Source organism: Meriones unguiculatus, assembly GCF_030254825.1.
Source record: "Meriones unguiculatus strain TT.TT164.6M chromosome 13 unlocalized genomic scaffold, Bangor_MerUng_6.1 Chr13_unordered_Scaffold_40, whole genome shotgun sequence".
Taxonomy (NCBI): Eukaryota; Metazoa; Chordata; class Mammalia; order Rodentia; family Muridae; genus Meriones; species Meriones unguiculatus.
The window spans coordinates 3,926,920-3,999,008 of record NW_026843649.1 but is presented as its reverse complement, the minus strand read 5'-3'; the positions used below and the strand labels follow the sequence as shown (position 1 = coordinate 3,999,008).

Genomic DNA, 72,089 nt, shown 5'->3' with positions numbered 1-72,089 from the left:
TTTCTCCTATTTTGTATTCAGTGCATAAATTTATCTCCTTGATTTATGTTTTTTTTCTGTGAACCTTGCCTCTGTATTTCCTTGCTGTAGTCTTTAAATTTTTCATTTCCAGGATTCCCTAAATTTCTGCATTTAAAAAATAATTTTCTTTTGGTTTTTTGAGCCTGGGATTCTCTGTGTAGCATATGCTGTCCTTGCCTTGCATTGTAGACCAGGCTAACCTCAAAGTCACTCTGCCTCTACCTACCCAAGTGCTGGGCTCACAGGTGTGCACCACCATGGCCAGCTTGTTTTTACTTTCTTTATTGTTCATATTTCCATATTTTGAGAATGTGTTTCATTCTGTCATTCTCCATTCAGCAGAGGCCTGGAGCTCAGCTTCCAGATGGAGAACAGTGGCTCCATTTCTCTCAGGGGCAGCTAGAACAGTTTAGGGAAACACCCATGTTCACTAGATGGGGGTGTGGAAAGAATTTTCTATTGACTCTTACAGGTAGATAGCTCTTTTAGAATGAAATCACCAGTGGTAGTGGAAAGTTTGGTATTCCAGAGCCTATGGCAATACCAAAGTGTTATCATTCTTGGATAAGCTGCTGTGCCTTGCTCTAAGGACTTTAACCTCAGAGGTTCAAGTAAATGTCCATGCCTGGTTGGCTTGCAACCAAGACATAGGCTTAGTGAGACACAGACCCAGTGAGGCCTAGGCCTATGGGCCAGTGAGCAAACCCAGATGGGGATAAATGATGAATCTCAGAGGACATGATGGAAGGCTGATGGTATCAGGTGGCATACAACCTACCAGCACACATGCACCCCCAGCATGGGCTGGATTTCTTAGGAAGAACATTGAATCTGTTGAATGGTTATTATTAATGAGACGGTCAAGACCACAGTGAAAGAAAGAGTCAAGTGGAGCAGAAATAAATGTAGTCTTTGGTTTGTAGAAAAAAGCATCACTAGGTAGTTTCAGATGGCAGTCTGAAACAGAGACAGGAATTTTTAAGGAGATCATCATCAAAGAGAAGGTCCTAGGTCTGGATTTGAAGCCTAAGATGGTGTCCTTAAATTAACACTCCCTCCTGATATTTGTTCCATTAATCAAAGAAGTAGGCTAAGTGATTCCTAATACCAGGAAAGAACTTCATATAAAAACTGCTCCAAATGTGTTCCAAGCGTGGCACGATCCATCCCATTTTGTCCATCCCAACTTAAAATCCAACTTGACAGTCTCACTCATGTTATGCACATTCTGGAAACAAGAAAAGTGCAAAATTTAAGAGAATAGATTCTTCAGTTCAACACTGTGACAGCCATCTGTGTTTGGCAGAGTCAGTTTCCCAGGGAAGATACTGTAACTTTTCATTGCATGAAGCAGTGAGGGTAAAGCCTGAGTTGTGTCTTGACAGTACAAGATGTTGAGGTGCCTAAGTTATGAGATACCTACCAGAAAGTGCTACCTATAGGGAGTGGAAGTAAGCAATCTTGGGAATGTATGAGATGTTTCAGGGATAGGACCATCTAAGCCTTTTCAAACAGCCTCGGGCTTTGTTGTTTTCCTTGCTGATCTTCTTTCCTTGGTCTACTCTTCCCTAAATATGTACACATTCCTCTCTACAAGAATGGGAAAGGGGTATTCTGTGCATCTATGTTGGAATGATGTAACTTGCTTCTGATGTTACAAGATGTGGCACCCAAAAAATTCTCTTGTGTGTCAGAAGAGACTGTGAAATTTTGAACAGTGTATGAGCTATTGCAGAATTTTAGGATCATTGAAGTTAGCCTACATTTTCATCATGGGGTGACAATAATCCTATAGTGAATTTGGTCAGAACTTATTTGATTGAATCAAAAAAGCTCCCAGAGAAGATCATATTTCTATCTTTGACACTGAAGAAAAAGTTTCTTTGTAGTCCTGAAAGTTGTTATGTAGACCAAAAAGGTTTTGAACTTACAGATCTAACTCCAGTCTAGTGTTGTGCTTAAATACAGTTCAACATGCCTGGTGTCAACATGAATATCAACATTATCTGCTGAGTCTGGAATGTAGCATTTTGGGTTTTGTTTTTTTTTTAATTTTGTTTTGTTTTGTTTTGTTTTGTACATGTAAGCATAGGTTGTTGTGCTGATCTTCATCCATATCCTGCATTTGAAATTTGGAAGACAGTATATTTAATTTTTTAGGATGGCATGTATTCATGACACTAACAGTGTCTAAGCTTTCTGAGTTATTGAATTGCAGGTATGTGACATTCTTTCTACCTGCTGTATTTGTTTTTTTTAGACTTTATTTATTTATTTTATTCACACTTAATTTGCTTTAATATAAATTTGTTTTTCTATAATTCATTCTCTGACATGAACTCAGCTCTTTGAACACCTCCTCCTGGGGGGTGTAGCCTTGTGAGGCCACAGAGGAATATGGTGCAGCCATCCTTGATGAGACCTGAAAAGCTAGGGTCAGACAGACAGGGACAACTATCAGGAGACTATGGAAAGGGCATAGGGGGAGAAGGAGAGTGGGTGGGACTAGGATGAGACGATGGAGAGGGCTACAGTGGGTATACAAAGTGAATAAATTGTGATAAATAAATTAATAAAATTTAAAAACAATTTATCCATTTAACATCCCAATTTTAGCCCCCTCCCTTGTCTCTTCCTGGTTTTACCCCTCTGTTCCTCTTTCACCCTTATCCCATTTCCAATTCTCAGATAGGGGGAGCCCTCCTCTCCTACCATCTGAACCCAGACTATCAAGGCTCACTAGGAATACCTGTATTTTCTTCCTTTGTGGTGTGGCAATGCCCCCTCTACCAGGGAAAAGTGATCAAAGAGCAGGCAACAGAGTCTATGTCAGAGCCAGCCCCTACTCTTCTTAATATGGATCCCACCTGAGACTGAGATGCCTACATCTCAGTCTACATCAGCTACATCTGAGCAGGGGTCTGGTTCCTCTTCATGAATGGTCTTTGGTGGGTGCATCAATCTCTGCAAGTCCCCATGGGCCCTGATTTGTTGTCCATGTTGGTTTTCTTATGGAGGTCCTGCCAGTTCTGGGTCTTTCTACTTTCTATCCCCCTACTCTTTCCTATGATTCCCTGTGCTCTACCCAAAATTTGGCTGTGAATCTTAGCATCTGCTTTGAACCGCTGCTGGGCAGAGTCTTTCAGAGGATATGTATGTTAAGCTCTCATCCTGTTCCCTCTCCTCAGTCACTTCTGGTGTCGATTCTATTTGCCCTTTTGAATAAGAATTGACTATCTTCCATAGGGTCCTCCTTTTTATTTAGCTCCTTTAGGTCTGTAGATTGTAGTATGTTTATACTATATCATGGCCATTATCCATTTACAAATGAGTATATACCATACATGTCTTTCTGGTTTTGGAATAACTCACTTAGGATGATCATTTCTAGTTCCATCTACTTGCCTGAAAATTTCACAGTTTCCTTTTGTTTTGTTTTTTTTTTGTTTGTTTTGTTTTGTTTTGCTTTTTTTTCAATGCAGTTTATTCAGGAACCTTGAACAATCATCTGACCCTGGGGAAAGCCAGCCCACAGCTTAAATAGCCTCTGGGTAGCCAACCCAGGCGTGCCATGTGGGCAATGCAGATAGGTCCACATACATGGAAGCAAGCCAGATCCTCAGCCTTAGCCAAATGTGGAATTGTTCGTGACAGAGAGCACTCACCATCTGGAAGGTGGAAGGCAGAAACCAGCTCCATCTTTAAGGCACAGCATTCCACAGCTCTCTACAGTTCCCCCTTTTTGTTTTAGATGCATCAGGCAAGAGTAGAGGTCTGACCTCTGATATTAGAAATAAATTGGGACTTTGTACCGATGTTCATTTAAGTGTCATCCACCCAAAGAGCATCAGACCCGTCCGATACCTTTTTCTCAGAGGCGGGACCTGGGGTATCAACCCGCATGCAATCAGACATGCTCTTCTCTGGGTCCAAAGCGGCTGACCCTGAGTGCAGTGCTTAGCCTCGCATCCTGAGCGTAACATTTTAGCTTTTTATGGTATCCAACCATGCTTGGGGCGAATGTCCTGCTTCAATGGCTGTAAAGGCCTGAATGATCATGGCTGCATCACACTGTTGTGAGACTCTAATCTTGCATATATACCACAGGCAAACCAAGGAGACCAACACCAGAAGGCCTGCTAACGCTCCCATGCCCGCCCATTCCTTCAGATGATTCATGGCCTTTTGTTTTTAAAATACCCAAGTAGCATTCCATTGTATAAATGTACCACAATTTTTGTAACTGTTGTTCCATTGAGAGACATGTAGTTTGTTTCCCTGTTATGGCTATTATGAATATAGATGCTATGAACATAGTTGAGCAAATATCTTTGTTGAATGGTGGAGCATCTTTTTGATATATGCCCAGGAATGGTATATCTGGGTCTTGAAGTAACACTATTTCCAATTGTCTGAGAAAGCATCAGATTAATACCTAAAGTGGTTGTATAAGTTTGCAATCCCACCAGCAATGGAGGAGTGTTCCTTTCTTCACATTCTCACTAGCACGTGCTGTCACTTCAGGGTTTGATCTTAGGCATAATGGGTTTCAGATGGAATATCAGAGTCATTTTGATTTGCATTTCCATGATGACTATGGATATTGAGCATTTATTTAAGTGTTTTTCTACCATTTGATATTCCTCTGTGGAGAATTCTCTGTTTAGTTCTGTACCCCAGTTTTAAAGTGGATTATATGGTTTGCTGGATTTTAATTTATTGATCTCTTTATATATTTTGTTTATTATCCCTCTCTGTTGTTTGTAGGGTTGGTGAAGATCTTTTCTCAGGCTGTAGGCTGTCATTTTGTTCTTTTGACAAAGTTCTTTGCTTCATAGAAGCTTTTCGTTTCATGAGATCCTATTCATTAATTATTGATCTTAGAGCCAGTGTTCTTGGTGTTCTATTGAGGAAGTTACCTTCTATGCCAATGAGATTGAGGATCTTTCCCAATTTTTTTTCTAACAGATTTAGTGTATCTGGCTTTATGTTGAGGTCTTTGAACAACTTGGACTGCAGTGTAGTGCAGGGTGATAAATATGGATCTATTTTCATTTTTCCACATGTAAACTTCCAGTTAGACCAGCACCATTTATTGAAGATGCTGTCCTTTTTCCATTGCATGGTTTTGGCTTCTTTGTCAAAAATCAAGTGGCCATAGGTGTGTGGTTTTATTTATGGGTCTTCACTTCAATTCCATTGATCCCCTGATTGTTTTTATTCCAGTACCGTGCAGTTTTTATTACTATTGATTTATAATAGAGCTTGAGATGAAGAATGGTGATACCTACTGAAGATCTGCTATTGTACAGGATTGTTTTAGTTATTCTGGCTTTTTTATTTTTCCATATGAAGCTGAGAATTGTTTTTTTTTCAAGTTCCTTAAGGAATTGTGTTGATATTTTGATGGGAATATCTTTCAATCTGTAGATTGTTTTTGGTACAATGGCAATTTTTCCAATGTTGATGCTACTGATCCATGAGCATGAGAAATATTTCTATCTTCTGGTATCTTTTTCAATTTCTTTCTTCAGAGACGTGAAGTTGTTTTTTTCATATAGGTTTTTCACTGGCTTGTTGAGGATAACATCAAGATACATTATGTTTTTTTTTTTTTTTCCTGGCTATTGTGAAGGGTGTTGTTTTCCTAATTCTTTCTCAGTCCATTTGTCTTTTGTATACAGGAGTGCTACTGATTTTTTTTTTTGAGTTAACTTTATATCCAGCCACTTTGCTGAAGTGTTTTTCAACTGTAGAAGTTTCCTAGAGTGGAATTTTTGGGGTCATTTTTGTATACTGTCATATCATCTGTAAATAGTGATATTTGATTTCTTCCTAATCAATTTGTGTTCCCTTGATCTTCTATAGTTTTCTTATTACCCTAGATAGGACTTTGAGTACTATATTGAAGAGATTTGGAGAGAGTGTTTAGCCTTGCCTTGTCCCCGAGTTCAGTGGAATTGATTTAACTTTCTTTTCATTTAGTTTGATGTTAGCTATGGGGTTTCTTTACACTGTCTTTACTATTTTTAGATATGTGCCTTTGTCCCCAGTCTCTCCAAGACTTTAAACAAGGACAACTGTTGGATATTGTCAAATGTTTTTTCACCATCTAAGAAAATGATCCTCTATTGTTGGTTTTTTTTTTTCAATTTGTTTATATGGCAGATTACATTGATGGATTCCATATACTTAAAGTCTATTTTATTACATATTAGAATGGCTACTCCTGCATGTTTCTTGGGTCCATTTTCTTGGACCCTCCTTCCAGATCTTTACTCTCCGGCAATGTCTATCTTTGTGACTTAGATATGTTTCTTGTATGCAACAGATTGTTGGGTCTTGTTTACATATCCATTCTGTTAGTATGTGTCTTTATTGGAGAGATAAGTCCATTGATGTTGAGGTAAATTAATGACCAGTGGCTGTTAGATCCTTTTATTTTGATGTTGCTTGTGGTAGTGTGTTTGTGTGCTTGGTTACTTTTAGTTTTGCTGTAGTGACATTATTTATTCCCTGTGTTTTCCTGAATGTAGTTAGCTTTCCTGGGTTGTAGTTTCCCATCTAGGAGCTTCTGTACCTCTGGATTTGTGGGTAGGTATTGTTTAAATTTGTTTTTGTCATTAAATATCTTGTTTGCTCTATCTATGATGAGTGAGACTTTGGCTGGGTATAATAGCCTGGGAGGTCATCTGTGTTCTCTTAGGGCCTGCATGATATCTGCTCAGGCCCTTCTGGCTTTCATAGTCTCTGTTGAGAAGTCAGGTGTGATTCTGATGGGTTTGCCATTATATGTTACTTGGCCTTTTTCCCTTGCAGCTTTTAGTATTTTTTCTTTGTTCTGTATACTTACTGTTTTTTATATGGTGGGAGAAATTTTTTTTCTGATCTAATTTATTGGGTGTTCTGTAGCCCTCTTGTATTCTTTTAAGTTGGTGAAATTTTCTCCTATGATTATGCTGGAAATATTTTCTGGGCCTTGGAGGAGGGAATCTCTTTTTCCTCTCTTCCTATTATTCTTAGGTTTTGCCTTTTCATGTTGTCTTGGATTTCTTGGATAGTCTGTGTTATGAATTTTTTAGATTTAACCTTTTCTTTGATGGATACATCGATTTCTTTCATTGTGTCTTCTACACCTGAGATTCTTTCTTGCATCTCTCATAGTTTATTCATTATGCTTAGCTCTGTAGTTCCTGTTTTCTTCCCTAAGTTCTTTCTCTCTAAAATCTCCATTTGTGTTTTCTTTATTTTTTCCAATTCTATCATCAGATCTTGAGCTATTTTATTGATTTCCTTCACCTCTCTGACTATTTTCCTTCAATCCCTTTAGCTGTTTGTTTGAACAATCCTCTGTTTCTTTAATTTCTTTCAGTGATTTAAGTATTTCCTCTCTAAAGGCCACAAATTGTTTGGCTGCAACTTCCTGTATTTCTTTAAGGATGGCCACAATCTGTTTGTCTTTATCTTCTTCTATTTCTTTGCAGATGGCAATATTCTGTCTGACTTTATCTTCATCTAGGCCTTTACAAAGTTTATTTGTTTCCTCTATTATCCTGTTCATAAGCATGGATGTAAGGTCATCTTCTTGAATTTCATTTGCACTGGGGTATCCAGGGCTGCTTGCTCCTGGATAACTGGGCTCTGGAGATGCCATATTGCTCTGTCTTTTGTTGGTTGAGCTTTTATGCTGGCCTCTACCCATTGGGCTATCTTAGGTGTTAGGTGTTAGTTTCTGTTACTTTCTGGAATCCTGTCGTGGGTCAAATCCCCTTGGTAGGAAGTAGATTTTTCCCAAAGGAGGCCTCCTCAGCTTTTTGGGTATGGTCACTGAATGGCAGGTGTTTTTCAATAACTGCCACAGTTCACCTCAGATGTACAGACCTGAGTGGTAATTGTTGCCTTTGTTAGTAAACGGAGCTCTCCTCTAACCCAGAGAAGTCTGGGAGACAGTTGCCCTGCAGCTCGATTTCTTGCTGTAAATTTAGTGAGCTGCAGCTGTAAACTGGGTGCCCCGTGGTTTGTTCAGTTTAGTTAGGAATAACTGGTTTTCCCTTGGAGCAGTATCTGGGGGTTGATCTCAGGGAACCCAAGCTTCTTTAGGTCTAAGTTTGGAGCTCCTTTCCCCAGTACCCAAGTAGTAATCAGTGGCAGGTGTGCACCACTCTCATGTGTGAATCAGGAGGCTAGAGTCTGGAGCCTGTGGATAACCAGAAACTTTTCTAGAGCTAGGTGTCCTGAAGTAGGGCCAGATATTTCCCCCACCTTTGGGTTTTCTCTCAACAGAAAGACCCAGTCTGTACTGTTGGGAGGGTGTGTGTGGAGTGAGTGGGCACTTGCTTACGAGTGGTGGTTCCACGCTGGTGACTGAACAGGAACCTGAGAACTTTTCCCGAGAACATTCCCATATGTGGTGGTGGTAGTGGTGGAGGGTCAGCTGAGTGCTCTAAGCTAGGAGCTGCTGTTCCCCTCCATGTGGAGTTTTCTCCCAACAGGGAAACTCAGAACTGTGGGTTTCCACAATTCTGTCTGTGATGAGGTGTGTGGGTGTGTGAGGGTGTGTGGGTCTGGTGGCTGGAGCCCCACTCAGGGCTGGCTGCTATGTGCCTGCATGTCTGCAGGATCTTTTCTAGGGATAGACTGGGTGACATTTGGTCAGTCCCAGTTGCTTTCTTCCCTGTGGGGTTTTTTTGAGAGTGGGACTTCCAGTCTCTGATGCCCTGAGGTGCACAGTTCAGCCTTGGAAAATGATCAAGACACGATTCTTGGGTCTATTTGCTTGAAAATGTTACTCCTGCCAAAACAGCCCAGGAAATTTTACAGGGATTAGCTGGGTACTCTGCAGTTGAACCCAATTTTTTTTCTCATCATTGGGTTTCTTATCACCTGGTAAACACAGTCAATGGTGTTTGGAGGCCAATAGTTCCAACTATTTGTCACTGTGTAGTCTCTGCTACCCCGCTGAGCAGACACAGTGTGCGATCAGCTCTGTTATCTGGGATCTGTTTTTAATTTTTCCTGAATATGAGTATTTTGATTGTATGCATGAATATGAACTTCTTGGGTGCCTGATCTCACAGTAGTCCAAATATGTGTTCAGAACTCATGAACTTATAGCAACTGATAGTAGTGGGTCCCAGTAAAACACTGACAATTGAGCCCAATTATTTGCAAAAGCAGCAAGAGCTCCACACTACTGAACCCTCTCTCTTGCGTTATGCTGCTTATTTAAGATCATCATTTATATTGCTAATATTTTCATCTTTCTATTTTTAGCTGTTTAAACATGCATTCCCTTTTAGTAAGATCTTATTAAAGTTACAGTTTAAGCTAGGGCAGTGCAGATTTCTGAAAAATGAATACACAACTGGAGTGAATGTATAATTCCTTGTAGAAATTTCAGTAAAGACCTCTCAGTTCTTTCAATCTTTTGTGTTTGTTTCATTGACTTTTAGGGGAGGCTCTGTCTTACTATATAGGTCTGGCTGTACTGAAACTCTTTGCATAGATCATGCTGTCATCCAATTCAATAAGATACACGTGCCTTTGCCTGCTGAGTGATGGTATTAAAGGCATGACAGAATACACCCAGCTAGTCCATCATTTTTTGTTGTTAGTAACTGTTCATAAATTTCTCTGTTGTGTACTTAATACTGCTCATCTCTTAATTTCTCTCTGTGTGTCTCTGTCTCTTTCTATTTCACTCTCTTCTCTCTGACTTTGTCCACATTAATTACCATGACTATTCCAAAGGTATATCTTCTTCAAAAAGTTCAGATATGACACAGTTAAACTTCATTATTCACTTTTCTTCTAAAATGACTTAGTGATAACAGTAACACTTCTTTTTTAATAGAAAAGTTTTAATCTTTATTTTTAAACTATACACTATACATGATTTAGAAGGGAGAATATACAAAACAATAATCAAAGAATAATCATGTGTTCTATGCCTTTTCTTTTGTCTGGTCACTCAGAAATATGATGTTATCAGCTAGGATTATTGTTGCTTGCCACTCACATTATTTTATCCATCTATTCGCTGTAGTCCACTTTCCCTTCCACAAATATATAACCCCCAATTTTCATATACTGATATGCCACATCTCTGATCTCCGGTCAAAACATGATATTCAGTGCCATGTTGTCTTTTGACTGACATCACCCTGATATCCACATCTCATTTGTTGCTAGATAAAATATCATGACTGTGTTTTTTCCTCCCACCTGTCTCATGACAGGGTCCTGACCTACTCACCCAAGTAACTGAAGATGATTCATAGATCACTCAAGAACCCAACTAATGGCTACTTTATATTCATGTCTTACAAACTATTGAAACTCCTTTAACACAGGTTTTCAAAGCACGACTTTTGTTTCCCTTACAATCTAACCTTTAGGATTTTTTCTTGTCCCCTCCTTGACCTGATACACAACACCCAAAGGTCTAAAACTAGCTCTTCAGTGTCAGAAAATAAATGGAAAAAGCACTAGAATTATAAGATTATATTGCCAATGAAGTATAAATTTATATTGTTGCCACTCTTTCTTTTGTACAAATGTATGGCAAATTTTAGAATTCAGTGACCTTTGATGATGTGCATGTGAAATTCAGCCAAGAAGAGTGGGCTTTGCTTGAACCTTCGCAGAAGCAACTCTACAAAGATGTGATGCTAGAGACCTGTAAAAACCTTACTGCTATAGGTAAGACTGCAAATTTTCTTTTAAAATAAGGAGACAACTCTTACTTGTTATTGATTCTCTTCTGTAATTTCAATTGAGAATGAGGAGGAATGAGGTGAATAAATCAGGCATGTTTCTAAGGGTCACAGAAGATAGTGATTTAACTTTTGCCTTTATAATAATATGATATTTCCAACAACATATATTTCCTGTTACTATATTTTAGGCTACAATTGGGAAGACCACAATATTGAAGAATATTTTCAAAGTTCTACAAGTAATAAAAGGTAAATTTATTTGCATGCTGATACAGATATGAATCTTATGAAATTTTAATTTGTCCTGGAAGTTTGTTTTTTGTTTGTTTGTTGGCAGCTTTTTATTTTCTGTTTCTTAAATAGTTTTTTTTTTGCGTAGCTGTGGCTTGACATAGACTTGCTTGTTAGACCAGCCTGACCTCAAAATCACACAGATCTGCCTGCTTCTGCCTCCACAAGTGCTGAGATTAAAGGCATGGACCAGCACACCTGGTTGTGTCCTGGAAGTTTTAAAGAAAAGCAACAGTGTAAAAACAGCACTGCTTTAAGTGTAATGATGATCATTAAAATCTCACAATTCCATGTACTTCAATCTCAGGTATCTAATTTGTGTTTGCAAGGCACTCCCCTAAGATAGAAGAAAATAAAATAATATTGTAACAGAAAATACCATTTGAATCATATGGACATAACAGCTACTAAGTTGTACTGCCAATCTGTTTAGTCTCATTCTATCTACTCACATATTGTAAGAGGTATACACATTGAATATGCGATTAGTATGTGTACAAAACCTTCTAATATAGAAATATTTTATAGTATAACCAGTGTTACTCATATTCATGCAGTAATGTAAAGTTTAGTGAAAGGAGCAGCTTATGAAAGTCAAGAATATTGTTGTAGAGAAAATTTAATCACTATATGACATGTCTATGATGAACAAAAAACAAACTGTGTTAATTCAATGTGAGAATCTTTTATTATTCTTGTAATTTAAATTGTCATATCATAGGTCACAATGTTTCTAAGACACATGAACATAGGGGTATTGAAAGAAGCAGTGTACCTGCCTTTCTCCAAGAACAATTAATTTTGTAGTAGTCCCCACTTTGAGTAGATTTTCTGAATGCTATAAATGGTTACAGTTAATTGGTTTTGCAACTTCACTGAGAATTGATCAGCAAACACATACAGCTGAAAATACCTATGAATACTAGAAAATTGGAACTTCTTCTGCTTGTCCTGGCTCACTTTGCAAAGGAAGTGTCATTCATACAGTACAAAAAAATGTGAATGGGATTGCTGTGGTAAAGCTCTGAATTCTTAAAATACTCTTCACATATACAAAAAAACTCTTATAAAAAATGATGTTATAAAAGTGAACCATGTAACAAATGCTCTTACGATCACAGGGATCTTCAAAAATACCCATAATGAAGGGAAAAAAAAACATGAATATAAATAAAGTGATAAAACTTTAAAATTTGATTCTTCTTTACCGAGAGATCAAATTATGAAATTAATTCATATAGATAAATATACTTATTGGTGTAATGCAATGACTGCGGTAAATCTTTCACATGTACTAATTATCTTTGCAGGCATGAAAGCAGTCATACTGGAGAGAAACTTTCTAAATGCACTCTATGTGGTAAAGCCTTTCCCTATTCCACTGATCTTGTACGGCATAAAAGAACACACACTGTTGAGAAGCCTTACAAATGTAATCAATGTGGTAAACCCTTTGCACAAAACAGTCATCTCAAAAGCCATACAAGAACACATACTGGAGAGAAACCTTATGAATGTAACCAGTGTGGTAAAGCCTTTGCACAAAACAGTCATCTCACAAGACATAAAAGAACACACACTGGACAGAAACCTTATGAATGTAACCGATGTGGTAAACCCTTTGCAGAAAACAGTACTCTCATACGGCATAAAAGAACACACACTGGAGAGAAACCTTATGAATGTAATGAGTGTGGTAAAGCCTTTGCAGAAAACAGTACTCTCTTAAGCCATAAAAGAACACACACTGGAGAGAAACCTTATGAATGTAGTGAGTGTGGTAAAGCCTTTGCAGAAAACAGTACTCTCTTAAGCCATAAAAGAACACACACTGGAGAGAAACCTTATGAATGTAACCAGTGTGGCAAAGCCTTTGCAGAAAACAGTACTCTCTTAAGCCATAAAAGAACACACACTGGAGAGAAACCTTATGAATGTGATAAGTGTGGTAAAGCCTTTGCATTAAACAGTCATCTCGTAAGTCATAGAAGAACACACACTGGAGAGAAACCTTATAAATGTAACCAATGTGGTAAAGCCTTTACAGAAAACAGTACTCTCATACGGCATAAAAGAACACACACTGGAGAGAAACCTTATGAATGTAACCAGTGTGGTAAAGTCTATGCACAAAACAGTCATCTCATAAGACATAAAAGAACACACATTGGAGAGAAACCTTATGAATGTAACCAGGGCAGTAAAGCCTTTGCACAAAAAAAGTCATCTCATAGGCCATAAAAGAAAACATACAAGAAAGAAACCTTATGAAGATACCGAATGTGGCAAAGCCTTTGCACAGCAGAGTGGTCTCCAAAAACGTGAAAAAACACACAGTGGAGAGAAGCCTGGTGATGGTAATTAGTGTGATAAAGCCTTTACATGTAACAGTCATCTCCTAAGACAACAACACATTCTGAAGGGAAACCATATGAATATAACTATGTGGGAAAGCGTTTGCATATAATATCTTTTAATACATAAAAGAACACATACTGGAAAGAAGCTGTATGACTGCAACCAATGTGAATAAACTTTTGCACTTCAGAGTCATCTTCACACTCATGAAAGAAATCCTAATGGACAGAAAGCCTATGACTGCTTTTAACACGGTGAAACCATTCCATATTTCTATAATTTTCATCACCATTAAATGATTCATACTGAAGAGAACTTATGAATGTGTTAAAATGGTGAGGCCTTGCACAAATCTAGAGTCATCATCTCATAAAAGTATCCTTACTGGAGAGGAATTCTGTGACTATAAGCAATGTGGAAAGTCCTTTGTGTTCTTTGGTCAACTGAGATCCAACAGAACTGAAAAACTAGCTCAATGGAAATGACCTCTCTTTTCTGAAGGAGAAAGGGAATAGGGGCAATAGGAATGGAGGGAAGTGCTGGGGGAGAGAAGGGAGGGACACTCTGATTGGAATGTAAAGTAAATAAACTTATTTTTAAAAAGAATAAAATGAATGATGAATATCAATTACATGCAACAGTATTATATAATAAGGTGTTTATGGAAGACTTATTGATAATCCTGATTCTCAACATTCAGTGTTTTCAATTGCCTCACTTTACACAAGAAACTTTTAGTTCAGTGGATGAATATGTAGGAAATGAACTTTCACCAGCCAGGAAGTTCTCTGAGAGTATCACAACAGTGGTAGCCTGTAGAAGTTTCTTTGTGTACACATACCTATTGTTCCAGGGGTACTACTGAAAAAAATCACAACCCACACTGAATTTTGAGATATGAGGGAGGAGGCTTTCTTTTCCATGTATGACTCTGCTTCTGGCCTAGATGGGTAACCATGTCAATGGTGCGTTTTCTCTGCCTGACTTCATCTGGAGAGTATCTTTAGACATGGAAACCACCAATCAAATTTGATAGATAGCCTTTGACACAGATCCCTGATAACTCTCCCCTCCCTTCAAATATAGGATAATTTGGTTCTGTGTTCTTGTTCTTCTTATTCATATAATAGGAATGTGCTGTTTAATGCAAATCTAGCATTCTTGAATTTCCTAGTATTAAACAATTATCTATACCTATGCTTGGAGCATCCCAGGTACTCCCCAAGGGATATAAGCCACTGTGTTCTGTTTTCAGGAATAAAAGTTGAACTTACTTTCTGAGGTGGCTCCCAGAGTGGCTAACCACTGTTATGCTCGTGAGCTTTCCAAGCTTTATACTACTCATCTTCTGCCCCTCATGCTTTCCTGGGCTGGTGGGAAACAGACCTCCAGGCAGCAAGAGAATCACATTCTCTGAAATGCCTATGATAAAATATTTCAGACTGCATAGCATTTCAAATTTCACATGTTTCTGGATTTGAGATGGTCAATCAAACAGTATCTTGGGATGGGACTCATTAAAATGAGTTATACTTAGTGTTTAGTTCAAGGTAAGGTTGCAGGCAAGCTTCATGGTATGAAATCTTCTAAGGTGAGTACAGTGGCCCATGGAAAATAAATACAAGCAGAAATTTTATTTTTCTATTTTTAATAGCTGAGTACTGTTCTGATAATGTAAGAGTGAATGGCAGGGGAGAGGATCTCTCCTTTTGAGTAGTCTATGGGAAGGGGATGGGGGAAGGTGGAGGGAGGGACCAGTAGGAGTTGAGGGAGTGACCTTCAATCAGCATATATAATGAATAAATTGTGAAAAATAAAAACAATTAATAAAATAAAATATAGTAAGAAAAACAAAGCAAAACAGCAAAAATTTGAGTCTAGTTTGGTTAACTGCCCTCCCTCAAAGAAAAGAAAGGAGATATATAGAAAGAAAAGAAAAACAGAATCTTTGTCTTTGTCACCTTTCTTCGCTGTGAGCTCAGTTGAAGATCATTATGCAATGGAGACCATGATTCTCTCTCTGAAGTTTATGTTACCATAGAAGTGGGATTCAAACCTGAAACTAATGGCAGAGTTTCCTAGTTAACATATCAAATCAAACCTACCTGCCATTTTCTCTCAGAAATCCTTCAGTCCTTCCATGTTATCTGGTCCTCCAGGCTAGTACAGCTCATGCAATACCCTGAATTCTCCTTCCCAGGGCCTGAGATAACCTTACCTCCCCTCATCCACATATAGGCAAACTATTTTGGCTACCTCGTTCTGTCAAGCGCCATGCAGGAGCAACAGCAGAACAGCTGTAGAACTCATGGAATGTGGCTCCCCTGTTAGCATAATCATGATGAGTTTGTCTTGGAGAAGCATAATCCCAAGAACTGATTTTCCAGAGGACTTTGTGTTCTTATGTAGCATATCTCTGCTTTTTGCCCTTATGATGCCCATATTCCTTATAACATGAGTTGTATGAAAACTCTAAGAAAGCTTCTATCTCATCACTGGGCAATATCACTGGCATTTAAAATTAACAATGCTTGATCTCTTTTCACATGTTTACTGGAGCAGTTCAATTAATTAACCACTGCCCTTGAAAGGAGCCATAGATGTAGATTGTTAGCAATAGCCATTACACTTAGAAAGAATTTGGAAAAATAGATTGTTTAACAAATTCAGGGAAGATGTTTTTGCTAATGTAAAAAATCTTGGAGAACAATTTAAAGTTAGGAAAAGTACACTCTTAATAGAAAAGCAGGGATGCTTTCAGGTTGATGAACAGAAAAAATAGCCCAAGGCAGCATTGGCTGTCTGGGCACCCTCAAACTGGGTCTAAAACTGAGACAGCAGTTGATTCCCCTATATTTGTTTTTCCCCTCGGCTTCTTGATATGATTTAATAAAAATGATTAATGAGTAGATGCACACCCCTTTAAGATTTAAAGTACAGGTGCCAGTACCATGCCATTTTTTATTACTGTTGTGCTATAGTACTACTTGAGATCTCACATGAAGATACCTCCAGAAAAGCTTTTATTGTACAGGCATTTTTTTAAATCAATTCTGGGTTTTTTGTTTTTCTGTATGAAACTGAGAATTGTTCTTTCAAGGTCTGTAATGAGTTGTGCTTGTATTTTGATTGGAATTGCATTGACTCTTTAGATTTCTTTTGGTAGAGTGGCCATTTTTACTATGTTAATCATACCAATTCTGGAGTATGGGAGATCTTCTGATATCTTCCTTGAAGTTCTTCTTTTTTTCATACAAGTCATTCACTTGCTTGATTAGAGTCACACCAAGATACTTTATGTTATTTGTGGCTTTTGTGAAGGGGTTTTGTTTCTCTAACTTCCTTCCGAGCCCATTTGTCTTCTGTATACAGGAGGGCTTCACTTTTTTTTAAATTTAATTTTGTATCCAGTCATTTTGATGAAGTTGTTTATCAGCTGTAGGAGTTTCCTGGTTGATATTCATGGATACTATCACATCATTTGCAACACAAGCTGGACTGGATGTGGAGAAAAGTGAACCCTCCTCCATTGCTGGTGGGAATATAAACTTCTACAACCACTTTGGAAATCAATCTGGTGTTTTTTCAGAAAATTATGAATAGTGCTACTAGAATATTCAGTTATACCAACCCTGGGCATATATTCAGAAGACTGTCAACCATACAACAAGGACATTTGTTCAACTATGCTCATAACATATTTATTGACAGTATCCAGAATCTGGAAACAATTTAGATGTCCACAAACCGAGGAATGGACACAGAAATTGTGGCACATTTATACAATGCAATACTATTCAGCAATTAAAAACAAGGAAATCAGAAGGCAAGTGGATGCAACTAGAAATGATCACTCTGAGTGAGGTATCCAGAAGCAGAAAGGCAGTCATGGTATATACTAACTTATATGTGGATATTAGTCATATAATATAGGGTTTAAAAATACTAAAATCTAGAGTCATAAAAGATCTAAACAACAGGAAGAACCCTAAGGAAGATGCTTAATCCTCATTCAGAAGGGCAAATGGGATAGACATTGGTAATGGGGGAAGATAGGGAACAGGGCAGGAAACTACCACAGAGGGCCTCTGAAAGAATCTACATAGCAGGGTATTGAAGCAGATGATTAGACTCATAGCCAAATTTTGGGCAGAAAGCATGGATTAATATGGAAGATTCAGGAGGTAAAAAGACCTGGATGTGAGAGGCCCTCCACAAGGAGGCCAATTGAGCCAAAAAATATGGGCCCAGGGGGTCCTGTTCCAACCAAGGACCATGCATGAAGAACACCTAGAACCCCTGCTCAGATGTAGCTCATAAGTATCTCAGTTTCCATGTGAGTTCCCTATTAAGGGTAACAGGGGCTGTCTCTGACATGAATTCAGTGGAAGGCTCCTTGATCACCTACTCCTGGAAGGTGCAGCCTTGCCAGGCCGAGGAGGAAGAAGATGCAGTCATTCTTTGTCAGACTTGATAAGATAGGCTAGCATAAGATAGTAGGGAAGTAGGACTTCCCCTATTAGTGGAGTAGGAGAGACAGCATAGGGGTAGAAGAGGGAGGTAGGTTGTAACTGGTTGAGGATGAGGAAGGGGCTTACAGCCAGAAAACAAAGTGAATAAATTGTAATAATCAATAAAAAAGAAGAAAATGAGGGTGTTTTTTTTTCCTGAAATGGTTGGACTCAGGCAACTGTCTCTTAAAAACAACTAGAAAGAATAGTACTGCATCGCTTCACAATTTCCTTTTTCCTGTAATACTATAGATAATAAATACCCTTGATAAAATTCAGTGGTTTGTTATATATTCCTAGTATTATAATATTATAAAATATTTTACAAATCAAATTTTGATATGTTAAGTGTGTAAAAATAGTTTATGAAAAAGTGGCTTGAATTTTCAAAAGAGCAAAGAATGATTACTCAAAACTCAGGAGAGTGAAAATGGAAGGAAAATTGATGGAAGAATAAATAATATATAAATAAATTAATATCTCTTACACAGTAATTATAACATTTTGGTTATTGAGATTTAAAAAATGTACACAGAATATTTCTCAAGTAAACAATGTAAGCTATTATTAATAGCTCTTATGCAAGCACCCCAAAGTATTTCTTTATATTATTCCTCTTGTCACTGAAATGTGTTCTTTGACAAGTCATGCCACTACACCGTGATGTTCAGGCTCTAATACTGACTATTCAATTCTTATTTCAGAGCACTGACTGCTTTTAGCCAAATTAGGACTGAAGTCAGACAATGTTTGATTTCTGTGTCTACCTCACGTCATAACTTTTGATGATACATTTTGAGTTCATCCACAATTTCAAAGTAAAATTGTTGCCTTTCTTGAAATGTTAAATGTTCTCTCTCCCTCTCTCATACACACATACACACACACACACACACACACACACGCACGCACACGCATGATACATGTAATAGCAGTTATTGGCAACCCAAGACTTGAAATTGAAAGAGACAAAAGAGGGATATATGAGAGATTTTGTAGGGAGGACAGAGAAACGAGAAATAATGTTATTATATTAAAAATCTCAAAAAACAAAAGTACATGTTTTCCACGAATAAAAAAATTGAATAATATTATATTTTGCACTCATGTGATTTAGGACAATCAAGTCCATTCTATCTTAGCACATGGTAAGCTTTGCTTCAGTAAACATGAGTGTAGATGTGTGTGGGATCAGTCCAAGTCATCTGTTTCATATGGATAATGGTGGAACTCCTCATTCAGTGTGTACAGTATATACTCTCTTTTAAATTGACTCAAGAATTTTAGTATTTGTTTGTGTAAACATTATAAAATAAAGTTCCACTAAACTTCTTTTTTGGTCCACTTTCTTCTACTGTCTCCTTTCATCCTTTTACACAGAGATGCTCTCCAACCTGGATGATAAAGAGTGTTCAGTAGGTGCAGCAGAAGAATGGACATTGTTGCCTAGTCCATTCTGTTAGTTCCTGTCTTTCTATTGGAGAATTGAACATCCAAGTTGAAAGATTTCAATGAGCAATGTTTATTATTTCCCTTTATTTTATAGTAATGGTGTGGGGTTTTGCCTCCTGATTTGATGCTTGGGATTATTCATTCTTTGTGTTGTCTTGGGGTGGTTAACACTTTATATTGGAGTGTTCGATTGATTGGCTTCTGTAGTGAAGTTTTACAGAGATACTGCTCATATTTGGTTTTATTATGCAATATATCTTTATTCATCATTTATTATTGAAAGTTTACTGGATATAGGAATAAGGGTCCCTTAAAGATTATATGTAATCTGTCTCAGCCATTCTAGGTTTAGAATCTCTCTTGAGAGATCAGGAGTTATTCTAAAGAGCTTAAATTATATGCAACTTAGTATTTTCAACTTATAACTTTTAATATCCCTTCTTTGTTTAATATACTTTTCTTTACATTTAATGTTTTGATTTTGTGTGCTGAGCACAATTTCTTTTCCGTACACTTTAATTGTTGTTCTATATACTTTTTGTACTTTTACAGGCTACCCCTTCTTCATTAGGTTAAGGATACATTCTTCTATTTTTTTTTTTTTTTTTTTTGCTGAAAATATTTTCTAGGATTTTGTTGTGAGTTTTTTTCTTCTTTTTTTATTTCTATTATTCATAAATTACTTTTTTGAACTTTTCAGATTTTCTGGATCTTTTGTGCATGGCTATTTAATGTTTCTTTTGACACAATTGTTGTTAGTCTTCTTTTTCTTCTTCTTCATCATCATCATCATCTTCTAATCCTTCTCCTCCTCCTGCTTCTCTTTTCTTTCTCTAACTCCTCCTTTTTTATTTCTCTTCATCCTCCTCCTTCTCCTTTTTTCTTTTAAAAATAGTCACTTTACTTATATATTCATCCGGATTAAAATTTTCCCTTCCTTTAATCCTGGCATCTTTCATATCTCCCCTTCTATCCTGTCTAAATTCACCCTTATATTAGAAAAGGAGGGCTATAATGTATAATAAGAAAATAAAATAGCAAAAAGACAAAAGCAAACACATCTGAGTAGGAAAAGAAAAAGAAAAAGAGCCCAAGTTGGGAAATGATGAAGACTTGATCATACATGCAGGACTTTCATAAAATATTAAACTTGAAACAATAGTATACACACAGAGAACCTGTAGCTTTAAAAATAGAAAAAAAATCTTCAGCAAATTAAAATAAGAACTATGATAAAAAAAAAACTTTTAAATGCATGCCAGAATTCTAGGACATGAGAATCCAAACTTGCCAGTGAGGGAAATTTTTTGCCATCTACCTTTTGGAATGTACTCGTAAAAATACAATTAAGAGTAGTGCCTGGGATAAAATGAGTGTCCCTTGGAGAAAACTACATTTTCATTTGCAAGCACTTATCATTTAGAGATAGGGCTAGGGACAGAACACTAAAGGCCTTGTGCATACTGCCTCAGTCTCTCACAGTTTATCTATTCTTCAGTCCTCTTAATTTATAGTGCTTTGTTCTTTGATATCCTCTATCCTTTCTGGCTCTTACACTCTTCTAGCTGAATTACTTAAGAGCCTGAAGGGCATATTCTGAGGTCTCTCACTGACTGTCTATTTTCTCTATGGGCCTCTGAATTTGTCTCCATCAGATGCAGGATGAACTTTTTTTGATGATGGATGAACAAGATACTGGTCTATGAGTATAGCAGAATGTCAATGGTCATTTCATTACTTTTAGTAGAATGTAGTATTTGTTTTCCCCCAGAACCATGGGCTGTGTAATCTCTTTTTCTTGATCAATAAACCAGTGTCAGGTGTGGATTCCATTATGTGAAGTGGGCCTTAAGTCAAACTATAGATTGGTTATTCACTCCTACAACTCTTGCACTAATATGTCTTACAGGTAGGACATTGTTATAGTTCAAAAGTTTGGTAGCTGGGTTAGTGTTTATATTTCTCCTCTTGTAGTTGCCGAGCACTTCCCATATCAAAGTTGCTAGAATGTAAGTCTGAAGGTTCTATGTAGGTACGAGCTCTATTTATTTGTGTTCCATGTAAGTGTAAGTGTCATCTCCAGCAAAAGGGCATTGCAGTCAATTTGTGGAAAGCTGCCTATAGTCTTGGCAAAAGCCTGTATTGTTTTGGCATTACAATCACACTACTTTGGACAATACCTCAGTTAAATATAAACTATTACCATTACTGGATGCTTTCTTTAGTGACAAGAGATTTCCAGTTGGGACTTTCTTCTTGTGTGGTGATTTCATTTATATTGGCTTCTTATATGTCTATATTTTAGAAAGTTTCTATTGCATTAGGTTTCCACTGTACCAAACAAATGACCCTTGATTTTACCTGTCTTTTTTCATGTTACCTTTTCATTGCCCTCTTCCTTTCCCAATCCCCTTCAATTCTATCTTTTTAGCCCACCTTCCACTTGTACCAAGTATTTTATTTCCCTTTCCTATGGAGAAATCTCTGCCTCCCATAAGCTCCAGTTCTTAATCTGTATGTATCCCCTGTGGTATTGTATTCAGTTGCTTCCATATCATACATCTTGCAACTAATATATATGTAAACCAAATACATACCCTATTTCTCTTTTGGGGTCTAGGTTCTTTCACTCTCAGTTACCTGCAAATGTGCATTTACCTTCATGTTCCATGATTTGCTTTTTAAATGTCTAAGTAATATTTGATTATGTAAATGTACTACTAGTATAAGAAAAAATAGAGATACACACTGGAAAGCTAGAAATACACACTGTAAAAACAGATAAAATCTTCAACAATGATGCTGACCAAACTAGATGTCTATATGTAGAAACATAGAAATAGGTTCTTATTTTCACATGAAGTCACCTCCAAATGGATTAAAACTTCACCAAAATTTATATACAGTTAAAGTATTGAAGTCAGCACAGCTATTTGACAAAGATCCAGCATAGCTGAGTTGCATGTTACAATAGCTTTCATGCTGTCTTTCAGGCTTGGTCTTTATCTCTACTTGCTACATGCTTAGAGGGCTTTCAGTACATGTAAGACCTGGAGACATTGGAGCAATGGGAAATACTTCAATGAATCATTTATGCCTTCACTCTGTGGTACTGCTTCTAAGCTTCTCCAGAAAAATTCTGAGCATACTGCCTCTCTCAGAAATATAAATTTTCTTGTCCTACATGAATGTCTTCCTTGTGGAAGTTGTAATTCACATAAAAATGGCAGGGAATTCTTTATGAGACTTCAGCTCCAAGATAGTCTTGCAAAATCGACCCCTGTGCTTCCTCAAGAAGAAAATAATCAGAACAACATACTCTTAAAAAGGCAACCAAAGTTTGTAGTGCTAGGAGAGTTGATAGCATTTGAGATTAAATACCTTGTATTGCTGTATCCTCAGGCGATTAATTGGCATATAAGATTAGGAGATACATATGGTATGCCCCTCAATGACTAGACAGAGCTGTAAATGAATGGCTAGAGACATCTTCACCTTACACAAGAGTCTATAATGATGGACAAAGAAAGTTTTGTAAAAATTATTTTAAAAGTGAGCAATTATGACCTTCTTTTCCTAGAAATATCAGCTTTCAGAGTATCACTGTGGTGTTGTATGACCAAAATAATGAAAGAATACTTAGATTTAGCACATAAGTAAATTCTACAAAGATATGAGGTATAGACAATGCATTATGCCAGGAATTTAATAATAACTGTTGCTGCTTTGGCATAAATGGTTTTTCTTAAGGCTATCCATTAAAATTTGATAATATACTTCTTGAGACAAAACAATATGCCCAAGCTGGCTTGAAGATTTTCTATCTTTTGCCATTAATCTGAGAATTCTTCCAACCTGAGAATGGGCTTTCAGGCTGTGGCAAATATGCCTCCAGATTCTCAAAAGTGTCAGGTTATGGGATTGATGAAGAAAAATGATAGTAAAAGATAAGGTTTATCAATGATGGCTAAATTTATGACCAAGAGACAGTTAAAACTCCTGTCTGGGGACAAGAAGGATATCATCTATGTTTTAGAACAATGTAAATTTACCTTTTATTATTGAAATCTGTTTAAATAAAGAAGTACTCTGACTGTCAGCCAGTCAAGACTCTAAGTTTCTTTGGACAACCATATCTGACTTATTTCTGCCCCACCGTATCCTTCCCTTCTCTCTGAAAACTATCAACTCCTGGGGCTTGTCCCCAGTCTTTCACCACACTCTTTTTTTTTTCTTCACAGTAGGGTGTATACTCACAACTGAAGATCTAGAGCTATATGCTTCCAAATAGATAGGACATGTTATATCTGTTTTCTGGATTAGAGTTACCTAAATCAATATCGACACTTGTATTTCTATCTACTTATGTGCATATCATTTCACTTATCTATGTCAGTTGAAGGATATTTAGGTGTTCCCATTTTGTACCTATTGTGAACAGAATAGCAATGACTATGGTTGAGAAAATATTTTTGAAGGAGTATGTTGAGTCCATTGTGCATATGTCAAGGAAAGTTATAAGTGGTTCATATGGTAGATTCATTTTCATCATTTTGAGAATTCTGCACACTAATTTCCGCTGTGGATGTACAATTTTTCAAGCTCCCTTTGCCAGAGGTCCAGATTTTTGCTGTCCATCAGAAGATGTCAACTGTCAACCTAATTCCTGTTTCCTCCAGAAAAATAAAATACTAAAAGAAAAATATATAGTACCTGTATTATTTATTACAATTACTATTATGTAATTAAAATTAATAGTTTTATGTCCACAAATTTAAAAAGTAACATGTATAACTTACTAAAATGTGTTTTCAGAAGTAGTTTCTATTCTGAAATAGGGTGTATCTATATAACATTGCTTAAATGAGGGTCTCTTTTAATTTTGGTTAGATATACACTTTATATAAACCTACAAAAAGTAGGGATAAATAATTTCATTTGAAGACACTAAGGTATTTTATTATAGTCTGCTTATTGACTTAATGATGGGTGAGTTATGGTGCTTGAGAAAGATCCCGAAAACTAGTTGTGCTGAAAGATAAGTACAAAGCCATGCAGACCAGGGCCAAGCCCAGAGGATCCTCAAATGACAGGAAGGTCACTGCCATGGGCAGGCAGTGATTTCTCTCAAGGGTTGGGTACTCTTGAATTCAGCAAGGGATACATTCCTGCTAATCTGTGGGGAGAAAGTAAATCAACATCTCAACTCCTACAAGTCACTCCATGTTCAGTCCATGAAGAAAGATTTCCAATGATATTGTATGCATCCTGTCACATTCTCTTTTACTATAGTGCCAAGAAGAACACTAAACATACATTATTTGTCATTTGAGGTATCGGTTGCTGAAGTTTTTTTTTTTTCTAGCTAGATCTATGATTAAAGATGGTGAGTATTTTTTGTGTATTTCTCAGTAAATTGTGTCTTATTTATGCTTCATTCTGTCACTCATGTTTTTCATTAATTTTTACAATATATTCACCTTGTATCCCAATTGTAGCCCCCTCTCTCATCTACTCTATGTCCCACTATTCCTCCCCCCTCCTCCCCTATCCTTCTCCCCTACCTTCCTCTGATAGGGAAGGTCCTATTAGTCCCTAGCCTATTAGTTTCTATTAAGACTCCTTGTATCCTATTCATCTGTGGGCTTACTAGTTGTCCCCACCAGGCAGAAGTGATCAAGAAGCAGGCAACTGAGTTCAGAGACTGTCTCTTCACCCCTTACTAGGAATCCCATATGGAGACAGAGCTGTCTATGGGCTACATCTGAGCAGGGGTTCTAAGTCCTCTCATGCTCTTTGTTTGATGCATCAGTCTCTGCAGGACCCCAGGACCCAGATTTTTTTGGCTTTGTTGGTCTCCTTGAGCGACCCCTGTCCCCTTTAGGTCCTTCTATCTCCCACTTCTTCAATAAGACTTTTTGTGCTCTATACAAAATTTTGCTGTGGGTCTCTGCATCTGTTTCAATCACCTCTTGAGTGGAGTCACTTAGTGTTCATCTGTGGAAGGCTCCTATCCTGTTCTTTCTCTTCTATGGTTTCTGGCGTCTATCCTGTTTTCTTTTCTGAATGAGAATTAAGCATCTTCCCTATGTTTCTCCTTGTACTTTAGCTTTTTAAAGTCTGTAGATTTTAGTATGTCCAATCTATATTGTATGGGTAATATCCACTTGTAAGTGAATATATACCATACATGTATTTCTGCTTCTGGGATACATCACTCAGGGTGATCTTTTTTAGTTCCATCCATTTGCCTGCAAATTTCATGATTTTCTTGGTTTTAATACCTGAGTAGTATTTCCTTGTGCAAATGTACCACAATTTCTGTATCCATTCCCCCATTGAGGGACATCTATGATTCCAGTTTCTGGCTATTATGAATAAAGCTGTTATAGTCATAGTTGAGCAAATGCCCTTGTTGTATGGTTGAGCGTCTTTCTGATATATGTCTAGGAGGTGTTTAGCTGGGTCTTGGGGTAGCAGTATTCCAAGTTTTCTGAGAAAGTGCCAGACTGATTTCCAAAGTGGTTATACAAGTTTACATTCTACCAGCAATGGAGGAGGGTTCTCCTTTCTGCACATCTTCTCCAGCATGAGTTGTCCCTTGAGTTTTTGATCTTAGCCATTCTGATGGGTGTGAGGTGGAGTCTCAGAGTTGTTTTGATTTTCATTACTCAGATTTTTAAGGACGTTGAGCATTTTAAGTGTTTCTACACCATTCAATATTCCTATGTTGAGAATTTCTGTTTAGCCTTGAACCCTATTTTAAATTGGATTATTTGATTTGTTGGGTTATTTATATATTCTGGATATTAGCCTTCTGTCAGATGTAGAGTTGGTGAAGATCCTTTCCCAGTCTGTAAGCCATCCTTTTGTTCTGCTGACAGTGTCCTTTGCTTTAGAGAAGATTTTAGGTTTCATGAGATCCCATTTATTGATTGTTGATCTTAGAGCCTGTGCTGCTGGTGTTCTGTTCAGGAAGTTGTCTCCTGTGCCAATGTGTTCAAGCCTCTTCCTCAATTTTTTTTAAATAACAGATTAAGAATGTTAGTTTTATATTGAGGTATTTGATCCACAAGGAATTTACTTTTGTGCAGGGTGATAAGTATGGATCTATTTGTATCTTTCTATGTGTGGACATCCAGTTAGACAATCACCTTTGGTTGAAGATGTTCTTTTTTCCATTGAATGGTTTTGGCTTCTTTGTAAAAAATCAGGCGTTGTAGGTGTGTGGGTTTATTTCTGGGTCTTTGATTCAATTCCACAGATCCACCAGTATGTTTCTATGCCAGTACCACATTTACTGTTTTTCTATAGTACAGTTTGAGATCCAGGATGGAGATACCTCCAGAAGTTTTTTATTGTACTGGATTCTTTTAACTATTCTGGCTTTTTTGTGTTTTTTATGTGATGTTGAGAATTGTTCTTTCAAGGTCTGTAAAGAATTGTGTTGGTATTTTGATGGGAATTGCATTGAATCTGTACATTTCTTTTGGTAGGATGACCATTTTGCTGTTATTCCTACTGATCCATGAGTATGGGAGATCATTCTATCTTATGATATCTTTTTCAATTTCTTTCTTTAAATACTTGAAGTTTTTTTCATACAGATTTCTCACTTGCTTGGTTAGAGTCACACCAGTGCACTTTATGTTATTTGTGGCTATTGCAAGGTTGTTTTTTTTTCCTAATTTCTTTCTCAGTCCTCTTGTCTTTTCTATACAAGAGGGCTTCAGATATTTTTTAGCAACTTTGTTTTCAGCCACTTTGCTGAAGGTGTTCATAGGCTGTAATAGTTCTCTGGTAGAATTTTTAGGGTCACTCATGTATACTATCATATCACCTATGAATAGTGATACTTTGACTTCTTCCTTTCTGCTTTGTATCCCCTTGATTTACTTTAGTTGTTTTACTGCTATAGCTAGAACTTCCAGTACTATGATGACGAGAAAGGAGAGAGTGAGCAAACTTGACTTGTCTCTGATTTCACTGGGACTGGTTTAAATTGCTTTTCATTTAGTTTGATGTTTGCTATAGGCTTGTTGTATATTATCTTTACTGTGTTTAGGCATTTGCCTTTTATCTCTGATATCTCCAAGACTTTAAACATTAATGGAGCTTGGATTTTATTAAATGCTTTTCAGCATCTATTGAGATGATCATGTGGTTTTTCTTTTTCAGTTTGTTTATGTGGTGGATTACAATGATGGTTTTCTGTCATTGTAGTCATTGTATCTCCCCTGCATGCCTAGGATGAAGCCACTTGGTCATGGTAGATGACATTTTTGATGTTTTCTTGGATTCATTTTGCAAGTATTTTATTGAGTATTTTTGTTTCAATATTCATAAGAGAGATTGGTCTGAAATAATCTTTCTTAGTGTATCTCTGCCTTTTAGTTAGCTCTTGTGAGGTTTAGGTATCAAGGTGAATGTGGCTTCGTAGAAAGAATTTGGTAATGTTCCTTCTTTTTCTGTTTTGTGAAATAGTTTGAAGAGTATTGGCATTACCTCTTCTTTGAAGGTCTAGTAGAATTCTGCATGGAAACTTTCAGGCCCTGGGCTTGGTTTGGCAGGGAGACTTTTGATGAATGCTTCAAAAGGGCATGTAGGTCTATTACTTTAGTTACCTGATCAAGATTCAACTTTGATTAGTGGAATCTAGGAAGAAAATATTCCATTTCATTTAGATTTTCAAGTTTTGTGGCATATAGACTTTTAAGGTGAAACCTAATGATTCTTTGAATTTCCTCAGTGTCTGTAATTATACCCCCTTTTATTTTCTGATTTTGCTGATTTATATAGTGTCTCCCTGTGTTTTAGTTAGTTATGCTAAAGGTTTGTCTATCTTTGTCATTTTCTCCAAGAACCACTCTTGCTTTTGTTTATTCTTTGAATTGTTTTCTTTGTTTCTAATTTATTGATTTCTGCCCTAAGTTTGATTATTTCTAGCCATCTACTCCTCTTGTATATGTCTGCTTCATTTTGACTAGGTCATTCACGTGTGTTGTTATGTTGATTTGAGATGCCTCAGATTTCTTTATGAAGGCACTTAGTTCTATGAACTTTCCTTAGAATTACTTTCATTATGTCTCATTAGTTTGGGTAAGTTGTGCCTTCATTTTTGTTAAATTCTAGAAAGTCTAATTAGTTTATTTCTTCCATAATCCAGCTGTTGAGTAGAGTTCAGTTTCCATGCATATGCAGGCTGTTTACAATTTTTTCCTATTATTAAGGTCTAGTTTTAGACCATGTTGTTTTAATATGATACAAGAGATTATATTGGTATAATATTCTTTTGTTGGAATGTATACAATTTACCCTTGTTCATTCAAAAGCTGATTTTTCTCCTCCATTGTCTGGTTTCAATCCAGATACTGCATTGTGATGCTTTTTATAAGCATCACCTGTCTCAAGTTTGCATAAACATGCCACCATTTGTTCTCTATATTGTCAATTAAAACAACCAGCCCCAATACTGAGTAATGGAGAGGATAAGGTGAGACATCCTGGTCCAGAGTGGGAGGAAGAGGAAGGAGACAGGAGAGGAGAGGAGGAGAATCTGCAGGAGAGGTCTTGGCACCACATGTAGAAATTAACTGGAACTAAGATATCACTAAACACCATATGATGGGTGAATCTGAATGGTAGGAAACTCTGTGGGCTTAGAGGTTTAGGATGGAGTAACTGTTGGCTTGCATTGTGCTCTAGGTTAATTAAATAAATCCTAGTCTCTGTGTGGTGATTTGGTTATACCACTGTTTAGGAATAACCACTGGTTAAATAAAAGATTTATCAATAGTAAATATTAATAATATACAACAAATGGCACCCAACTAATCTAAGTATCCACACCCTTTAATTCCTACTTTAATATAATTTGGTGGGGGAGAGGAATGAGCTCTCAGTGATACAACCCAAACTTTAAACCTAAAAACTCCCAGATAAATTACTGGCTCGTTAAAAGAGACTCTTAAACATGCCTCAGAGCAAAAGACAGCCTACTGTGGGCAGACCTGAGACTGAACAAAACTGGTTGCCACTACAGTCTAACAGGATGAGAGAAACGTTAAAACAGACTTCTTTGAGCTTGGCTGATAATCTCTTCTATGTTTTTAAGACAGAAATAAAGGAAAGTTTAGAAATTATGACTATGGTTACATTCATATTCCTCAATTTAACTTTAATAATTGATTTAGCCTTTTATGTATTCTCAAAGACAAAGGCTTTAGAAAAGATACTGGAACAACACAAAAAACAAGTAGAACAATATAAAGAAATAACGAAGGTTGGAAACAGGACATAAAAGAAGAGATACAAAAACTTACAGAACATAAGAAACAACAGGAAAATAGGGCAGAGGTTTTAGAAAATATACTGGAAAACACAAACAACTAGAACACTATAAAGAAAAATTAAAAGTTAGAAGGGAGGCATAAAACAAATGATTGAAGAGATTATTGGACAAAACAAACAACAGAGAGATAGGTGTGAAATGTGGGTACAGACTTTAAAAAAAGAGTTTAGAATACTAAGTAAAGAAAATACTCAGGCAGAGGCAAAGGATAATAATAAAGAAAGCCAAACAAAGATGGTTAGAAAACAAAAATTAGCTTATCCAGTCATTGTACAACAGAGACCAGCAGATGATGATACCCCACAGGATTACCAAGAAGCTGAATGGCACCCTGTGGAAGTGCTAGACCTGGGAAAATTTAAAGAAAGTGTCACCAATTTTGGAATGCATTCACCATTTGTAAAACAAATGCTGACTTCCTGGCCAATCAGTAGAGTAATCCCAAAGGACTGGGAGGATATGTCAAAGGCAATAAAAGAACCTGAGCCATATTTACAATGGCTATCATGATGAAGAGAAGAGGCTAGAGAGATAGCATACAAAAATAGAGCCAGGGCTCTTGGTGTTTTTAAGGAACAGCTGCTTGGTGATGGCCAATAGGCTGACACAGAGATACAAGCTGTATATAATGAAGAAACCTTAGAATCATGTCACCTAGCAGCCTTAAATATCTGGGACAAGGTTGAGGAATCAGGAAAAAAGGCTTGAGCCATTCTCTCAGGTCATACAAGCTCCAAGTGAAACATTCATTAATGTTTTACAAAGATTGACTTCAGCTGGGGATACAAGTATATCAGATCCACTAGTTAGAAAAGCTTTTGAAATGCAAAGATGTTGAATGCAAAGAGGTAATACAGCCATTAAAAGCAAGGTGTGCACAAATAGACAAATGGGTTATAAATACAATTGACAACAAACCTCAGTCACCCAATTTAGCCTTGATAGGAGAAGCTACCCCTAAAGACATTGGGAAATGTCTTAATTTTGATGGGCAAACGGAGTTACCAGAAAAAAACAAAATAATTCAAAACGGGAGTCTATACTTTCTAGAATATGCAGAATATGTGGCAAGGGTTGACATCGGATTAGTGAATATAGAGCACAGATAAATGGGGTAATCCTTTATCAAAAAATGCCTGAAGGGGCCTTTCTCAGGCCCCAGTACAGGACAGGGATACTCCTCCACATGAAAGTTAAACACCACTGCTCTGGGAATAAACATTAAAAACTTCAACAGTGAGACCAGGGTAGGTTTTATAGATAAAACAAACAAACAAACAAACAGGAATGGAACAAAAAAAACAAATATATTGGGAAACTTCTATAAATGATCATAGGCCAAAGTTAAAGATAATTTTAAATAATATTGAAATTGAAGGCATGGTGGATACTGGGGCTGATGTCATAATTATCACTCATGAATTCTGACCCCTAAATTAGCCAATTCAAGAGGTGGATATCCAATTCCAAGGAGTTGGAACTTTATCTAAAGTAAAACATGTCAGATGTCTTAAATTAATAGAACCAGAAGGTCAACTAGGAAAATTAAGGCCATATGTGGCTGAGATAGCCATAAACTTATGGGAAAGAGATCTGTTACAACAATGGGAGACCCAGATTAACAACTCCAAATTCAAAGGCAAAACAGGTAATACTCCTGATAAACAAGTTAAAATTATTTAAAAATTCCATCAAAAACAGTTACAGGCTGTCCAGTCTGTCCATAAACAAAATACAACAAAGGCATTCTTTTCAACTTCATGTTGGGAAGCCACTGTTATTAAACCCCCACAACCTTATCAAGGTAGTTGGCTGACCAACCTATTTGGATTGAACAATATTCTATGAGTAAAGAAAAATTACTGGCACTAGAACAGTTAGTCCTGGAACAGCTGGAGGCTCAACATATAGAGGAGTCCAACAGCCCTTGGAATTCTCCTGTATTTGTCATCAAAAAGAAATCTGTCAAATGGAGAATGTTAACAGATCTCAGAGCCATTAACAAAATTATTCAGCCAATGAGATCGTTACAATCCAGAATCCCATTGCCTTCCTTGTTACCTAAGGAGTGGCCTATTATAGTGATTGATTTAAAGGATTGCTTTTTCACAATTCCTTTACATGAGCATGATAGGGAAAGGTTTGCTTTCTCAGCACCCACTTTTAATAGGAGCTGTCCAATAAAGATATATCACTCAAGGGTCTTACCACAGGGGATGTTGAACAGTCCTACTTTGCGCCAATATTTTGTACAACAGCTGTTGGAGATAATTCATAAGCAGTTTCCTCAATCCATAATTTATATATGGATGATATCTTATTAGCTGATTCAGATAGAAAAACATTAGAAAATATTTTTGATGAAATAAATAGAACTTTGACTCTTTGGGGATTACAGATTGCTCCAGAAAAAAAAAAAAACTATTAATTACCGAGGATACAAAATAGGTCTACAAAAAAATTGGCCAAAAAAAAGTATAAATTAGAAAAAAACAATTACGAACTCTTACTGATTTTCAAAAATTGATGGGAGATATTAACATGCTATGGCATACCATTGGTTTAGCTACTCAAGAGCTAAGTAACTTATTTCAAATGTTGCAGGGTGATAAGGACTTAAATAATCCAAGAAAATTATCAACTGAAGTTGAAAAGGAATTGGCTCTCGTAGAAAGGAAATTACAAGATGCTTATATAGATTGTAGTCATCCAAAGAGGGCCTGTATTTTGGTTATCTTGACTTCTCCTCATTCTCCCACAGGAATTCTTATGCAGAGGAAGGACTGTGTCTTTGAATGGATATTTTGTCACACAAACAAAATAAAAATTTAAAACCTATATAGAAAAGGTTTCTGAATTGATCCTAAAAAGTAAAATGAGACTTTGTCAATTAGCTGGAATAGATCCAGATGAAATTGTGTTGCCCTTTACCAATCCTGAGATTGCATCATTATGGGCAGAAAACAAATATTGGAAAAGAGCTGGCTGTGAAATTTTGGGAGAAATCAACAAAGATACCCAAAAAGCAAGCAACTTCATTTTATATATAGAACCAATTGGATTCTCCTTCATATAAGAAAAGGAACCCAAGTTTCTGGAGCTCCTACATTTTATACAGATGCCAATAAATAAAAAAGGACAAGTTATAAGTCCGAAAATCTGAGTAAAGTGGTGCAGAGTCCTTAAGATTCAGTTCAAAAACCAGAATTATATGCAATTCTTTTGGTGTTACGAAATTTTCAAGAATCTAATATAGTCACTGACTCACACAGGATGATTCAGGCTTAACCTCACTGTTTCTTCAATTACAATGAATAATCAGAAATAGAAATAATTTATTTTATATAACACATATCAGATCTGATACGGGTCCACCAGGCCCTCTATCACAAGGCAATGATGAAATTGTTCAACTATTGACAGGAAGCATGTTAGAGGCCTCAGAATTTTATTAAAAACTCAGTGTTAACAGCAAAAGTTTACAAAGAGAGTTTTTTATCACATGGCAACAAGCCAAAGAAATTGTGAGAAAATGTCCCACTTGTTCTTTATATAATCAAATTCCACTACCTGCAGGAAGTAACCCTACATGTAACCAAAGAAATAAAATTCTGCAAATCATGTGTTTTATTTCACAGAATTTGGTAAACTGGAATATTTATATCATACTATAGACACATATTCAGGGTTCCAATGGGCAACAGCCTTACGTTCTGAAAAGGCTGATTCACTTATTATGCATTTATTAGAAGTGATGGTAATTATGTGTATACTGATAATACTACAGCATATCTCTCTAATAAAATGAAAAGATTTTTACATAAGATAAAACATGTAACAGGTATACCTCATAATCCTACCGGTCAAGCAGTCATTGAAAGATCCAGTTGTACTTTAAGGGACATGCTTAACAGAGAGGGGTATTAAAACCCCCCAGAGATAGATTACAAAATGCTTTATTGACATTACATTTCGTAAACGTTAATGAACAACAAACAGCTGCATGGTGATCCTGGGTTTAGAAAAAACTGCCAAATTATTTCAGCCTATATATTTCAAAGATAACCTAACTTCACAAGGGAGAGTAGGGAATTTGTTACACTGGGGAAGATGTTTTCTGTATGTTCACACAGAAGAGAGAAATTATGGGCTCCTTCAAAACTAATAAAAATCAGATACAACAGAGTAAGACCACCTGAAGACCTTGGCTACACACAAGAAGAGAGAAATAAAGAAGACCAAACAGAACAGTTAACATAAGTTGATAATCCCTTCACATGGGAACAAGTAAAAAACTGACTGAGACATAAAAAAATGTCTCTAGCCAGAACTTCAGCAAATCATGGCCAATCAATCCTTAACTGTGCTAGCCTCAAAGTTTATTATGCCATTCTTTTAATTGACATAGATTAAATTGGCTTACAGTTTGGTTTCATTCTGAACATCTCATACAATTATCATTTTAGAACTGTACAATGCTTGTGAGGAAATATTATGTTTGCAGAACAAATTACTGAACACTGAAGGTGCTGGATCAAACCTGACAGAATCCTCCTTCCAAAACCTGATCCCAAGAGAACTTTGAAAAAAGCTACAAATTTTAATTGGTCCAGCATTTTAGACTGTTCTAAACAGGATTTTATTAAGCCTGAAATTTCTCAACATTCAAAGACTAGACCACAAATGTTATTGTTTGATAGATAAACCATTTTTCGAATTTTCTTTGGGGTCTCTGAAAGGACTTTTGTGTATCCAAAATGTCAACTAAAAGAAATCCATGAGAACAAAGTCCAATTTTCTTTAAGGGGGATTGGGTAGGTTTTTGGTTGTTTTCTGTGGCTATGAACGTTTATTGACATTGGGAGGTGTTTATAAATTATTAATGGTTTTATAAGGTGTTTATAAATTATTAATTCAGATTGAAATTGTTATGCCCACTTAGCAAACCCCAAAACACCAAGAATACAATCCATTGTAAATATATGAGGTTTTTAAAATTGTATACACGTTTGAACACAGGACGCAAACTTCCTGTGGAACCAGGAGAGCAGTGCAGCACCACAGTCTAGGGAAGCAAGGTTTTTATGGGGCAAAACTGTAAGCAGGGACTTACATGCTTTGGCGTTACATGATTGTGTAATGGAAACTGACTTTTGAAATGATTGGTCCACTTTGGGCAGCAAGACAGTTCTGGCCTGGTCCTATGGGCTGGTTTCCTAGTAACTGTATAATTAGTGGGCAGAAAAGAATTCAGTAAGGCTAATTCTTCCCCTCAGGGCATTAATGCTAGTTCTTCCCGAAGGAGGCTGGACATGTTTCCAACTAACTAGCCTTTATTCATGCTTCTGCTTTAAACTTTAAAACAATACCCACTGATTTTAAGTCTTTAGTCTCTCAAATCCACTAAGAATTAATGTAATTGAGATTTTAAAAATGAAATAAAATGAAGTTTCAAATCTTTCTTCCATCTGCTATTTTTTCCATAAACTCTACTGTGTGACTTCCTTGTTAAAGGAACCTGGCAATGTGCCAGCAGGCCTGGCTCTGATTTTTTTTTATTTCAATCTTATTATTATTATTAATTTGGGTTTTTGAGACAGGGTTTCTCTGTGTAGCCCTGGCTGTCCCGGCCTCTTTGTATACCAGGCTGGCCTCAAACTCACAGACATACTCATAGACATCTACCTGCCTCTGCCTCCTTAGTGCTGGGATTAAAGGTGTGTGCACTGCTCTTGGCAGGGCTTTCTTATAACTTGGTTGAAGTAATACTTTATGACTTAGGACATGTCTAGACAAGTGAGTGTGAAGAGCTGGCAGGGGTGCAAACCCTTGCTTTTGGAAACAGGGTTTCTCTTATGGCCTTGAATATCCTGAACTCGTTTTGCAAACCCAGATGGCCTGGAACTCACACCAGCCTCTGCTTGTTCCACTGACAGCCACAGGCATGCGATACCACACCTGGCTTCTTGTTATAGTCTTTAGAAATTATTTATAATCTCTGTCTGCCTTCCTGAGACCAGCCCTGTTTTGACTGGGAGAGTCAGCACTAACTAAAAGAAAGGGGGCAGGGACCCCAGGATTCCTTCTGCAGTGAGCAGGGACTGGCTGGACCTTGGCTGATCAGGGAATTTAAACTGGACACATTTAAACTGGGAATACATAAATTTAAGCTGGGGCTGTGTGTGCAATGGACTAGCTTTACTTACTAATGAACCCTTGTGCTTTTTCCCCCTCTTCTAAGAAGTGTAAATCCCATCTATTTGTTTATTTTTGCATGTATGACTGCTTTGCCTTCGTGGATAGGTGTGCCTGTGTACCAGGTGGATGCCTGGTGCCTGAAGAGGCACCATTGACAACCCACAAGTGTACCCTTGAGTTTTTCTGTTGCCATCTGTTGCTTCTCATGGGACCTACACAATAGTCTGGTTTGTTGCCTCAATGAGAGTCCCTTGGAGAAAACTAAGATTGTCATTTATTATCATTATCATTATTATTGTTGTTGTTGTTGTTATTATTATTAAAAAGGGAATGAGTGTTCTTTATGGAGGGAGGGAAACTTTATTTATGATTCATGGAGTAGCTCTCTTTATTATGGAAGATTTGTTTATTATTTGTACACCATTCTGTCTGCACACCAGAGGAGGATGCCAGGTCTCACTATAGATTGTTATGAGCCACCATGTGGGTGCTGGGAATTGAGCTCAGGACCTCTAGAAGAGCATCCTGTGATCTTAAACTCTGTGCCATCTCTCCTGCCCCCTCATTTTTTATTTTTATTTTTTAAATTTTTATTTATTCATTTTACATCCCTGTCTTAGACCCCTCCCTTTTCTCTTCCCAGTCCTACCCTCCCTGTTTCCCCTATCTTCCCTCACCTGGCTCCTCAGAGAAGGGGATCACCCTGCCTCTCCTTTGCACACCCACCTACATATCAAGTGGCATCAGGACTGAGCACATATTCTTTGCCTGGAGAGGCAACCCCAACAGGGAAAAGTGAAAGAAGAGCTAGCTTGTGGGTCAGGGTGCATTCATATGTGTGTTGGTCCTGCTGTGTTTACAAGGCCTTGTTATCCTTGTGTCCTTCATCCACTCTGGTGCTTACACTCTGCACACAGAGTTTCTTGAGCCCTTAGGGGCATGGGTTTTTGAAGACATCTCATTTAGGGTGGAATGGTCCAAGACCTCTCACTGTTTGCATGTCCACTGGACGTGGGTCTCTGTATTTATTCCGATCTGCTGCAGGAGGAATTTCCAATGATGGCCTAGCAAGGCACCAATCTGTGAGTATGGCTGTGCTCCTTTAACACAACTGTAGCATTTAGATTTCTCTTATGTCCTTGGTCTCTATAGACTCAGGTTCCTGGCCACTCAAGCAGTATTGATCAAGGTTCCTTCTCATGGAGTGGGCCTCCTGAAACCCAACTAGATATTAGTTGGTCTCTTCCGTGACCTTTCTGCCACAAGCACACCAGCAAATCTTGTAGGCAGGTCACTGTTGGAGAGTGAAGGGTGTATGGCTGTGTTGGTATGTACTTTTCTCTTCTGGTGGCATGCAGCATATGTTCCAGTATCGAAAACAGAAGTCTATAAGGGTGAAGGTTCTCGGTAGGTGCCAGCTGAGATTCCCTGTGTCCAATGACTTGTGAAGGTGTTGTCCTCAGGAACAGAATCTTACTATCATGTTGAGGAGAGCACTGGAGGATGGACACAGGTAGGGTGGCCCCAGGTCCTGCTTTGATCTAGCACAGAGACCTCCTGCGTCCTGACTCCACAGGAATCTGGGAAGCCTGCTCTCAAAACACACCTTCGTCTGTTATAGTATTAAGTGAAAACATCATATATATATATATATAAAGCTAGTTATTAAGTGACACGTGTGCGCCACCAGAGGGCACCAGATTCCTTGACAGATGGTTTGAGCGCGACCCTGTGGTCCCTTGGATGGCCCTGGCACCTTGGTAAGAGAGGGATTCTCTGTGTCACAGAGCCCTGCCTGTTGCGATGACAAAGGTCGGCTTTTTTTTTTTTTTTTTTTAAGATTCATCCATTCGTCCATTCATTCATTGTACAGCATTCTGCCTGTGCACCAGAAGAGGGCACCAGATCCCATTACAGATGGCTGTGAGCCACCATGTGGTTGCTGGGAATTGAATTCAGAACCTCTAGAAGAGCAGCCAGCGTTGTTAACCTCTGAGCTATCTCTCCTGCCTCCATTTTTTTTTAATTTTTAAAATAGATTTATTTTCCATGTGAACGTGTTTCTGCCTTCCCAAGACTAGTCCTGCTTTGACTGGGAGACTAGAAATTAATTTTAAAAACGGGGAGGGACCCCAGGATCCCTTCTCCAGGGACCAGCTGGATTGCGTCTGATCAGGAGAATTCAAAGCGCACATTTTTCCTGCACACAAGTGGCTTCCAGCAGCCCTGTGTGTTTACTTCCTGTACCAGGGGGCGGGGCGATGACGCCACAAATTGGCTCGGAAAGGCTCCTGATCCTGAAGACTGCGAGGGGCACAGGGCAGGGACATTGACAGAACACCAGGGACCAGGGAAAACGCTGTGTGCTTTGTGACGACGGGGAAAGCGCTTCCGGGGGATACTTCTGGGTCCTGACAAAGCTTCAGGCTAAGTAAGGAGGAGGAGGATGGCTTGTGAGGGCAGAAGCAGTGCGTACAGCATTCTGGGAATTGTATTTTTGCATCTGTGACTCAGCAAAGCGACGATACAGTGAAACCTGGCTATGTTACTACAAACAATCCCACAAGTCCTTGCTCTGAGGCAGTTCTCACAGAGGCTCCCAGCTGGCACAATGCACTCTGGGATTATTTGTAGTTCCCTGGCTATGTAGTGCTTGACATTTCCGTGTCTGGTACATTTCATCAGGTAGTGCTCTGTCGTAAGGATGTTCACAGTCGTACAAGATAAAACAGATTATTTATTTATTTATCTATTTATTTATTTATTTATTTATTTATTTATTTAGTCTATGAGACACCTATAATAAAACGTGAGTGGCTAGAAGTGGAGCTGAAATGCGGTAGATAGATTTAAAGCCTGGATAGCTCCTAAGAGGGTGGATGGGGTATTGTAGCTTTTGGACAGGACTGTGCTGAATGTTAAGTGGAATGCGAGCACCCACAAGCATACATGCCATGTCTTCAATGTGTTATGTACTGCTGAAAAAGCAGGCGCTTGAGGACAACTATAAGGTTATATTCCAAGAAGCTGGCAGTTGGTGGAAATTCAAAGTTCAAGAGTTAGCATGGCACCTCTTCATTTTCCTAGTTCCTCATTCTGCATCCTGTTATTTTCAGGTATTTCAGACCGAACAAACAGCATCTTTTCAGGCTGGAAATGGACTGTAGTTTTAAGTTCAGATAGGTAGTAGCATATAATTTTTGAGGATTCTCTTAGAAAACCCTTCCCAGTAACTCAAAAGTTGACTTCTCATGCCTGGTGTTGGAGTTTTTTGTTAGATGGAGGGACAATTGTCATCACAGATGGCAAAATTTCATTTAAACTAAATTTTAGTTTTATACAACAGCTTACATGGATTATACATAGTTACTAGTATGATTCCATAATACTTTTTCAGACATCCTTACTGTTATTTTACCATCTTCCCTTTTGTATTTCTTTCTGTCTTACCTCCGAAATTATTATACCCCCTTCAAGTTTTTCCCATTTTCTCTTTCAAATCTCTATACCTTTCTACTTCCTACTGCCCCCACACACTTCCATTCTCACCTTGGAAATGGTCACTATTTCATTCTTGGTTTTTTAATTACTGCCGGATATGGACTCACATATGAGTACACACATATTCAGTTTACAGCTGGGAAACTTAGAAGAGAGAATATGTGAAGTTTGTCTTTCTGTGTTTGGATTACCTCATATTTTTTTCTAGTTCCATCTATCTACCTGCAAGTTTTATGTTTTATGTTTTTATACTACTCAATAGTGATGCATTTTAAAATCATGACCTAAAGAGCTAAAATTTAATTCATTTTTAAGGTTATTTAATAATTACATCATTTTGTGCCTTTTCTTTTCTTCCCTCCAAACCTTCCCACAGACCTCTTCTATTTCTCTTTCAAATTCATCTTCTTTTTTCAAATTGGTATTATGCTCTTAATATAAGTTTCTCAGTTTAATAATGTTACTTCCATGCATGTTTTCAGGGTTGATTGCTTGGTATTGGATAACTAACTGATTTTATGCACTTTCCTGGAAATAGTTTTTTCCTTACACTCTCGGCATTTATTAGTTCCTTGCATATTTTTTCATATGATTAATGTCAATGGTTTCTTCCTAGATCACTTTTGCATATCTATTAGCATTTCCAATTTTCAGCTCGTTTTTATACAGGCATATTGGTGAGCATTTTTTTTCTTTATTTTTTTTTATATTGGTCCATCTTATGTGTGTAGCTTCTGGTATTATTAGGAGACACATTACCAGAACATACTCTGATCCTCTGCCTTATATAATTTTTTTTTTACTTCCTGTTATGCATGATCACTGAGACTTAGATCTGGGAATTGTTTTGTAGATGTATCAGATGTGACTGTTCTCCAGAATTCTGCCTTGTGATTGGTTGTGGTTTTCAGTCATGATTGTGGTTCAAAGAAAAGCTTCCTTGGTCAGTGTTGAACGATACATATCTATGTGCATTATTAAAAGTATTTAGGTTGCAACATGTTTATATTCATGCCTGTACTTACATGTATTATAAGGATTTTATGTAGATAATTCACAGTATGATTGCTTAAAACTATTTCAAAAATTTACTGTTATTTCACCCACTTACTTCTTTTATATTTATCCTGTAAGAACTGGGGTTTCACAGCTCAGGAGTTCAAGATTGCGCCCTTCTCAGGAATTCCCAGAGACCACAACTCGATGCAAAAGCAAGGTTTTTTTTTTTTTATTATTTCAATTGCGATAGGGTCACCCCTCCAAAGGCAGGAGATGGCCCAGAGCATGCAAAGCACAGTGTTTTTATACTTAAAAATCTGGCCACTTTTGCTCTATACATTGATTGGTCAGCAAGAATAGCATGAAGATAGTTTACAGCTAGTTGTTTGCAGTTTTTGGCTGGTTGTGAGTTTTCTCAAAACAACTCACCCTGCCCTTCAAGAGCTGCTTGTTTCTGCTTCAATTCAAGGCTATCTCAGAGCAGTTAATCCTACCACTTGAGAGCCATATGCCTCTGGCTTTAAATTCAAGGATGGGAATAGTCACAGCTGTTTTTCTTTTACAGTTGTTTTCATTCTCAGGTGGGCTCTCATCCCCCCTTTTCTTTTTGCTCCAATTTTAACCCTAAAATTGCGGATCAACCTCAGAGGTTGATACTGCCTCTGGAGCATCAGGACCTGAACCACACTTACACATTCCCTGACGAAGGCGAGTAATCAGTTAACAATACAGGGTACTATTGTGACAAGGAGCAAAAGGGTAGCAAAAGGTCTCAGTAAGAAAAGCACATAGGGGAGACCATTAAAACCATTCCAAAAAGGAGATTCTATTAATTCTCATCTCCTTTTTCAAGATCTTTTTGTAATTTTTTAATCTTTCCTTTAACAATGCCTGATTTATTAGTGTAAAAACAGCATTTCTCCTGTAGGGCTAAGCAGATTCCTCCTTTTTCGGCCATAAGGAGGTCTAATCCTCTCCAGGTCTGGAGAACTACTTCTGCTCAAGAATTGAGCTGGTCTTGGAGGTCATTGATGGTGCTCGAAAGCAATTGTACATCATTAATTAACTGTTGGGACAGTTTGTTGTATTTATATAATAAAACACACAAACCAGCTGACCCAGCGCCTATGGAAGCAGTCAGCCCAATTCCCACTAACAGAGGAATGAACTGAATGGCTCTCTTCATTCTTCCAGCCATTAAGTCAAAGCTGGGGACTGGGACTGGCTCATCCCTGGAATGATGCTAATATCAGGGAGTTGCCTGTACACAGGTCCCAGTCAAATCTGTGGGCAAGAACGTATTGGCTATATTATTCCTGCATAAGAAAACAGTGTTATTGATAGCGCAGAGAGCTGTGGAGATGTCAATTATTGAATCACAAATGGCAAAGTAGCACCCCCTACAGGTAGATCTGAGCTATCATTTTTGTAGGGTTTTTTTCAAACAGGTAACATTTTGGTTGAAGAGAGGCTGCTCTCTCATAGGGGGTGCTGAGTGTCAGGACCCCTCAGCAGTGGAATAAGTGGTGTTAGAGGTGGGGAGCACCAGAGGAACAGGCTGCCCTTGTCAAAGGCAGAGCCAGCAGTCACTTGCAAGTGAAAGATTGGTATCATTTAGGAGGGTATGAGTGGCAGTAATAACATCTACAGTCTGGGGGTCTAAAATAACTTTTCCTCTACTATCAGAAGCACCAGAGGGTGGTAATTGAGGGATGAGTATTCTTTTTTGTATTAACTCTTCAATGCATTTTTTAACCTGTTCTTGTCTGACCTGATCCTGCAGCCCTCCTCCATCTGAGAGGGGAATGGGAGGTACCTTTCTTCAGCATACAGGCTTCCCTACCATCCCCGAACAAGGGGTTTGGAGTAATTTAGATCCGTGGCCTGCTGTTGGCACACTGTGGGACCAATCGTCTATCCTCATCTCCTCCCTGACTTGGTTCAATATGGCAGTGAAATAGGTGATGTTATCTTTTCCAGTACATTGTTGCACAACCATATAGCAACTGCTATGCACAACCTATTGATAGGTATCACAAGGGCAAGGTCTGGGGCACAAATTTACATAAGGAATCATTTTAGGCTTGGTTACACAATGCCATTCTAAACTTGGGGTGCTCCCTGAAGGTTGTAGGTCTCTATATGCCTATGTATCGCCACACTCAACTTGAGCATAGGCCTTGTTGGGGCTCCAAATCTCACCATTAAGTAAGGTTCTGCCATTCATCGCCCCACTCTTGCAATCACAGGGTTTACCATACATTGCTTCCAGGACCTTATGAGCCTGGTGAGGATCACCAAAGCTCCAGTCAATAGTTACCCAATTGAGTACAAACAGCACCACCCAGAGGTACCATTGTCCAGCAGTTAGTACCACTGGGACAGAGTTTTCTCTAGCAGCTGCTTTAGTCTCCTGATAGGCCGTGTTATTCCCCTTTGTTGCCTCAGAAGTCCCCTTCTTCTGTCCCGGATAATGAATAATGCTTACCTTGTCCGGCAGCAACAAGGCATTGAGCAAAGTCAGAATCTCATTTTTATTTTTTATCTTTTTACCGGCTGATGTTAGCAGGCCTCTCTGATGATAGATGGTCCCTTGCACATGGGCTGTTGCGAAGGTGTACTGACTATCAGAGTAGATGCTTCTTTTTACCCTTTCCCAGAGTTAATGCCTATGTTAAAGCAATCAATTCAGCTCTCTGAGCAGAAGTGCCATCCTGCAACACCTGGACCCATATTACCTATGTCAATCTACCACTGCTGCCATTGCCTTTCTCTTCCTGTTCTCCCAAAACTGCTCTCATCTATATAGTATGTCATTTCAGAGTAGGTCAGAGGCTGATCTTTCAAGTCCTTTTGCAATCCCTGTTCCTCTGCTAGAACATGCAAACAATCATGCTCCAGGAGCTGGATTTCTGGATCCAGCAATAAGGTGTCAGGGTTTAGCCCAGTAGCCTGGGCAAAGGTGACTCTATCGTTATTCAAGTGCAAAGCCTGGTAATGTGTCATGAGGGCGTTCATGAGCCAGCAATCAGGTGGCTGCCTTATGACACTCTCAAGGGCATGAGTTGCATAGATGGTGAGGTCCTGTCATAGAGTCAGTTTGTCTGCATCTTTTACTAGTGCCACCACTACTGCTATTATTTACAGGCACGTTGGGCATCCTGCCACTACTAAATCAAGCTTTTTGGATAGATAGGCTACCGGTCTCTTCCAGGGTCCAATTTTCTGTGTTAGCACCCCATTGGAAATTCCCCAATTGTCGGTCACATAGAGATGGAAGGGTTTGGTCACATTAGGGAGTCCCAATGCTGGGGGCGACATTAAGGCTTGTTTGATATTATGAAATGCAGCTTGTTCATCCTTTCCCCAGATGTAAGAGTCATTGTCCTTTGTAAGGGGATACAGAGGGGCTGCCATCTGGGCAAATCCTGCTGTACTTAAAATTTCCCTCAGTTGTTCAGTAGTCCGTGGAGGGGGAATATGAAATACAGTCTCTTTTCTAGCCTCCAAAAGCCATCTCTTAACTGACCTGTTTTCTGCAGAGCTGGGCCTTTTCCGCCAACTGTCTATAGCTGAGGTCACCCAGCTCTTGCAGCAGCTGGTCGTTGGCTTCAAGTCAGATTTCTTTACAATCTGCAGCTAATAGTATATCATCCACATATCAGAGAAGAGTTACCTGGGGATTGGTGGCCAGGAAGTGCACCAGGTCCCGGTGTAGGGCTTCATCTTCCTTTTGGGACAATCCTTGATCTGGTGTCCTCTTTCCTTGCAATAGGCACACTGATCCTTAGACAGAGGGCCCCTCCAATTGCCAGGAACTCTCTCCCTATCATTACAACTGCACTACAGTGGCCAGGATCTTAGTCAACTTTCTCTCTTGCATCTTATCCTTTTTCATACTTCCTGCTCTTTCTGCTTTCTTTCCTCTTTCTCTTCTTCCATCCCCCAGCTGTCTAAAACCTTTTCTGCCACCTGCACTAAATCCTTCAAGGACTTGTCTTATAAACCCTCTATTTTCTGGCTGACTGGTCTATAAAGATTATAGTCACCATTGGCTTATGCTTATCTGAGGTAGGGTCATAGGGTGTAAACCAGCTGTATGCCTCCATCCGCCATTCAAGAAAGGCTGTGGGAAATTGCCTTCTATACGGACAAAGTGTATGGTGGATTAAATAGGTAGAACCAGAGGGTCCAAGAGGGAAGTTGACACCTTTTGTGGCCTGCCACTGAAGGAGAAATTCAGAAATCATTGAGGAGTCTTTCTGCAAGATAAGTCTCCTCTCTGCCCAAATGCTTAGACTTGCACAGTCCTACCATATTTAGATTGTTGAAATCATACACCGTGAGACTGATGCTGAAAGGAACTTAAGGCAGACAGCACACGCAGAATGCAAGATCTGTTCTAGCCACGTTCCTCCTTGAGCATCAGCCAGAGCTGAATGAATGGCCTTGTGAAAGTAGGCAAAGACTGCTCCTGGCTTCTGCCCCTTCTCCTTGCCTGATCATCAGAAGCCGTGCCTTAGACTCTCCCCTCAAACTCCTTGTGGGCCAACACAGGTGCGTACTGTGAGTTAAGCAGTGGAATTTGGGCAGAGCACAAGGCCACCTGTTGCTGGAAAGGGTTTAGGGTGGGGTATAGGGAAATTCGTAGGAGGAGGGAGGGGTTGCACAGGTTGGAAGCAGAAGGGTGTTCCACAGTTTAGCCTGTAACTGGAGGCCTCGACGGAGTGGGTGGGGACACAGGTCGGTATTTAAGGGGCAGCAGCAGGCCCCTGCTTGCATTTGCCATAGCCTGCACTCTCCTGGGAGTTATTCTGAGTAGACACTGGAGATGAAGGACTCCTGTCAAAGTGTCCTCGGCAGGATGGAAGATCACGCAGATGTGGGTGGCTGTAGCAAGGCCAAGAAATCCCGGCGTCAAAAGACTGTTTGGCAGGCAAAGCAGAAGGAGGCCTTGCTCTCAGTTTTCGCCAAGACACCTTACCCGAGCTTCAGGACCAGGCAGGAACTGGCCAGGGAATTCGGAGTTCCAGAGTCCTCCATCCGCGTGTGGTTTCAAAACCGCAGAAATAGAACTAGCGTGTCGAGGAAGACCTCAAAGCTGACCACCGCAGGCTCCAGCCATGAAGCCTCCCAACAGCCTCCTGAAAAGCTTGTCGCCAGGGTACAACAAGCAAGAGGCCCGCCCTCAGAACGGAGAAGGCCTCGAACGCGGCTTAGTCCAGCGCAGATCAGCATGCTAGTGCAAGCTTTTGAGATCTCTCCATCCCCAGACTATGCCACGAGGGTGTAACTGGCCCTGAGCACAGGTTTGCCTGAGGACACCGTTCACATATGTTTCCAGAACAGAAAGGCCAGGCAGAAAGGCTGTTGGAGATAAGCCCCGAGAAACTTCTGACCTTTTCTCATTCCCTCCACCCTGCTGCACCTGGTTGACCAAAATCCTGCTTGACAGTTACAGAAATGTGCTAAGTGTACCTTGACATCCTAAAATAACTGCAAAGTGTTCCAGGCCCCAGGCCAAGAGATTCTGTAACTTCCACCCTGCCCCTTCCTGATCTGAGAGGCTCTAACGTAGGCCTTTCCAACCTGTCCCTTCCTGAGCTGAGAGGCTCTAAAATAGGCCTTTCCAACCTACCCCTCCCTGAGTAAAAAGGATTCTGCACTGTGCTCCTCCCTCGCCCCGCCCCTATCTAAGGTTGGCCTTAAAAGCCTACTTCGGTTCAATAAAATTTGACTCCTGACAAGTGCACATTTGCTTGAGTCGTTCCTTTCTCTGGGTCGGGGCAAGTGGCGCCCAACGTGGGGCACGAGGTATGGGTCAAGTCGGACGGACCCCCAGAGTATAGACCTTGATCAAGGCAGTCTCTGAGGCTCCCACTTTGGCACCCGAGGAGCAGCAACGCCTGGTGAATTTCTATGTTACATTTCCGTCCCATAAAGATGGGCCATTCTTTGTCTAAAGAAGCCGCTTTTGTAAAGTTCTTTGTTTTTGTGTTGGACATTTGTCAATGGTTTGCTATTGATGGGCCAGAGATAGGCCGAAAAGTAGGATCAGGTTGGAGCCTGCCCTCTCGAGGACCTTAGAGAAAGAGGTCGAGATAAAGATAATAATTATCCCCCCGTCATTACTGTTAATTCCCTAGCTTTCCCCGTTTTTCCCAAAGAAGGCCCTGACCAATTAGACCCCTCAGAGGAGAGTGATTTGAAAGAGGCTTCCAGGTAGCATAACTCTGATTGGCCACCTACACTTGGCAGTGCAAGCAAATGTTAAGAGATAGTACATATAAAAGAGCTGGTACCAAAAAGCCTCCTAAAGAAGAGATAGACCTCATCTCATTACAAATTGAGGATGAAACAGTGTCAGGGGAAGAAACTGCTAAGTCTCATAGCCTACTTCCTTTGCGCTGCTTCCCTTCCACCCAAAACAAAAAAGGCCCCTAGGTGGGCTGGGGCAAAGGGCATGGATCAGAGCCGTAGCCATAGCACGGTGAGCAGGAGGAACGGGGACTCTACTTGTCTCCTTCCCACTCCCCTACTGAGGGCCAGGCTTGCGGAGAACTGGGTGGATGAGAAGGCCCAAACCCTCAGAGGCCTAAGACCTGCCTCTGCCAGCTGCAGAGCTTAGCAGGACTGCAATTTACTTCGCCCCCTCCTACCGGCTTCAGCCAGTGTCAGCTTCAGCCAGCTCTCGAACAGAAACCAGAAAGATGGAGCCACTTCTAGTTTTAAAGATTAAATTGTGTTCACTGATAAATTCTGAATTTTTCTAGTTCTGACTTAAAATCATGGTTATGCTCTGTATATATATTTAAATGTTTAAAAAGCAGGTACCGCGGTTGTTTTTTGTCTTTATCTCTGTGTTTTGTTTTTGTGTGCCGGCCATAAGTGTCTAAATGTTTCTGTGCAATGTTTGTGCATGTAGTACTTTCTGTTCTCTATTCTGAAAATTCCTCAGAGCTCGAGGTGTCTGTATCTGGGTAGCAAGACGTGATCAAAGTGGTCGCACTGGTGGTCACAGCTTCCGAAGTTCAGGGGGACGCCCCTAGCTTCATCAGTATTTTCAGTATTTTGGTGGGTAATCCGTACACCTGGTCCCAGTGAATGCCACTCACTGTCTCCTGAGGCAACAGCCATGTGGTTTGCATTAATTGAGAAAATTACAGTTTTTAAAATGTATCTTGGTGAGAGCTGTTTGTTAAGCTGCTTTGTTTATGGAAAAACATGTTTTCACCTAATTTCTTAAAACTTGTTCTAAGTTCCTTGGAGTTTATTTATGTTACCTTTACGTTATCTGTTACAGGAAAGTAATTAAAAAAAATATTTGGCAGTTTCAGAACTTTTTGTAATAATGTAACTTGTTTTTGATTTACCTTTAAAAAACAAATTGTAGATGTTGGGCTCCAGCAGGATCATGTTAGGATGGAGAGGATTTTGATGAGAGTTTTGTGTTGTCTAAAAAGCAAGAGAGAGAGAGCAAGAAAGTAAGAATGTCTGGTTAAGCCAGAAAAAGGAAGCTAGGAACCTGAAGGTATATAGGATGTTGCAGAAGGTTAGTAAATGTGTTATAAAAAGCCAGAGAGTTAATATGATTTGAGAAAGAACTGTAAAATATGTTGTTATTCATTTAAAAAGGTTGGAGACTCTTCAATGCAAAATGTTTGCTTGTGGTTTTTTAAAAGGAAAAAAGAACTGCAGTTCCATGTTAGTCCAGGGTTACGCAGGGTTATTTTCAGATCATTGTTAACCATTATATAAAATATATGCCTGGCTGCCAGCGCCTAAATAAATAAATTAATGTGGTTTCTTTCTGGCCTATAGATTTGGTATGGCCAAAATACTCTATTTTTGCTGAGGGCTACAAGCTGAGTTTAATTATCTGTTTAATGCTAAATAAAACTTTTGTCCTTTAATTTTTTGCTATTAAGTCTTAATACAATATGGTAGGATTAATAAGATTTGCTAGCCCCTTTATAAACTATGCCTGATTAAAAGTTTTGCTTTAATTTTAGTTTAAAAAGAGCGGATTTAAAGTTATGCTAAAGATTATAGTTAAGTATAAGATTGAGCTTTACCTAGTCTCATTGTTTAAGTTGTTGTTCTGTTTTTAAAAAGGTTAAATCTAAAATGGGTAATCATAAAATCTGACTATATAGATTTACTTAAAATTTGGCTATAAAACATGCATCAAAAATATATCAAAATTGGAAATTATGGCATCCTGTTTTATAGGATGCAATTTAGAGCAGATGATAAAGATAAACAAAGAGTAACTCAAATATGCTGGCCTTCAGGCTTGTCAGAAAACCAATAAATATGGCATTTTAACATATGTAAGCTTATTTTGACAAAGTCCAACCTGTTGATGCATCTTTTCAAGGGCCTAGCACATCTGTGCAAATAACAGAGTTACCTGCAGTATTGGCTGTGTTTTAAAGTTTTAATAAACAGTCTTTAAACATTTTTACAGATAGTGCCTATGTAGCTTAGTCTTTGCCTAGGTTAGAGACTGCAAATTAAATTTAGACATCTTCTTCTGCTAAAATTATTTTTACAAATTCAAAATTTGATACAAAAAGAAAACTTTTCCTTTTACATTGGACATTTACAAGTTCATTTTAACCTTCCAGGACCTTTAACTAAGGTAATTATAAAGCAGACTTGTTTAAACAATGTCCTTCTTGTGTTGTCCTTTTGCCTACTTCCCATCTTGGGGTCAATCCCTGTGGCCTTGTACCTAATGTTATTTGGCACGTGGATGTTACACATATTCCTAAATTTGGTAATTTAAAATATGTTCATGTGTTTGTTGGCACTTATAGTGGGTTTATATTTTCCACACTCCAAACTGGTAAAGCTGGAAAAAATGTTATTGCTCATACGCTGTCAGCAATTGCGATATTAAAACTTCCAACACAACTTAAAACAGATAATGGCCCTGGCTATGTTGGAAATATGCTTTCAAAATTTTAAGAGTGTGCGCCCAGAGACATAAGCCTCAGGTTGTTAGGGGATGAAGCACAGGGAAGTTCAGGAGTGCCATCCTGGCTACTCATAATTGGATGAGAGATTAGGTAGCTGACTTTCAGGTCTGTTCAGTCCTGGCCAGACACCTGAGGAATATCTGATCTTTAATTCATGTTCAGAATCTCCTGCTAGTGGGGATGTGGCTACAGCCAAAGATGGAAGAGCAATTAGCTTCAACCTGTGTCTTCTCTGAGGAGCAAGCCTGAGAGAAGGTCGGAGGCTAAATCCTCCTCTCTCTCAGGGCTTCCTAAGTAACTCTTCTGAGGAACTTTCCAAATTACCATTATTAACACATCTTGGTGGGCCATCCTGTGATTTCTAGTCACTTAGTAACCCTGCCAAAGGCAATTACATTCCTTCTGCTTCTGCCCTTCAACGAAGAGGCCATACATCAAATTAACACATTAACGCCACTGATTTTCAGGAATGCTGGGTGTGTTACTCACCACGGCCACGCTTCTATGAGGGCATAGTCTTACCCTTAGAAGTAATTACAACTAATAATTCTAATGCTTTACGGTGGCAGCACCCAGAGGAGAGTCAGCCCTACAGTCACACAGGTGTCTGGAATTGGAACGTGCCTATTGGGACCTTCTATGCTTCCCCCGGTGGCTTTACAAGAAATTTGCAATATTACTCTTGTAAATTCAAGCTTTACATATATTGCTGCACCTAATGGCACTTATTTTGCCTGCTCCACTGGTCTTACTCCTAATCTTGTAAGCTCCACCTTTTTAGTCCATAGAGATTACTGCTTTTCCCAAGGCTGACTATACATTCTAAGGATGAGTTCCTTCGGTTTTGGGAAAAAGGGGTACGTCCATCTCAAGTTAAACGTGAGCCCTTAACTTCCATTACTCTAACTGTAATTCTAGCGTTGGAGCTGGTACAGGCATAGTCTCCCTAAATACCTCCCAGCAACAATTAATCAACTCTCCCTAGCAGTGGACAAAGACCTACAAGATTTGCAGAAAGGCTTACAGGACCTAAAAGATTCTATGGTGTCTTTATCTGAGGTAGTTTTACAAAACAGTCGTGGTCTAGATTTGGTTTTTCTCCAGGAAGGTGGACTCTGTGCTGCGCTCAAGGAAGAATGCTGCTTTTACACTGACAAAACAGGTTTAGTGCAAAGCAGTATTGATAAGTTTTACTCCAGTTTGGAGGAACAAAAATGGAACAGAGGAAAACAAGAGTCCTGGTATCAAAATTGGTTTTCCACATCCCCATGGCTAACCACTCTGCTTCCCAGTCTGCTAGGACCTTTTGTAGGTATCCTTTTGCTTCTCTCTTTTGGCCCCTGGGCCTTTAATCGATTGACAAGCTTTGTTAAGAGTCAGGTGGATTCTGCAATCAAGCCAGTGGGAGTCCATTACCATCGCCTCGCCACGGAAGAAGAGTCTACCGTTGACCTGCCAGAGGACCAAAACAACCCCACATCTTGACCCTTAGACTTCACCTCCCTACAAAAATCAACTCGGGGGTGGAAATTCTGGTCCTGCCCCTCCAAATAATAACTCAGGTTTCCTTGACCCCTCATATACTATTAAGATATAGGTCATATCTTAAAGGGGTGTGCATCTACTCATTAATATTTTTTATTAAATCATATCAAGAAGCTGAGAACAAAAACAAGTATAGGGGAAGCAACTGCTGTCTCAGTTTCAGGTCCAGCTTGAGGGTGTCCAGTCAACCAATGCTACCTTGGGCTATTGTTTCTGCTTATCAAAAATAAGCAGACCTTATTTTTGATACTTACCTTAAAGCATCCCTGACTTTACTATTAAGAGTGTACTTTTATTAACTTTAAATTAGTCTCTAAGATTTTTTTACATCACAGCCATTAGCAAAAACATCTTTCCCTGACCTTGTTAAACAACCTGTTTTTCCAAATTCTTTCTAAGGGTAATGGTCATTGCTAAGAACCTACATCTATGGTTCCTTTCAAGAGCAGTGGTTAATTCATTAATTAGCAACCATGCGAAAAGAGATCAAGCATTGTTAATTTTAAATGACAGCGGTATTGCCTAGTGAGGGGCTAGAAGCCTCCTTAGAGTTTTCAAACAACTCATGTTATGAGTAATATGGGCATCATAAAGGCATCAAGAGAGCTATATGCCATAACAGCACAAAGTCCTCAGTATAAGCAATGCTTGTGGCTATGCTTCTCCAAGACAAACTCATCATGGCTATGCTGATAGGGGAGCCAAATATCAGTGAGTGATACAGCTGTTTTGCTGTTGCTCTTGCATGGCTCTCGACAGTACCAGGTAGCCAAAATAGTTTGCCTATATATGGGGGAGAGGGGAGTGAGGTTAGCTCAGGTCCTATGCAAGCTTGGAGGACCATATAACATGGAAGGACTGAGGGATTGCTGGGAGAAAATTGGCAGCTAGGTTTGTTTTGATATGTTAAATCCAAACCTCTGACATTAGTTTCAGATTTGAGCCTACATCTATGGAAATACAAACTTCAGAGAGAGCAGCATTGTCTCCATTGGGTAATGATTATCAAATGAGCCCACAGGAAGAAAGGTGACAAAGACAAAGATTTTCTTTTTCTTTCTTTATATCTTCTTTCTTTCCTTTGAGGGAGGGTGTTTACCCAGACTAGACTAAAATATTTGCTTTCTTGCTTTGTTTTCCTAATTATTTTATATTTTATTATTTTTATTTTTCACAATTTATTCATTATATATCCTGATTGAAGGCCACTCCCTCAACTCCTACTGGACCCAACCTCCCTTTCTCTTACCCCTCTCCTCTTCCCCTAGTCCACTCAAAAGGGGAGTTCCCCTCCTCAACCATCCACCCGTACCTTATCTGAATACTACTCAGCTATTAAAAACAACAAAATAAAAGTTCTTTTTTTATTTATTCTCTATAGGCCACTGTGCTCACCTCAGAAGATTTCATACTATGAAACTTGCCTCCAATCCTAACAAACACACAGTATAACTCATTTTAAAGAGTCCCACCCCCATGACACCGGTTGATTGACCATCTCACATGCAGAAACATGTGAAATATGAAATGCGATGAAGTTTGAAACATTTTATCACAATCATTTCAGAGGATGTGGTTCTCTTTATGCCTGGAGAGCTGTTTCTCACTAGCCCAGGGAGACAGGAGGGGGAGAAGATGAGGTATAAAGCTTGGAAGGCCCGAAAGCAAAACAGTGGTCAGACACTCTGGGAACCACCTCAGAAAGTAAGTTCAACTTTAATTCCAGAAAATAGAGGCTATATACCACTTGGGAAGTGACTGGGGTGCTCCAAGGATACGTTTACATAATTGTTTAAAACTAGGCACTTTAAGCATGCTTGATTTGCATTAAACAGCACATTCCTATCATATGAACAAGAACACAGTACCTAGTTATGCTATGTTTTAAGGGAGGGGAGAGTTAGCTGGGATCTGTGTCAAAGGCCATCTATCAAATGTGGTTGGTGGCTTCTATGTCCAAAGATACTCTCCAGATGAAGTCAGGCAGAGAAAATGTACCTTTATCGTGGTTACACAACTAGGCTAGCATCAGGGTCTTACGTGGAAGAGAAAGCCTCCACCCTCATATCTCAAAATTTAGTCTTGGTTGTGATGTTTTTCAATAGTATCCCTGGAACAATAGGTATGTGTACACAAAGAAACCTCTACGGGCTACCACTGTTGTGTTACTCTCAGAGAACTTCCTGGTTGGTGTTAGTTCACCATTCCCCACATATTCATCCACTGGATGAAAATTTTCTTGTGTAAAGCGAGGCAATTGAAAATAGTAAATGATGAGAATCAGAATCAATATGTCTTTCCTAAAAAGTGTTTATTTGCATGTAATTTAGATTTACAATTCATTGTATTCTTTTTAAAAATAAGTTTGTTTATTTATTTACTTTACATTCCAATTATAGTCCTTTCCTTTCTCTCCCCCAGTACTACCATCCATTCTTATTGCCCCATTCCCCTTCCCCTTCAGAAAAGGGAGGTATTTCTATTGAGCTAGTTTTTCAGTTCTGTTGGATCTCAGTGGACGAAAGAACACAAAGGCCTTACCACGTTGCTTATATTCATAGAATTCCTTTCCAGTATGAATCCTTTTATTACAATGATGACTCTAGTTTTATGCAAGGCCTCACCATTTTAACATATTCATAAGTGACCCGTCCCACTGGTTAGTCGAACAGGGTCCACCTGAAAGAGGGAGTGGAAATTGGCAGACAGAGACGTGAAGAATGGAGATGAGACAGATTCTTGATCAAGTCTCAGTTTACTGAACATGCAAACAACACTTATAAAGCAAAGGGTACAAGCAATTTTTTTTCACAGTAGCAGCACATCTGTGCCTGGCAAGGCATGCAGGAATTCACTCAAGGTCACAAAATTTGCTGTCTGGTTCTCAAGGTTGCATGGAGCTTGCTATCTACTTCTCAGGCTCAGAGCACCCCGCCTGCAGAGACTGCCAAGGACAGTTTCTGAGAAATGGAAATATGGATAAGACCCGCATATGCCAAGGCCAGGAGGCAGAATTCCAATTACTACACTCCTTCAGTTCCCCCTTCTTTGTTTTTTTGGAGAGACTGCCTTAGGTTGGCAAAACACGCATTTTTCTCTTACCATCAAGGTCTCGGATGTGATTTTCACGAGCCTCTGTCTTAGGTTGGGAAAAACACAATTTCATACTTACTCATCATTGGCTTAACTCCATGTCAAACAGGGTTGTTAGAGATATTTAATTTAAATTCATGCAACTGTACTTGCATGGGTTGAAGTTGTTGAAGAAAGAACTGTAACACAGAAGGAAAGCAGGCACAGGCCAAGAAACCCATACCCGCCATGCCTGCAAGTGTCAGTCCCCATTTAAGAACAGAGTCACAGGATGGAAAGTTCCTCCTGGGGTTAGTAAATATATCCCAGGCTGTATTGGCCAATTCCAACCTAGGTTTCTTGGCAGATTCTATGTCATGGATCTTATTTCTCATTGTTAACATGTCCAATAAGAAGTTTTTGCTAGACCAAATACCAGCAAGGTGATTCTGAACCTGAGTCCAATTAAATTTTGTTTCATCATATCAAGAATTAGAAATCCTAACAGGAATCATAACAAAACAGGTTGCTTAACAACTAATACTGAAAGAACATTATTATCAGCACCAACACAATTAGTAATATATTGCAATATACATATTCAATCAAATAGGTATCATTGTTCTTTAAAAGTCTCACTACAATGTTTTTAATTAGCAGTAAATAATGAGAATTAACACATGTCAAAACAGAAGCATATTTGATTAATTCAGCAAAGCTACCTGTATTCCCAGAGAGAATGCCTATATATTCCAAGGTAGCCCCCAATTTCTATACATAGGTTTGCCAATGTTTATTTGAAGTCCTCCAAAGTCCAGCATTAACAGCTTTTTATAAAATGAAAGAACTTTGACTGCCTTTACCAGAAGCCAAGTTTTTAATACAATTGATGACAACTATAGTCCACAACTATAAATGCAGTGTCATTGTCCCAGGAGTAGATGGTGGGCATTTCTCCAATGCATCTTGTCCAACAAACCATTGGTTGAGGACAAGTGTGTTGATCCCCTTTCTCACAGGTGGGTAACTTATTGGAGAGGTAAGACTGTCATTCTTAACTCCCATAGGAAGGGACAATAATATTCCTCCAATGTTTCACTTTGCCTGGTTGCAAAGGGAGGCTTGAACTGCCACCCCAAGTTTAGAGTGATAGGCATTCCAACCTATGACCTGGACAGGGGAGACTGGTAAGCAGTCCTGATGAATACTCTCTCTGGTAAAGCAAAGAGGATGACCTCTTTCCATTCCTGAAAAGTTAAGAGTCTGTTTTACTTGCATTTCTTCAAAAGCAGGAAAACCCAGCAGCCAGGTGTTGTTGACATAAACAATGACTTCTGGATCATCCCAGAAAACTGGATGTGATAAAGGTGGATCAGGAATGTATGTCCAATAAGCAGTCATCCTGGCTGGAGGGGTCTTTATTGACATCATTATCATTGTCAGGAGAAAACTCCTCATTCAATTGTCGAACCAGGCATTCCAGTAGCCATCGAGCTGCATCATTTTCCTGTGAAAAAACAGACAGCTCCTCATCCCTAAATGAGTACAGGGTCTGGTCCATGCCATGCAAAAGATTTTTTGGTTGTTTTTTGTTTTTGTTTCTGTTTGTTTTTTTTGTTTTGTTTTTTTAGTTTTTGTATGCCAAAATCTATCTGCTGCAGATTTATCATGCTTATTCAAAATTTAAAAATTTAGAATGAAAAGAACATGATTAAGATGATTCTTAGGTGTCTAGGGGAGTAGCTCCCCCTTTTTTGTTTGTTTTGTAAGTAAATTTTTTGTTTATTTTTTAGTTTTTTTTTAATTTTAGAAAATATAATTGCTTTATTTTTTTGTAAGTAAATCTTAATTGTACAGTGGGCACGTTTTTTTTTGTCCTTGAAGATTATAAGGTATTTTAGTTATATGAGAAACTTGAAACTGTTGACAAAATCTTTTAAAATATTTTCTAGTATATGCTCTTTTATTGTCAGTTTTAAACTGTTTTGGAACACCCAGAACATTAAAAGCCTATAGACAATGAGTAATGACATTTTTTTGTGGCTTCTCCTGGTTGAGAAGTAGCAAAAATAAATACAGAATAGGTATTAATGGAAACATGTACATATTTTAATTTTTTTAATTTAGGAACATAAGTAATATCTATTTGCCAATTTTGATTTGGAAACAATTCTTTAGGATTGACTCCCAAACGGGGAACAGGATGAAATTGAGGACAAGTACTGTAAGCCTTAACTATATTACAGGCCTGTTTTTTAGTCAACCCATATTTAAGTCTCAAGGTTTGACTATTAAGATGATGTATATTATGGGCATTTTGGGCTCTTTTTAACTGTGAGCAATAAACTTTGGTGGCTTTGTCTGTCAATGTATTTTTTTTAGACAGGGGTCCTGGCAAATTAGAATAAGCCCTCAAATGTCCTATAAAAAAGAGAAAGTTTTTTTAGTATTTAATTTTAAATTTGTAAAAATAAAATTTTAGCAGGAGAAGATGTCTGAATTTGACCTGCAGTCTCTAACCTACGTAAGTATTGAGCTACGTATGTATTATCTGTAAAAATGTTTAAAGACTGCCTACTAAAACTATGAAATATTGCCAACACTGTAGATAACTCTGCTATTTGCATAGATGTGCTAGACATTTGAAAAGAAATAATTTTTTATAAGTATAGGCAGCAACACCAGATAATGGACCATTAGTAAATACCGTTAAAACATTAACAATTGGGCTGACTTTTGTTTTAAATGGAAAAACTATAAGTTGTACCTTTAAAAACTGAATTAATTTGGTTTTTTTTGTGCCTCAATAGGTTGGATTTTATTATAAAAAGCTTACATATGTCAAAATGTCATATTTATTAGATCTCTGACAAGTCTTAGGGCTAGTATATTTGAGTTACTCTTTGTTTAGCTTTACTATTTGTTTTAAACTGTATTGTATAAAACAGGATATTATAATTTTTAATTTTGGCATATTTTCTAAATGTATGATTTAGAGCCAAATTTTAGGTGGATCTATATAGGTCAAATTTATTGTTATCCATTTTAGATTTAACCTTAAACATACACACACACACACACACACACACACACACAACCTAAACAAAGAGACTCTGTAAAACTCAATCTTGTACTCAACTATACTGTTAGCGTGACTTTAAATCTGCTCTTTTTAAATTAAAATCAAAGCAAAACTTTTAATTAAACATAATTTATAAAGGGGCTAGTAAATCTTATTAATCCTATTATATTGTATTAAAACTTAACAGCAAAAAATTAAAGGACAAAAGTTTTATTTAGCATTTAAACAGAGAACTAAACTTAGCCTGCAGCCCTCAGCAAAAATGGACTATTTTGGCCAAACCAAATATATAGGCCAGAAAGAAACAGCATTAAATCATTTATTTAGGTACTGGCAACCAGGCATATATTTAATATAATGGTTAACAATGATCCTAATATTGAAAGACTGCCAAGAGCCTATCTAGACGGGGAGACCCCGATTCCCAAGGAACAGCGAGACCAGCCTTCGGATGCAAACTGCAAGAGGTTTATTTTGATACACGGGTACCCGGGGCGACCAAGCCTATCGGAGGACTTGCACGCCTCTCGGTTGGGGTGACGGGTTTTTATAGGGCTCGGGAGCAGGAAGCGCGGTTACAGAAGCGAGAAGCATAGTTACAGGGGTCTGATTGGGTGGTTTGAACAAAGCCGTAGTTAAGTCACGTACCCAGAACAGGGAAGGCGGGAAGGCAGATTGTGAGCAGGGTCACGTACCCGGAACCGGGAAGGCGGGAAGGCAGATTGTGAGCAGGGTCAGCATTATGCTAGGACTTTATTCTTTCATTCCCCCATTTTTCTTCTAGCTTAGAATGGAATCCTTCATTCTGCGGGTCTAGGGAGAGTCAATCTCCGTCTCCAGCTGCTTGAGTTGATGATACTGCTGGGTTAGCACTAACGTCTGTATGACGGAGAGCCGGTCCTTCATAAACTGAACTAACCTATTTAGAATGCAAGGCCCGAAAAGTAGAATTAAAAGAATTATAATTAAGGGGCCCATAAGAGAGGAAACAAGAGTGGTGAACCAGGGGGCCTTATTGAACCAGCTTTCATACCAACTTTGTCTTTCATTGAAGAGCTTTTCTCTCTGATTAAGTCTCTCTCTAAGTTTGGCCATATTGTCTCTGACTAGTCCGGTGTGATCGGCATAGAAACAGCACTCCTCTTTTAGAGCCGCACATAGTCCTCCCTCTTGCAAAAAGAGGATATCTAGCCCTCTACGGTTCTGTAGAACTACCTCAGACAGTGAGGTCAAGGATTTCTCCAAGGCACTTACTGATTCTTCTAACGCCTGTAGATCGGCATGCATAGCTTGTTGAAGTTGTAGGAACTGATGGGTCGCTGATAGGGCGGTGGCCCCAGTCCCAATCCCTGCGGCTATGCCCCCAACCATTAGTCCCCCCAGCATTATTGCCAGGGAGCCCCTTTTGACTTAGCATTTCAGCCTGCTAGGGGGGATTTGGGCGTAGATCCGTCTTCTGGAGCTTCTTCGAGCTGACCGTTGGACCGTAGGCATCAGGGGCTAGGAAGGCTGAAATGCCAGTCAAAGCCTGGGCAATGGGGAAGTCCCAAGCATCTGGTTCGTTGATCCACCCGAAGAGGCAGGGAGCAATCATGTCAGTTTCCAGGAAGTCCAGATCTCAGCTTGCAGTCCACAGCTGATCCCGGACAGAGTTAAACAGGTGAAGATCTGCTGAGACAAATTCAGATTGGAGACAGGAGTTAAAATTTGTCTATTAAATGGGAAAGATCAGGGAAAATCTCATCTGCGATCCTTTTGAGCTATGCCAGATCGAGGTCACATCCCTGAAACTCATATGAAATTTTAGTACACAAAAGGAAATAGACATAATTTTAAATACTCAGAAAAGTAACATATCAGCAAATCAAACATTTTGAGAGGAACAGGTAAAACTGCATCCCACTGAATGAGTATCAGTTAGCTGTTTGTTTTATAACCTTTATACACCACCTAAGTGTGTCCACAGTAACACATTTCTTTTTTTCTGTGGGCATAGCTGTTTGTAATTAGTCACGAATGAAGCTTGGCTATTTTTATACACTCAGCATATACTTTTAGTTTTCACTTTTACTTTTATGTTTACACTGGAAAGTTAGGCAGAAATACATTACTGGCTTTTAGTGCTAAAGCCTGGATGCTAACTTTCCTTAACAAAGCAACTAGAAGGAATAGGTTTAGGATATTTCTGTGTCAAAATCTACCCCAGAAATGGCAGATATTAAGAATACCATACTAAAAGCTATGACTTTTGGGTCAGATACACACATTAAACAGATGTTTTTAAAATAACGAGAAGCACCTTTAGTCTATCTTCAGAAGCCAACAAAGGAAATTAAAATCTTAACATGGTGACTGAATAATAAGCAGTTATTGCTCCATCAACTTATCAGAACTCTATTGATCAATGCCAACACTCTGAACTTTTAAAATTTTATAACATAAGCACAACAGTAGCAAAGGGGGGAGAAATTTAAAATATTTCCCATTTTTAATCTGCTTTAAAATATTTTTATCTCTTTATAATTTATAATTATATCTTAAAAAAACTACTTAGACTCTCCAATCTTTTGAATTTATCAACCCTGAAACATTTTTTTAAACTAAATAATAACACTCTAGATTTTTACAACCTAAACTCCTATATTTTCAGACCCTATATAAGCTCCACTTATTTATCTTAAGACATGAGTCCTGTGAGCAAAGCAAACCTGTCTTTTTTTCTAAATAAGATATCTAGTACTCTGTGGTTCTAGCTAATGAGCTGATCAATGAGCTAACAGTCGATCTAATTGTCTTTTCTCTAGCTGCAAAGCTACCGTAAGCTTAGCATAGCCGTCAAGGTGTTCAGAGACCTGAGAAGGATAAATTATAAGCTAAATAAATACCAATCCATGTGCCAATCAAAATGACGGGGATGACTAGTTAGCCCATTACCTAGGCAGTGTCCCTGGCTCCTGTGTTTCAGCATCCTGAACAGACGCAGTTCTGCCAGGCACATAAGATGAGAGACTGTTTCTGTGGAGAAAGAAACGAGAGAATGGCCTCACCTCGCCCTAGCAATGTGAAACATTGACTCCAGGTGTCCACAGTTTTGGCTGGGCCTTAGCAGTGGGCCAGTTGAGGCAGTATTGCCCAGTGGTTAGCATACCACAATCCAGAGTAGCATTCATCTGTCGTTGTGCCCAAATCTTCTCGGAGACCTTGGGGGACCTACTGCTAGGATTGCGGGACTTCCTGTCACAATAAGCTTACACATGTTAAAATGCCTAATTCAGATTTCTGACAAGCTTGAGGGCCAGCATATCCGAGTTACTCTGTTTTTATCATCTGCTCTAAACTGTGTCCTATAAAACAGAATGCTATGATCTCTGATTCTAGCATATTTTCGAGATGCATGTCCTAGAAGTATATATTTTAAGACAAATAGACAAGAGACTAGGTAAGGCTCAACTGCAGTATTTAGCATGACTTTAAATCTGTTCTTTCTGAACTAAAATCAAAGCAAACCTTTTAATCGGATACAGTTTATAGAGAGGCTAGCTAATCTTGCTGCTCCTACCACTTGCATTAAAATTGAACATTCAAAAGCTTTGCATTTAGCACTAATGACTAAACATATCTCCGGACCAGCATGGCGGCTGGCCATGTGTAACCGAACTGAGCTGGAATCCTTAAACAAACATGGCAGCCAAACTACAGCTTCACCAGCTCTCTATTGCTGAACCATCATGGTGGCTGACCACGTGTAACTGAACTCAGCTGGAAGTCTTAAACAAATATGGCAGCCAAACTACAGCTTTACGAGCTCTCTATTGCTGAACCATCAAGGCGGCTGGCCATGTGCTAGCATTAGCACAGGCTGTGACTGACAATACCAAACATGGCCATTAGGTGCTGATGATACAGCAAACACTTCGGAGCCTCCATAATCCCCCACAATGGCCATTAGGTGCTGATGATACAGCAAACACTTCGGAGCCTCCATAATCCCCCACAACCAAAAGTTCCCAGTAATCGAACAAGCTTTAGAACCAACTGCATAACAGAACAATTTTAAACTGTAATTATTTTAGCCATACCAAACCTATCAGCTAGAATTTTTTCCTTAAAAGAGCATAAAAAACATTTTGTAATGAGGAATCACCAGCCTTTTAAATGAAGTATAACATTTTAAAATACAGTTTTTCTTTAAATCATATTAACTCTGGCTTTTTATAACACATCCACTAACCTTCTGCAACATGCTATATACATTTAGATTTCCAGCTTTTCTTTTCTGGCTTAACCAGACATGCTTACTTTTTTGCTCTCTTTCTTGCTTTTCAGACGACATAAAAACTCTCACTAAAATCCTTTCCATTCTGACATGATCCTGCTGAAGCCCAGAGTCTACGTACGATTTGCTTTTTATAGGCAAAGCAAAAGCAAGTTACATTACTATAAAGAGGAGTTCTGAAACTGCCAAATTTTTTTTCTTTTAAAATAACTTTCCTGCATCTGATAACATAAAGGTAACAACCAAACTCTAAGGAACTTAGAACAAGCTTTAAGGAACTTGGTGAAACTTCCCCTTTTCTTTGTCTCAAGATAAAGAAGAGGGTGTAAACATGTTTTTTTATAAACAAAGCAGCTTATCAAACAAACAGCTCTCCATAAGATACATTTCAAAAACTGCAATTTTCTCAGTCATAGTCATACCCAAATGTCTGATAAACTTTAAACAATTTTTTAAAACCCGTTTTTGCAATATTAAAACAAAGTACCCCTTTTGTAGAAGTCACAAGGCATAAACATAATCTTTAAGATTAAAACCAGATTTTAAAACCAGAATTTACCAGTGCAAGCAGTTTAATTTTTAAAACCAATACCAATTTAAAATAAGCTATCCTTTTAACCTAGAAGGAAATGAGAATTATTTGACCAAGGTTTTTCTTTTTTTTTTTCTTTTATCAATACCAAGATGGTGGTTACATTATAAAATCACATGGTGAAGTCAAGATGGCGGCGAGACACTGAGACACTTTAGACCGCGTGGCAACCTATACAATATGCGCTTATGGATCTAATAAAGCGCATAGGCACACATTTTAAACAAGTTTCGGGAGACCTTTCAGAACAGAAAACAAAAGGTAGACAGACAAATAACACTCACTACACTTATGACAAAAATCAGGCAGACAGAAGACAACACAAACCGCGTGGTACGAGATCGGCGCCAAAGCAAAAACAAAAATTCAGATGGAGACCGTGTCGGAGGTCCGGTTCCTCCATCTCCCAGATGAAGCAAGTAGACTTCTCTCAGGGGCGTCGCCCCAAAGAGTCCCATTCGGCTCGTGTTTCCAGACAGGAGGGAACCCAAGAAGGGTTACCTTTCAGACGGGGAAGCAAATGATTCCCCTACCAGGCACTCCTGAGACGTCTCCCAGGAGGCACGGAAAAGAAGTCCGAGCCCGTCGGCTCCTTCTAGTTTGCTTCCTGCTCCCGAGCCCTATAAAAACCCGTCACCCCAACCGAGAGGCGTGCAAGTCTTCCAAGAGACTTTGTTGCCCCGGGTACCCGTGTACTCAATAAAGCCTCTTGCTGGTTGCATCCGAACAACTGGACTCGTTGATCTTTGGGTACAGGGTCTCCCTGACAGAAGACAACCTTCGGGGGTCTTTCATTTGGGGGCTCATCCGGGATCTGAGACCCCTGCCCAGGGACCACCGACCCAGCATCGGGAGGTAAGATGGCCGGCTTCTTGTTCTGTGAGTCTTGTGTATCGTTGTGTTAAATGGTCTGTCTTTGTGAGTTCGTTTCCAGGGGGTTCAAGTCCCCCTGTAGTCTGAGACTTGGCCAGGTCATCTGTATCAGACGGAAACTAGAAAATCAATCTCTGGAATGGGGGGGTGTATTTTATACAGGTTGAGCCATTCAAAAAATCAGAGTAAGGAATTTTATAAAAGGAAAAAATATCTACTACCTAGCCCTGCTCTCTTTTCCTAGACATATGTAAAATGACTCAACATTGATTTTCATCCCTGTTCTATAGAAGAATCTCAAATACCACCCAAAGCCCTGTCATACTCCCCAAAATAACAAAGAAAACAAGTACTTACTTCATGTACTATTTATCTCAATTACTATCATGTAATTACATTTTGAATATATATTGTCCATAAATTAATAAGTAACATGCATAACTTACTAAAATGTGTTTTCAGCAGCAGCTTTTATTCTGAAATAGAATGTCTGTGATTGTGAGACAAAGTGAGGAGCTCTTGTTTTTGTTTAAATATACATTTCAGAAAAAGGTTACTTAAAAGTATATACATAATTTAATTTTAGTATACTAATGGGTTTTATTAGAAAACTAATACATCAAAATGATCAATTTTTATTTGCTATTTTTTTGTTTTTAATACATCTCAAAGAGTTCTGATCAGGTCTTAAGAGAATAATGTAGCACTTAGGGAAAAAGATGCATCCCAGAAGTCCTGCACTGGAGGCCAAGATGGAGAAGACTTCCACAGCCACCATGGCTTTTCCCTTGGTGCTCTGGTAGACAGGGATGAAGGTGACCCAGACACTGCAGAACACCAGCATGCTGAATGTCAGGAACTTGGCCTCATTGAATGTGTCAGGCAGGTTTCTCACCAGAAAAGCCACAGTGAAGCTCCCTAGGGCCAGGGTCCCTAAGTAGGTCAGTACACAGTAGAAAGCAGTAACTGAGCTCTTATTGCATAAAATGATGACATGAGCATATTCAGAGTGTACATCTTTGTCAATATAGGGAGGAGAGGTTCCTAGCCAGACTCCAGAGAGAATGAGTTGGATCAGAACACAGATGGGAATGACAGCATTATAGACACCTGAGACAAACAACCTTCTCATTGTTCTTCCTGGCTTCATGACCCTAAAGGCCAGAATTACAGTTATAGTTTTTGCCAAAACAGTGGAAACAGCCAAGGTGAACACAAGTGCAAATGTTATTTGTTGCAGTATGCAAGAGGTTGTGTTTGGGTGACCAATAAAGAAAAAGGAGCAGAAGAAGCAGAGAAGAATGGAGATGAGCAGGATGTAGCTGAGAGTCCGGTTATTGGCCTTAACAGTGGCTGATTCTCGGTGTTTGAGAAAGATCCCCAGAACTGCAATTGTGATGATAGAGAAGCACATAGCTATGCAGGCCAGAGCCATGCCCAGAGGATCCTCAATGGAAAGGAAGGTCACTGCCTTGGGCAGGCAGTGGTTTCTCTCGGGGTTTGGGTACTCTTGACTTGGGCAAGGGATGCACTCGTGCTGATCTGTGTGGAGAAATTGGATCAATATTTCACCTTATATAGGTATCTATTCATTGCACATTTAATTCATTAGACTGCTTTTCCAATGATGTGTGTGCCCTGGTATATTCTGCTTCCTGTTATTGCCAAGGACATGAACTCTTTATAATTCCCATTTCTACTGTATATTTTGTTTAATTAAAAATAAGCTTTCTGCTCAACAGCTTAACCAGTTTCCCTAGGGCAGTAAAATCTATTTTACTCATATTGAGATAAAGTAATACTGTCAAGTAAGCCTGCAATTGTTTTTTGTATACTTTGAGTTTCTAAGTATGTGTATATTTTATTTTGATGATATCAGTGTATAAAATGCACTTTCATGTTTCCATCATCATGAGTTCACCTCATTTTTCTTGTTACTCACTGTTTCAGTGGATATTTGTTATCCCACTCCTATAATTTTTCTAAGGTAACATGGGAGTAAGATAGGTCCCATCTCCATGGAACAGTTCTGATTTGGAGGTTATATGCAACACTTGTATCAACAAATTGCAATGATAAGCTCAGATCAATCATTACCTATCTCAGCTGTGGAAATTGCAAATAAAATTCTATAGTCTTTTACATCCTTTGACTCAGGACAGGACTCTTTGTCTTTCATTATTAATTCCAGAATAATCCTGGGAATTGTTCTAATTCTCACTCTTGTTCTTCCAGTAATATTCTGAAGACTAAAATGACTATATGTCATAGATACCATATATCCATAAACTATTAAATCAGAAATAGATAATGACACAGCCGTATTCACTAAAATTGTTAAGAGTCATGGAGCCAGCACAGTTGCTTGGTGGTATTCCAGCAAAGCTGAGCAGACTATTGCCATCATTGTTTTTCTATCTCTAACTTCTGTTTGGTTTTTTGTTTGTTTGTTTGTTTGTTTGTTTTGTCTGTGTGTTGCATTATTGGGGACTTTCTGCACTACGATTCAATTTCTATTTTTTCTTCTACAGAAATATGTCTGTGTTTATTTTTTAAATAGGAATTTTTATTAATCATAGTTTATTTACTTTGCATCACAGCTGTAGCAACATTGCTCATTCCCTGCACACCTTCCCAACCTCATCTCCTCCCATGCCCCTCTCCAAGTCTGCTGATAGGGAGGTTCTCCTCCCCTTCCCGCTGACCCTAGCCTATCAGGTCTAATCAGGACTGGCTGCATTGTAAGGGGAACAGGGACTGTTGCTGACATAAACTCAGTGGTTGGCTCTTGATTACATCTCCTGATCAACCTTACCAGGCCATAGAGGAAGACAATGCAGCTAGGCCTGATGAGTCCTGAGTCTTATGTAAATACTAAACTTATCTTTATCTGTCCACTGTTTGCAAATATTCTTTATGCCCTGGAGATGATTAGGCAGAGTTAAGCAAATGAGAGAGATGAGGCCATTATTTCAGGAATTTTCTTGGGGCATGTGCCCCTAAACAGTATATTGGTGCAAGGTAAACAAAGGCAATATGAGAGGGAGAGCCCTGAGAGGCCTGATGATTCAGGTATAAATTTAAGATCCTTATATTGTCAGTTTAGAGCTCTCTGAAAATGTAGTTTAAAGCTAGAAGGTCACAGAGGGTTCACTCCCAATGAAATAAAATTTAGTAAATAAGATAGATTGACTTAAATAAACTTTTTCTACTTTGTAGCATAGATGATGATACATATAGCAAAGGGAGCTATTTATTTGTATTTGCTATGCATAAAAAAGAGCAGTTAAAGTATTTTCTGTTTTTCTGGACTGCACTCATACTGCAAACAATGCCAGCCTTAAAACACGATTTCATATAGGAAATGTGTTTTCTTTGAAGGAGACCTTCTTTAGATTCCTTAAAGTAGAGTTATAGGGCTAATAATGATAATCAAGTATGTTCTGTGTGTACTTTTAAAATTGTAACTGAGCTTTTAACCCTGGATATCTAATGAAAAAAATATCAAACACCCATTCTGTACCACTTTATAATCAATAATCTGTTTGTACTCTGAAACTTGTATAAAGAAAGAAAGCCTTGTCAACAAGTCAGAACCAAAGAAAGGTCTGTATTTTAGAAGTCAGCTGCTAGAGTCCACTGACCACCTCAGCTGACTAACTCCCTCTCATCACTGACCTCTCATCTCCTCTCTGGAGCACCCTATAGGCAAAGACCTTTCCTTTCCATGCTCAGGATTCCCCGACAGAAAGGCTCCTGGTGTAAGCTCACAGAGAATGCACTGACAACAGTAGATCATGCATGTCACAGATCTGGGCTCTCTTCACACATGTAACAGCTGTGCAGCTTGGTATTTGTGGGGACACCAAACAATAAGACCAAAGCTTTCTCTGACTCTTTTGTCTGCCATTGGATCCTTTTCTCCTAATTGGACTGCCTTGTGTAGCCTCAATAACAGAAGTTGTACATAATCTTCTTGCAACTTTATATACCAAGGCTGGTTGATATCCAAGGGAGACTTCTTTTTTATTTTTGACAAGAAAGAGAGGAGGGGCACATTGGGTTGGGAGGTGAGGTGAAAGGGAGAGGCTGGGAGGAGAGGTGTTAGCAGATGCTGGAATAGTACACAATTAATAATATATTAAAAAGAACTAATAACATTGTAGTAGAAATGAATAAAACAGAAACAAATAAAACAATACATAGAATTAACAAAAGGAAGAGCTGGCTCTTTCTGAAGAAACAAAATTGAGAGACCCATATCTCAAGTAAATGAAGGAAAAAACAGAATACTCAAATTAACAGAATCAGAATTTACAGAAAAACATTATTAAAGAAACCAACGAAATTCAGAATATTCTAAGGAAACATTTTTAAAACATACTGTATTCCAGTAAGCTTAAAAATGTACATGAGATGGATAAGTTTTATATTTTCCCAAGCAACCATTGTTCAAAGATGAATTCAACAATAATTCAACAACTTAAATAGACATAAACAGACCCATGAGGAAAGTCAAAAGATCACAAAAGTCTCCCATCAAAAAAGAAAAGAAGGATGAAAGATCAAGAAAAGGAGATTCCAAGATGGTGGAGATCAGTGTGCCCCAAATCTGAAGGGGCAGAGATTCAGAGACTCTGAGACCAGTGTATTGAAGGTGGCTAGATCAGTCCATCAACTTTGCTTCTTCCTGTTCTGGACATGTCATCCAGGAAATGAAGTCAACCTGATCCAGGTCCCCTGGGGCCATCTCAGGGATCCAGGAGCAGCAAACTTTGGGCCACCTGGCCCTTCACATACTCCAGTGAGTTTAGATCCCAGTACCAGTGACTCTTCTCTCTAGCAGCCAGACTTCAGATCCCTCCTGCTCCCTGTGGGACAGCTTCAGGATTACTGGGAGAGCATCCCAGCCACCAAGCCACTGTTCTTCTGGTCACCCTGTGGACACCAGGTGAACAATAGACTTACAGAGATTCCAGATCCAAGAATGCAGAGCGCAGAGGAACCTGAGTATGAGGAGCACATTTTTGGGCAGGTCTGTATGTGGCAGCCCAGCTTTATTTTGAGTACTCCCATGGATGCCACCTGAGGCACCTGCACGTTGCTAATGATGACCACCAGTAACTGCACTCCAAAATTCAGGATTCTGGTGCATGCACACCACTGTCCTTCAATTCACCAGCCCCTACATGTTTATTTGACCATACACTGCCCTGTGCCCTGCCCTTCAAGATGCTAGCATCTGAACTGCACATTTGACATTTTCATGAATCCTACTCTAAAGTGCAAAGACAGGAGGATCCAATCTTTGCTGCAGTTTCTAGGAAAAACAGGTAAGGTTATAGACAACCAGATGGCATAGAGACACAGTGAACAAAAACCAAGACATCCTCGCTCCACCAGAACCCAGCCCTGAGAGCAATGGATATTCTAATGGAGCTGAAACACAGGAAAAGGACATTAAATCTCTGTTTATGCAGTTATTAGAGGTATATAAAGTGGAAAAGAACAAATGTCTCAAAGAAATACAGGGAAATACAAGGAAAACAAAGAGAGGACATCATACAAGAAACCACAATTTAACAGCTGAGGAAAATTATTAAAATTATTCAAATTTTGAAAGCGGGAATTTGAATCAATAAGTAAACACAGAGAATACTCTGGAAATGGACTACATAGAGAAGAGATCAAGTACCACAGAGATAAGCATCACCCACAAAATATAAGAAATGGAGGAGAGAATCTCAGGCATTGAAGATACAATTGAAGAAACTGATCTATCTCTCAAAACATACAATCAGAACAGTTCAAGGACTCCATGAAAATGACCAGGCCATAGTAGAGGACAATGCAGTCACTTTTGATGTGAACTGATAGACTATGTTCAGAAAGGAGAGGAGAACCTCCCTATCAGTGGACTTGGGGAGTCCATGCATGCAGAGGGAGGAGGGAGAGTAGGATTGGGAGGGGAGGAGGGAGGAGCTAATGGGGGGGATGCAGAATGAATAAAGTGCAATTGATGAAAATTAAAAAAAAAAGGAAAAAGAAAAAAAAAAGAAAAGATAATTTAAGAACCTTAAATGACTTTCAAAAGTGGAGGAAAACATGGAGTTAGTCAATTTACATGGAGCACGTCTCTCCCCTGGGGGCAATGGTCTTCTGAACCTACTCAGACCTCAGACACCACCACTGCTAGTTCTAGAACTGATGCAGGATGTTCCAGCGAAGGGGTTAAGGCTTCTCATAATATTTGCTATAAGTCCACACCTGTTTGTGTATATCCCCCATTTTTATTCATTGTTACCCAGATAGAGCCAAGTAATTGTGGTGATGATACTTGCTTTTTTGCCCAATGCTGGAATGCTAGTGAATTTAGATATGCCCTGGTCACTCGCATGCCTCACTGGGTGCCTGTGCCCGTTGATGCCCCTCACGCTATGACTCTCTTCAGACAGAAAAGGGATCTTGGAACTACAGCCGCCACTGTTACTGCCAACTCATTGGTGGCTGTTGGAGCTACCACCGCGGCATCAGCCATGAGTCATACTGTGCAGACTGCTCAGACCCCGAATAATCTTTTAGCCAATGTAGCTCATGCCTTAGATGTACAAAAAGAAATTAATGCTCAGCTAAAAGGAGGCTTGATGGTGTTCACTCAGAGGATTGACCTCGTGCAGGAGCAAATTGATACCCTATGGCAAATCGCTCAACTTGGCTGTCAATGAAAGTATGCTGGACTTTGAGTCACTAGCATACAACATGATAATTTTTCTTGTGCTGCAAATCTGTCTAAACAATTGTCGAGCTATATTTTAGGTAATTGGACTGGAGAATTCGATACTACGATGGAGCAGCTGAGAGTGGCCATTGTCACGGTAAATTCTACCAGAGTGGACGCAGGACTAGCCACAGGATTTTCATCATGGATTGCTGCAGCCATGAATCATCTGAAGGAATGGGCGGGCATGGGAGTGTTAGCAGGCCTTCTGGTGTTGGTCTCCTTGGTTTTCCTGTGGTATATATGCAAGATTAGATTTTCACAACACTGTAATGCAGCCATGATCATTCAGGCCTTTACAGCCATTGAAGCAAGACAGTCTCCCCAAGCATGGTTGGCTACCATAAAAAGCTAAAATGTTACGCTCAGGATGTGAGGCTAAGCACTGCACTCAGGGTCAGCCACTTTCGACCCAGAGAAGAGCATGTCTGATTGCATGCAGGTTGATGCCCCAGGTCCCGCCTCTGAGAAAAAGGTATCAGACGGGTCTGATGCTCTTTGGGTAGATGACACCTAAACGAACATCGGTACAAAGTCCCAATTTATTTCTAATATCAGAGATCAGACCTCTACTCTTGCCTGATGCATCTAAACCAAAAATGGGGAACTGCAGAGAGCTGCGTAATGCCGAGCCTTAAAGATGGAGCTGGTTTCCACCTTCCACCTTCCCGATGGTGAGTGCTCTCTGTCACGAACAACTCCACATTTGGCTAAGGCCAAGGATCTGGCTTGCTTCCATGTATGTGGACCTATCTGCATTGCCCACATGGCACGCTGGGATTGGCTACCCAGAGGCTATTTAAGCTGTGGGCTGGCTTTCCCCAGGGTCAGATGATTGTTCAAGGTTCCTGAATAAACTGCATTGAAAAAAAAAAAAGTGGAGAATACCGTAGAACTCATTGGTACAGGAGAAAACTTCCTGAACAGAACACCAACAGCACAGGCTCTAAGAGCAACAATCAATAAATGGGACCTCATGAAATTAAAAAGTTCTGTAAAGCAAAGGACACAGTCATCAAAACAAAACGACTGCGTGCAGATTGGGAAAGAATCATCACCAACCCTTTATCTGACAGAGAACTAATTTTTATTTTTTATATTAATCACATGTTACTTACTTTGTATCCCAGTCATAGCCCCCTCCTTCATTCCCTCCCAATCCCATGCTCTCTCCTTCATCTCCTCTCTGCCCCCTTCCAAGTCCACTGATAGGGGAGGTCCTCCTCCCCTTCCATCTGACCCTAGCTTATCAGGTATCTTCAGGACTGGCTGCCATGTCATCCCCTGTGGCTTAGCAAGACAGTTCCTCCCTTGGTGTGGGGTTAAGGAGCCAGTTGTTGAATTCATGTCAGAAATAGTTCCTGTTCCCTTACTAGGGAAACCCACTTGGTTACTGAGCTACCATGGGCTAGATCTGAGCAGGGGTTCTAGGTTATATCTTTACATGTTCCTTGGTTGGAGAAACAGTTTCATAGAGGGCCCGCTGCCCTGATATATTTTGTCCCTGTTTTGAATTATAAATCAACCTCTCATTCCTGGAATTAGTCCCATTTAGTCATAATTGGTGTTATTTTTCATATAGTATTGTTCATAATTTACTAGTATTTTTAATTAAATTTTTATGTTAATTACATTTTATTCATTTTGTATCACAGCTGTGGCCCCCTCCCTCATTCCCTTCTACCCCCACCTCCCGTCCCTCATCTCCTACCATACCCCTCTCTAAGTCCAGTGATAGGGGATGCTCTCCTTTCCTTCCATCTGACCCTAGCTTATCAAGTCTCATCAGGAGTGGCTGTATTGTCCTCCTCTGTGGCCTGGCAAGGCTGCTCCCCACTGAGGGGTAGGTAATCAAAGAACCAGCCACTAACTTCATCTCAGAAACTGTCCCTGTCCCCCTTTATAGGCATCCCACTTGGATACTGAGCTGTCATGAGCTATATCTGATCAGGGGTTCTAGGTTAACTAGGTTACATCCATGAATGGTCCACGGTTGGAGTATCAGACTCAGAAAAGACCCTTGTGCCCATAAAATCAGACACAATAAATAGGGTAGAAGAAAAACTGGAGAAAAACCTAGAACTCATTAGCACAGGAGACAACTTCCTGAAGAGAACACCAACAACACAGGATCTAACAGCAACAAATGATAAATGGGACCTCATGAAACTGAAAATCTTCTGTAAAGCAAAGGACACTGTTGCCAGAAGAAAAGGACAGCCTACAGACTGGGAAGGCATCTTCACCAACCCTATATCTGATAGAGGGCCAATATCCAGAATATACAAAGAAGTAAAGAAGTTAAAAACCAACAAATCAAGTAATCCAATTAAAAATGGGATACAGTGCTAAACAGAGAATTCTCTGTAGAGGGTTGTAGAATGGCAGTGAAACAATTAAAGAAATGTTCAACATCCTTAGTCATCAGGGAAATGCAAATCAAAACAACCCTGATATTTCACCTTACACAAATCAGAATATCTAAGA

The 72,089-nt window shown here is 39.0% G+C and overlaps 1 protein-coding gene across 1 annotated transcript; it reads left to right on the top strand.

The window, feature by feature from the left end:
• Window positions 1-12,293: 12,293 nt before the first annotated feature.
• On the top strand, window positions 12,294-50,869 carry LOC132651126 (zinc finger protein ZFP2-like; the record flags this gene model as incomplete). The annotated part of the gene is given in 5 exon segments (XM_060376413.1): window positions 12,294-13,265; window positions 13,267-13,366; window positions 43,943-44,015; window positions 49,954-50,146; window positions 50,303-50,869. Coding segments are annotated over 5 exon segments (1,905 nt in total), but the record flags the coding sequence as incomplete, so codon positions are not given.
• Between the last annotated feature and the right edge of the window lie 21,220 nt (window positions 50,870-72,089).